This window comes from Helianthus annuus, chromosome 15 (assembly GCF_002127325.2).
Source record: "Helianthus annuus cultivar XRQ/B chromosome 15, HanXRQr2.0-SUNRISE, whole genome shotgun sequence".
In the NCBI taxonomy this organism is placed as follows: Eukaryota; Viridiplantae; Streptophyta; class Magnoliopsida; order Asterales; family Asteraceae; genus Helianthus; species Helianthus annuus.
Window position 1 is genome coordinate 48,170,196 of NC_035447.2, and position 60,948 is coordinate 48,231,143.

At 38.7% G+C, this 60,948-nt stretch overlaps 3 protein-coding genes across 3 annotated transcripts; all 3 read left to right on the forward strand.

The window, feature by feature from the left end:
• The first annotated feature begins 27,600 nt into the window (after nt 1–27,600).
• LOC110911501 (rop guanine nucleotide exchange factor 1) lies at nt 27,601–32,805 on the forward strand. Its single transcript, XM_022156127.2, has 5 exons — nt 27,601–28,574; nt 29,304–29,420; nt 29,517–30,055; nt 30,928–31,272; nt 32,241–32,805. The coding sequence occupies exons 1-5, from the start codon at nt 28,247–28,249 to the stop codon at nt 32,607–32,609; spliced, it is 1,698 nt and encodes a 565-aa protein (XP_022011819.1). The 5' UTR covers nt 27,601–28,246; the 3' UTR covers nt 32,610–32,805.
• Nucleotides 32,806–35,179: 2,374 nt separating this feature from the next.
• On the forward strand, nt 35,180–38,327 carry LOC110911502 (F-box protein SKIP23). Its single transcript, XM_022156128.2, has 2 exons — nt 35,180–36,495; nt 38,055–38,327. Exons 1-2 carry the CDS (start codon nt 35,320–35,322, stop codon nt 38,079–38,081), a joined length of 1,203 nt encoding a protein of 400 aa, XP_022011820.1. The 5' UTR covers nt 35,180–35,319; the 3' UTR covers nt 38,082–38,327.
• A 3,669-nt stretch (nt 38,328–41,996) lies between these two features.
• On the forward strand, nt 41,997–46,849 carry LOC110911503 (mechanosensitive ion channel protein 6). Its single transcript, XM_022156129.2, has 5 exons — nt 41,997–43,978; nt 44,075–44,198; nt 44,681–44,974; nt 45,055–45,257; nt 46,307–46,849. Exons 1-5 carry the CDS (start codon nt 42,192–42,194, stop codon nt 46,584–46,586), a joined length of 2,688 nt encoding a protein of 895 aa, XP_022011821.1. The 5' UTR covers nt 41,997–42,191; the 3' UTR covers nt 46,587–46,849.
• The last annotated feature ends 14,099 nt before the right edge of the window (nt 46,850–60,948 follow it).

Consider the following 60,948-nt stretch of genomic DNA (forward strand, 5'->3'; position numbering starts at 1 on the left):
TGAATATAATTGGATGTTACATGTAACTTCATTAAACCAAGAACAAACCCTATTTCGAAACACATGTGTTCGTATCAGCGTTGTTTATCACCCCGTGTGAGCATTGGAAACCCGACAAACAGTCTTGACAACTGTGACAACTTATCTATCTATGTGTGTCACATCCATCCTGTTATAGCAATCGATATGATTAATTTTACAGATTTTTTTCTAATTAGCGTTGTTAACTACCAAAAGAATGCATACACAAATAGTTCTAGTGGACGAAGCAAAGAGAACCTGATTCTGTTGTTCAGTACTTTCGTGTGCTAAATACAAAGCCGATTTCAACTTCCATTGATCAAATAATAAAAACCCTAAGAATGCATACACAAATAGTTCTAGTGGACGAAGCAAAGAGACCGCCTTGTTAACAAAAATATGTTGTTCCAAGATCAATTCCAAAGATTATTGATGGTAACAAGAGTATTGAGGTGGGTTCAAACTTCCAAGATCAAATTCCAAGATATCAGCGTTCTTTAATCTATTAGAACGATCCTTGTTTTGAGAACCTGATACTGTTATTACATCCGAGACGACTCAAGTGAGTCCTATGAAGCAAGTGTCGGTCTATTCAATTGAGAGGAATCATTGCATTACATCTCCGTTGAAAACAAGTGGTTGTAATGATGGAACCCTTGATTTGAAAAAACATTTTTGAGAAATTTATAGTTCAATACGCATCGTATAGGCCTATACGATGCGTATTAGTCGATGATTTTACTGAAATACCCCTGGTTTTCTGATAAATTCAGGGGTATTTTTAAGAAAATTCAAAGTTTAATATGAATCGTATAGGCCTATATGATTCGTATTAAGCTGATATACGATACAACATAGGCCTATACCTTCAACATAAGTCGTTTCCCTCTGTTCGACGCGTATACGTCTCGTTTTTTGCCGAACTTTCGCATATTTTGTCGTTTTATTACGTATACCTTCAACATAAGTCGTTTCGGTACCGTTCGGTTGCTGTGAATATCTTATTCTATGATTACGTACAGTTTTGTTTGAAATCCACTTGAACTCCATAGTGCCGTATTATATGTATACGTGTGTGGAAATATCGTTAGTTGCGTACTTTGACGTATCTTTGCATATTTTGACGTATTCTAACATATTGTTGCGTATTTAATAGTATTTTTGGCGTATTTTAGCGTATTTTAACGTATTTTAGGGTATTTTTACGTTTTTTAGCGTATTTTAACGTATTGTAACTTATTTTAGCGTATTTTAACGTATTGTAACGTATTTTAGCATATTTTAACGTATTCCTGGTCAAATCACACATTATAAAGTTTAAACTTATCGTGTGTTACAGTTTGGAAAGATGACCGAATAGAGATCTGAATAACAAACTGTGGAGAACTTGTTTGCGTTATCCATCAACAAAAGATAAAAATACTCTAAAATTAACAAGGCGGTCTCTTTGTTGCGTTATCCATCAATTTGTCACTTTCAAAATTCAAATCAAACGTTCATGTATCATAAGGAATGACCGATCTAAGGCAGAGAACCTGATTCAGATACACAAATTCGATTTCAACAAATCTTTCAAGGTCTTAAGTGATGGACAATTGGTTAAAAGATGTAGAAGAGTTTGTGTAGAGATCTTTACAGTATGGTTTCTCGACAAATGAAGTATTAAAAGATGTTAGTTTCTTGACAGTATGGTTTCTCGACAAATGAAGTATTATCTGACAAAACTCAAAACAATTGTAATCTTCCCAGTAATCATCCATAACAAGGGTGAACTCGTGTATTGGGCCCACGGATCTTATGCCCACCCGAGACCGACCTCTGAATCATCATAGAAGACGTGTCGGGTTCTTCTGCTAGTGGTCGGGCTGCCAATGCTTACACAGGGTGATAAACAACGCTGATATCATCATAGAAGCGTTGGGATTCAAGGGTTTATGAGTCAAAGTTAACATTTAGATTCAGATTCAGAAAGCAAATGATTTTGTACTTCGTTTATTCTCTTTAATTTATTAGAACGATCCTTGTTTTGTCTACGGAAACGGTGGCTATGGGAAATACAAACCTGACACGAACCACAATGGACTCAGACTCATACTACCCTTGTCGTTCCGTATTTTCTCCTTTTCTAATTCTCGAAGAATCTCGTAACATATGACACATGATAAAAGGGGATGTGTAATGGAACACCTGATTGAGAGAAACTCCTTCGAGCTAACCACCGATATCTCATCCTTCTGTTGTTCAGTACTTCCGAGACGATTCAAGTATTTTCAGTTATTTCTGTTGATTCAGTACTTCAACGTATTTTAGTTGGTTTCGAATATACCCAAAGAGATCTAAACCAACCGTAATCCACTTCCGAGGCGATTCAAGTGAGTCCTATGAAGCAAGTGTTGGTCTATTCAATTGAGAGGAAACATTGCATGCCTTGAACGAGTCTAAATCACTCGTAATCCTCAACCGGCTTTGAAACCGGATGGAATCTACAAAGAAACTGTTCGATTTCACAGTGAGTGGAGAACTTAGCGATGGATAAACTGTTTGAATTTGTGGATTTCGGTTGGTTCAGAAACTTAACAGGAGAAGCAACTAAACAAGCGGTGAACGATATTTAATGTACACACCGCATTCGAAGATCCTTGCATTAGACACAATTTGTTGTAATTTGTGGATCAACAGAAATAATTGAAATAGTTCTCTTTAATCTATTAGAATGATCCTTGTTTTGAGAACCTGATTCTGTTGTTCAGTACCAACAGAATGCATACACAAATAGTTCTAGTGGACGAAGCAAATGAAACCGGAGCTGTTGTTCAGTACCATCAGCGTTGTTCACTACCAAAAGAATGCATACACAAATAGTTCTAGTGGACGAAGCAAAGAGACCGTCAGGTTCTCAAACAAACCGTGAAATCGAACAGTTTCTTCGTAGATTCCGTCCGGTTTCAAAGCCGATTTCAACTTCCATTAATCAAATAATAAAAACCCTAAGAATGCATACACAAATAGTTCTTGTGGACGAAGCAAAGAGACCGCCTTGTTAATTTTAATGAAGCAATGAAGATTGAATCTGCAAACCGCAACCTTTATTGATCTGGAATTGGAGAACCGTTGTTAACAAGAGTATGTTGTTCCAAGATCAATTCCAAGATTATTGATGGTAACAAGAGTATGTTGTTCCAAGATCAATTCCAATTGCAGTCGATGAAACCGGAGCTGTTATCTCGGTTGTTCAGTACTTTCGTGATAAATACAATGTTCATCTTCGTTACCCTTTGCTTTCTACAATTCAAGCAGGCACGGATGCTAAACGTATTGTTATTACATCCAAGACGATTCAAGTGAGTCATATGAAGCAAGTGTCGGTCTATTCAATTGAGAGGAATCATTGCATTACATCCTTGTTGAAAAACATAGGGGTTGTTTGGTAGCCTCTTAATGACCATTCAGATGCTACCTCTTAATGGTTTAAAACCTCGGAATGAATAAGAGGTAACCTCAAGTCTGAATGGTTAAGAGGTAACCTCTGAATGGTAAATCATCACATGTCACATTCTTCTACCTTCTCATTGGTAAAATTCTTAATGGTTCCATTAAGAGGTAGCATCTTAATGACCATTCAGAGGCTACCAAACAGCCCCATAATCGATAAATTTAGGGAAAATGGGGTTGAAAGATGATAACCCAACAATGGAGGATCTCATTCGACAGCTTCGATAAATTAAAGGGTATTCTCAAATAATGTTTTCCTAGATGTTTGAAGACCAACAAATGTCCAAAGTGTTACTTCTTCGTTCGCGTGACGGAAAGCTACCGCGTGACAGGAAGCTACCTTGCAAAAATTAAAAAATTAAATCCACACCCTCAATACGCATTGTATGTGCCTATACGATACGTATTACTTTTTGGTAGAGGACAATGGCAGCCTTTGGCAGACATAGAAGTTTGAACCCACCTCAATACGCATCGTATAGGCCTATACGATGCCTATTGAGGGTGTCGATTTAATCCCCAAGGTGTGCCAATAATACGACCCATACAAAATTATATAGTATTTATGTGTAAAAATTGTTGTTAAATAAGCACGTATGTGAAGAATTTGTAAGGCAAAAGTGCCCCCATATATGTGATATATGTTTACCGATTGATCAACCTCTAATGATCATCGAGAACATGAGATCGCCATCTCGTAATCTAAAATATATGTTTAGAGGCAAATCTTTCCCATGAATTTTACCTTGTAAAGCTAGCTAGATAAATGCTTGAATCTTCGATGAAAATCTTTGTTACTATTCATTAAAATCAAATATATTTATTCCAATTGATTATTGTCTGTCCTATTAAGAACCTTATGAATTTATATATGTGTTAAAACATGATGTGAAAACGTAGGTTGCTAAAAAATGAAATTAATATTCTCATTCAAATCTTAGTTTTATTTAGTATGTTTTTTTCTAGACGTCTGAGAGCTCGTATTTTCTAAATTATACATTTATACTTTATGGTGTAGGATGTATATGATTCGATATTAATTTGTGAATCCCATTTGTGCTTGTAGTCGTCACTAATGGGCATCACTAGATTAACAATTTTGAATTTGCAAGGTTTTTTTCCAAATAATTGTCATGTGGGGTTTAGGGATGTGTTTTAATTTTCATTTTTAACAATTATTAAGATTAACTAAATCAATACTGATGAAGTGATGATAAAACCCGTTTTAGTTGTGCTTTTCTAAAAGAGTCAAATACATGATAGGATTAAAACTATAATGATGATTGGCGTAGTTTGAATACATTGAAGCTATTTTTTATAGCTTTGGAAGGAAAAAAATTATGGAGTTTGGTATCTATATAAAATTTCACGTCAACCTAATTTGAGAGTACAATACACCGTATATGTTTTTTTTTTTTTTTTTTTTTAAAGGGGAACTTTATTAGAAACAGACCGACCAAAAACCAGGTCGGGACAACATTACACAGACACTACATTACATAAATTTACACCAACTATTCCAAGAGACATTCTTATACTTTGATCTATTGGAAAACAAAAAAAAAAAAAAAAAAAAAAAAAACTAAAGCCTTAATCTCACCAATAATTTTATCTACTCTCACCGACTTTCGTTCAAATTTCAACTCGTTCCTAGCCTTCCATGTGCACCAACAACCGATAATTAGAATACCTTGAATAGCCTCTCTCCCTTGGTCCGAAACATTAACAGAGGTGTGAAGCTCAAGGAGATCCCTAAAAGAAAAAGCGAATATCTGAGGAATCTTACACTAGGAGCTCACGAACTGCCACACAGCAGCAGCAACCCAGCAAGCCGTGAACAAATGGTCGACAGACTCATCACCAGACTGGCAAAACGGACACGAGACATCCTCAATAGGAATATTCCTGTTTCTAAGAGCCGAACAAGTGGGAATGTTATTCAATTCAGCACGCCAGGCAAAAATATTGTGACAAGTCGAACCTTAGACTTACTTTGTGTAACGATACGTGTTTACGAGAACGTTATTAATTGAATGAATACTTGGTATGTTATGTTTATGTGCTTTATGTGTGTATGTATGTTATGTGAAGATCACGCGAGCCCAAACCACACACTATAACCCGATCGCACTAGGCTAACCGGTCGCACAAGCCCTTTGGGCCACACCTTGTAAACGAACAATAGGGCAGCCCATGTAAGGGTCGGCCCACCCCTCTAAACCGTGTAAACACCCATAGTTGGGGGATTAGAAATCTCATTGTTACAAAACACATTATCACACACACAAACCCTAGGCGACTTGCTCTCTCTCTCTCGTTTTGCTTGGAAACCCGACGGCACCCATTCAACCGATTTCCACATCTCGGTTAGTGTTGTATTGTTTTGCTTATTGTACGATTACATGCTTAGACTTGAATGATTAGGGTTGATGATTTAACGAACTATATGATCTACGTATGTATGTTCTTGTAAATCGGCTTTCATGTATTAATTTTATGGTTGTTGATGATGTGATAATCGGGTACTAGTTCACAGGATTTGGATGTTTGTTTATATAAAAACCGGTTGATAGAATGGCTAGATGATTGGTATGAATGTTGTATGGTTCTTGATGAATTGTTTAAGTGTTGTTCATGTTGTTGTTCATACGGATTTAGTACTAGAAATCCTGTTTGATCGATAATTGCTTGAAAGAGAAACTGTTAATTGATGGTGGTTAATTTGGAAACTGATAGTGATAATTGATTTGCATAAATGTTGTAACCGATCTGCTTGAAATCAGGAAAACTGTTACACTTGGTTGCGACACAGATTGCGAGTCGAGACCTCATGATCCCGACTCGAGACCACAACAGCATGAACCGAAACCACGGTTGCGAGTCCCGTTGCGACTCGTAACCAGACCATGACGAGCCGAGACCATCCCTTGCGACTCGAAACCTCTCATTGCGACTCGTAACCCCCTGTTACGACTCGAGATCGCTGGTTGCGACTCGAGACCGGTTATGCATGTACACTGTATTGGACCCTGCCTGTCACGAGCCCAATCTGTTGGGCCAAATAATTTGGACTTATGACTGTATGTTATTGGACTGTTTATCTGGTTGGGCCGATATGTTATTTGGTAGTATGTAATTGGGCTGATTGTCTTTTGGGCTTAGACATTGGATCGCACAAGTTTAATAAGTGGTATATAATTGGGCCGGGTTATGTTGGGCCGAGATTAGAACGCACAAGTTATGCTCTTGACTGCTAAGTGTTACCATGCTCTATAAGTGCTCGAAACATGTTAACTCGTATGTTTTATACGTGCATTACGTGAAGTCAAAACCTGACTTGTATATAACCGTGATAGGACGTGGTTGACCATTTACTTGCTACCTGTACTCTTTGTGTATCTGCCGAGCAAACCAAGGTGAGTTCACACAGCCAAGGCATGGGATTCCCGGGTGGGAATTGGGTTGGAATGATTTGATATGGAATGATTACTCGTACTTACGCAATCACTAGACTATAGACCATCGTCCTCAGGATAGTCAGGACACGTTACGTAAATCCTGCGTAACCCAGTAATTGCCAATTGTCTCCCGGGTCGGGAGGACACGTTACGTAAATCCTGCGTAACCCAATACCTTCTACTGTCTTCCGGGTCGGAAGGACACGCTGCGTAAATCCTGCGTAGCCCCCACGCGTACCACTGTCCTCGGGGAAGGGCACGTCACGTAAATCCTGCGTGACCCTGTACGTATTCCTGTTCTCGGTTTAAGAAGAACACATGGTTGCACTAGTCTAGTAAGTACCATAATGGGAAGCCCCGTTATAAAGGATAAACGTGAGAATCCCTCACCAATAGAATATTCTTGCTTGGGAAGCCTTATTAGATGAACTTACGCATGATTATTAAGAACTTACTTTCTGTGAACTCGCTCAACTAGTTGTTGACTTTTTGCTGCATGCCTTGCAGGACCTTAGGTACATTATGGAGCTTGCACAGGGAGGAGCAGGTCGTTGTGGGATATGGATCATGAACGATATTTGAACTTATATCTATTTTGGAGTTTACACTACTATGCTTCCGCTACTTAAACAATGTTTGGTTTTGAAACATCAATCATGTCATGATGAACTACCTTAATTACTTTTATTATTAAATGCGATGTTTGATATGATTGATGGCTTGATCCTGGTCATGTCACGCCTCCAAGCGGTGGTACTCCGCGGGTGGATTTTGGGGGTGTGACAGATTGGTATCAGAGCCATTGGTTATAGAGAACTTGGTTTTAATATGGGAAAACGTTTTTATTAAAATCAGACTATAACCGGAACAGTGCTCTCAACGATCCACAACGACGCTTCGCTCCACGTGCAAGACTCGACATCCTAGGTAATATGGTTTATGTTTATTGCCTGTATGCTAGAACTATGTAGAACTTTGCTCGTATTGCGCTTAGATACACATGACACTATTACATGAGAATCCCTACGTGCTTACTCTTTTCTGTCATCGCCCTACTCGCGAACCACTTTCACTTACGTTACTTTTACTATGAAGATCATGTCTGGACAAATTAGCATGACTCAAGCCCAGCTAGAGGCTCTCGTTCAAGCTCAAGTTTCTGCGGCACTTGCAGCCGCACAAGCAGGAGGTATATCCTGTGGTTATAGCACACACTAGGATCTTTAGATCCTACACTCCTAAACTAGCCCTTGTAATTAAACCTTGTCCTATTCGTACACAATAGGTCAACCAACACAGCAACCAGTCTGCACTTTCAAGAATTTTATGGACTATCGTCCAGGTACCTTCAGCGGCACGGAGGGAGCGGTTGGACTCCTCCATTGGTTCGTAAGGCTCGAAACTGACTTCGAGGTGCATGATTGCCCTGAGTCTCGTAGAGTAAAGTTTGCTACTAGGACACTCGAAGGTGCTGCATTAACCTGGTGGGAAGCACAGGTTCAGATGTTAGGGCTGGCAGCTGCTAACGCCACTCCCTGGAACGAGTTTAAGGATTTAATTAAGGAAGAGTTTTGTAGTCGAGAAGACATCCACAAACTAGAGGAAGAGTTCCTCAACCTACAAATGGTGGGGTCTGAAATTGAAGTTTATACGAGGAGATCAAACGAGTTAGCCACATTTTGTCCTACTATGGTAGACTCTCCCACCAAGCGCATCGAACTGTATCTCAAGGGTCTAGTGCCCAAAATTCAGAGTCTTATGACCACAGCTAACCTTGGCACTATCCAGCAAGCCACTCGACTGGCTCATCGTCTCACAGACCAGGCTGTAGAACAGAACGAACTACCGAAGCGTGCTGAGACTGATACTGCATGTGCTTCTAGAGATAACAAACGCAAGTGGGATGAAAACCTGAGCACGGGATTGATTTTGGTCCAGCCTCTGACGCAGAAGCTAGAGACAGATGACTACCATTGGCCCGGACAGCAGTTTACTAGTAATCATGGGCAGAAAAGATATCGAGGAATTCACCCATGGTGTAACCATTGTAACAGACACCACAGTGGACGGTGTCGCAAGGAACGATGTCAGAGATGTCTTAAGATTGGTCATGAAGCTAAGGATTGTCGAAACTCACGTCCTGTAGGTCAGGAACAACAGCCTCAAGCCCCACAGGCTCAGTGGCATCAGCAAAGTTTCAGAGAATGTTTTCAGTATAGTACAAAGGATCACTATGAGAGACACTATCCACAATTGAACTGGAACCAGAATCAGGACCACGACCAGGGAAGCAGGAACGACAATGGGGTTAGCAACGGGGGAATCAATGGCAACAATGACGCCCATGACCGTGTGATCGGGATGGGTCAGGGTGATGCAAGGGACGATCTTAACGTAATAATGGGTAAGTTCCTTCTTGTCGACTTCTATATTACTATATTGTTTGATTCGGGTGTGAATACCAATTATATGTCCTTGAAGTTAGCCGAATGATAAAACATACACCAACTCCCTTGAACACCCAACGTGTCGTAGTATTAGTTAATGGTAAGGTCTAGAAGCTATACTTAATTCCGGGTTGTAATCTTATCCTCGCTGGTCAGACGTTTCCTACCGACCTCATTCCTATAGTTCTGGACAGCAACCATAGCTCGCGCACCATATCGTTTAGCTCCATCAGAATTGGAACAACTGTCAAAACAGCTGCAAGAGCTCTTGGAAAAGGGTTTCATACGTCCAAGCTCTTCGCCTTGGGGAGCTCCAGTACTTGTCGTGAGAAAGAAAGACGGTACGTTCAGAATGTGCATCGACTACCGTGAACTCAACAAGGTGACGGTGAAGAACCGTTATCCTCTTCCGCGCATCGACGACTTATTCGACCAGTTGCAAGGGTCGAGTTACTATTCCAAGATAGACTTAAGGTCAGGATACCATCAGCTGAGAGTCCGGGATGAGGACGTCTCTAAAACCGCATTCAGAACTCGTTACGGTCACTACGAGTTCCTCGTCATGCCATTTGGGTTAACAAACGCGCCTGCTATATTTATGGACCTTATGAATAGGGTGTGCAAACCCTATCTTGACAAGTTCGTCATTGTTTTCATCGACGACATTCTGATCTACTCCAAGAGTCAGGAGGAACACGAGCAGCATTTATGCCTTATTTTGGAACTCCTTCGGAAGGAACAGCTGTACGCCAAGCTTTCTAAATGCGACTTCTGGCTTCGTGAAGTCCACTTCTTAGGCCATGTGGTGAACAGGGATGGGGTCCATGTCGATCCATCCAAGGTAGATTCGATCAGAAACTGGCCTGCACCGCGTACACCGACAGAAATACGCCAATTCTTGGGTTTGGCAGGTTATTACAGGCGGTTTATTAAAGACTTTTCAAATATTGCTCAGCCGCTTACACTACTGACACAGAAGGGTGTCACCTACAGTTGGGGCAACACCCAGGAGACTGCTTTTCAGTACCTAAAGGATAGGCTTTGCAGTGCACCTATCCTCTCTCTGCCAGAGGGCACAGATGACTTCGTAGTATATTGTGACGCATCGATACAGGGTCTGGGTTGCGTATTGATGCAGCGGGATAAAGTTATTGCTTACGCTTCACGCTAACTTAAGATTCATGAACGGAACTACACGACGCACGATTTAGAGCTGGGAGCTGTTGTTTTCGCGCTTAAGATATGGCGACACTACCTGTACGGTACCAGGTGCACGATTTACACCGATCACAGGAGTCTCGAGCATATTCTTAAGCAAAAGGATTTGAACATGCGTCAACGGCGATGGGTCGAGTTACTGAACGATTACGAATGCGCTATCAAGTACCATCCAGGCAGAGCCAATGTTGTGGCTGACGCCCTCAGTCGGAAAGACACTTTACCACGACGCGTGCGAGCGCCACAGCTTACGATTCAGTCTAGCCTTCCTGCACAGATACGAGATGCTCAGGCAGAAGCATTGAAGCCCGAAAACGTCAAGGCTGAAGCCTTACGCGGCTCACGACAACGACTAGAACAGAAGGCAGACGGCGCCTACTATGTAACGGGGCGTATTTGGGTCCCACTTTATGGCGGTCTACGCGAACTTGTAATGGACGAAGCTCACAAGTCTCGCTATTCGGTACATCCAAGGTCGGATAAAATGTACCACGACATCAGCACTACTTATTGGTGGCCTAGCATGAAGGCCCACATCGCTACGTACGTTGGAAAATGCTTGACCTGTGCGAGAGTCAAGGTCGAATATCAGAAACCAGCGGGCCTACTTCAACAGCCTAAGATACCTCAGTGGAAATGGGAAGAAATTTCCATGGATTTCGTTACAGGCCTACCCAGATCCCAGCGTGGGAATGATACCATATGGGTGATCGTGGATCGACTCACCAAGTCTGCACACTTCCTGGCTATAAAGGAAACGGATAAGTTCTCCACTCTCGCAGACATCTATCTTAAAGAAGTTGTTTCGAGGCACGGAGTGCCCACGTCCATCATTTCGGATCGCGATGCATGATTCACATCAGAGCTATGGCAAGCGATGCATAAATCTTTCGGCTCACGATTAGACATGAGCACAACATATCATCCTCAGACGGATGGACAGTCTGAGCGTACGATCCAAACTCTCGAAGACATGCTTCGGGCATGCGTTATTGATTTCGGCAACGGCTGGGAAAAGCACCTCCCTTTGGTGGAGTTCTCGTATAATAATAGTTATCACACCAGCATTCAAGCCGCTCCATTCGAGGCATTGTACGGGCGTAAATGCCGGTCACCTCTCTATTGGGCAGAGGTGGGGGATAGTCAGATCACGGGTCCAGAGATTGTAGTGGACGCCACAGAAAAGATTGCACAGATACGACAACGCATGGCGGCAGCACGCGACCGTCAGAAAGCCTACGCGGATAAGCGTAGAAAACCTTTGGAATTTCAGGTCGGGGACCGGGTATTATTGAAAGTCTCACCCTGGAAGGGTGTGGTTCATTTTGGCAAACGGGGCAAACTAAATCCGCGGTACGTCGGACCATTCGAAATCGTAGAAAAGATCGGCAAGGTAGCCTACAAGTTGAACCTACCAGCTGAACTCGGGGCAGTTCACAATGTCTTTCATGTGTCGAACCTAAAGAGGTGCCTATCAGATGAAAGCCTCATCATTCCTTTCAAAGAACTCACTATCGATGAGTGGTTGCAGTTCGTCGAGGAACCAGTAGAAATCACGGACCGGGATGTGAAGGTCCTCAAAAGCAAGAGAATCCCTCTTGTTCGAGTACGTTGGAACTCCAAACGTGGCCCAGAGTACACCTAGGAACGCGAAGACAGGATGACAGAAAAGTACCCCCAGTTATTCGAAACCAATGCAACCACTACTGAGGCTGAAGCTACTACTTCGGAATTTCGGGACTAAATTCCAGATCAACGGGGGGAGGATGTGACACCCCAGGAAAATCAGTGAACAATACAGTTTACCTAGCTTCCTCAGTGAGTGCGTACCAAATTTCAGGACGAAATTTCCAATTAGTTGGGGATAATGTGACAAGTCGAACCTTAGACTTACTTTGTGTAACGATACGTGTTTACGAGAACGTTATTAATTGAATGAATACTTGGTATGTTATGTTTATGTGCTTTATGTGTGTATGTATGTTATGTGAAGATCACGCGAGCCCAAACCACACACTATAACCCATCGCACTAGGCTAACCGGTCGCACAAGCCCTTTGGGCCACACCTTGTAAACGAACAATAGGGCAGCCCATGTAAGGGCCGGCCCACCCCTCTAAACCGTGTAAACACCCATAGTTGGGGGATTAGAAATCTCATTGTTACAAAACACATTATCACACACACAAACCCTAGGCGAATTGCTCTCTCTCTCTCGTTTTGCTTGGAAACCCGACGGCACCCATTCAACCGATTTCCACATCTCGGTTAGTGTTGTATTGTTTTGCTTATTGTACGATTACATGCTTAGACTTGAATGATTAGGGTTGATGATTTAACGAACTATATGATCTACGTATGTATGTTCTTGTAAATCGGCTTTCATGTATTAATTTTATGGTTGTTGATGATGTGATAATCGGGTACTAGTTCACAGGATTTGGATGTTTGTTTATATAAAAACCGGTTGATAGAATGGCTAGATGATTGGTATGAATGTTGTATGGTTCTTGATGAATTGTTTAAGTGTTGTTCATGTTGTTGTTCATACGGATTTAGTACTAGAAATCCTGTTTGATCGATAATTGCTTGAAAGAGAAACTGTTAATTGATGGTGGTTAATTTGGAAACTGATAGTGATAATTGATTTGCATAAATGTTGTAACCGATCTGCTTGAAATCAGGAAAACTGTTACACTTGGTTGCGACACAGATTGCGAGTCGAGACCTCATGATCCCGACTCGAGACCACAACAGCATGAACCGAAACCACGGTTGCGAGTCCCGTTGCGACTCGTAACCAGACCATGACGAGCCGAGACCATCCCTTGCGACTCGAAACCTCTCATTGCGACTCGTAACCCCCTGTTACGACTCGAGATCGCTGGTTGCGACTCGAGACCGGTTATGCATGTACACTGTATTGGACCCTGCCTGTCACGAGCCCAATCTGTTGGGCCAAATAATTTGGACTTATGACTGTATGTTATTGGACTGTTTATCTGGTTGGGCCGATATGTTATTTGGTAGTATGTAATTGGGCTGATTGTCTTTTGGGCTTAGACATTGGATCGCACAAGTTTAATAAGTGGTATATAATTGGGCCGGGTTATGTTGGGCCGAGATTAGAACGCACAAGTTATGCTCTTGACTGCTAAGTGTTACCATGCTCTATAAGTGCTCGAAACATGTTAACTCGTATGTTTTATACGTGCATTACGTGAAGTCAAAACCTGACTTGTATATAACCGTGATAGGACGTGGTTGACCATTTACTTGCTACCTGTACTCTTTGTGTATCTGCCGAGCAAACCAAGGTGAGTTCACACAGCCAAGGCATGGGATTCCCGGGTGGGAATTGGGTTGGAATGATTTGATATGGAATGATTACTCGTACTTACGCAATCACTAGACTATAGACCATCGTCCTCAGGATAGTCAGGACACGTTACGTAAATCCTGCGTAACCCAGTAATTGCCAATTGTCTCCCGGGTCGGGAGGACACGTTACGTAAATCCTGCGTAACCCAATACCTTCTACTGTCTTCCGGGTCAGAAGGACACGCTGCGTAAATCCTGCGTAGCCCCCACGCGTACCACTGTCCTCGGGGAAGGGCACGTCACGTAAATCCTGCGTGACCCTGTACGTATTCCTGTTCTCGGTTTAAGAAGAACACATGGTTGCACTAGTCTAGTAAGTACCATAATGGGAAGCCCCGTTATAAAGGATAAACGTGAGAATCCCTCACCAATAGAATATTCTTGCTTGGGAAGCCTTATTAGATGAACTTACGCATGATTATTAAGAACTTACTTTCTGTGAACTCGCTCAACTAGTTGTTGACTTTTTGCTGCATGCCTTGCAGGACCTTAGGTACATTATGGAGCTTGCACAGGGAGGAGCAGGTCGTTGTGGGATATGGATCATGAACGATATTTGAACTTATATCTATTTTGGAGTTTACACTACTATGCTTCCGCTACTTAAACAATGTTTGGTTTTGAAACATCAATCATGTCATGATGAACTACCTTAATTACTTTTATTATTAAATGCGATGTTTGATATGATTGATGGCTTGATCCTGGTCATGTCACGCCTCCAAGCGGTGGTACTCCGCGGGTGGATTTTGGGGGTGTGACAAATATTACATTTCTTCGGGACCCATTTACACCAATTGAAAACATATCTATCGCTTGGGACCTGACCCATAGAAAGAAGCCTTCTAACCGTTTCCACAGTGAACTCCCCGGAAGAACCGTCAATCCAGACCCACTTATCCAGTTCGGGACCGAGAGAAACCGCAGAAATAATGTCACATAACTGCTGCAACTCTGTTGGCAAGACCGACGAGTTCAACTGATCCTTCCAGCTAGCTCCATGTGAAAACCTGACCCGAGCCATGCCCTAACCTGTCTTTCACCTTACACTTCTTCGAGGATTCCATCGAGAAAAGAGCCGGAAACTTGTTTTTGAGCGGCTCATTTACTACCCAAGGGTCCAACCAAAAAGCAATATCATCACCTTTTCCAAGATGGCCTTTGATACAGTTACAAATTGGCTCGTTGTTGACTTTAACTTTGACGAAGATCCTCGCAATGTTCCTCCAAGTCCCGCTAGCAGAATTTTTGAATGGGATACACTCCCAACCCACACGACTACTATGGATAGCTTCTATAACCTTTTTCCATAAACTTTCACCCTCCGATTTGAATAGACAATAATACCCTTCATTTAACATGTCTGACTTAACTGTGTTTTAATTTTTTGATTGAAGTGTCATGTTTCCAGTATGTCAGGGAGGAAACTACTGGTACATTTTTTGAAAATTGGTTTGAAATGACAAAAGTGAACAAACCATAAGGAATAAAATGAGAGTTAACTCGAGTATATATAAATTGTTGAAAGTTGATTGTTTTTATATAGAGTAAATTACGTTTTGGGCCCCTGTGGTTATATTACTTTTACATTATTAGCTCAAAATAAGAATTTTTAACATATCTGCCCTCATGGTCTCTATAACTAACTATTTTGGCCCTTAAGTCTAACCAAACCCCCAACTCTGGTTAATTAATTCGCAAATGATGTCTAAAAATGTAATTTCCTCTTCCCCTTTTATGACTTTATAAATAAAACCCTAATTTCAGATGACCATCTTCTTCGTGTAACCATTTATAAATAAAACATTTACAAGTTTAATCTATTACTTTTCCTAGGGGGTTGTTAAAGAATAAATATAGAGGTTAAAAGAAAAAAAATTAGTACAGCCTCTGCAAATTTTTCATGTTTGCAATCTCTTCAGGTATGGGGCCTGAAAAGCGGTTTCCATTAATGCTCCTACAAAAAAAATTAAGCATGTCACAGTTAAATCAAGTTAACCTACATCATATTTATAAGGCTTGGTCTATTCGCACACGGCTGTTGTCTTTTTGCACATCCAAAGCGCCTCGCTATGGCCAAAGCGGGGCGCTTTAGCTTTGGTCAACAGACAAGGACTGACAGCTGCAAATTTTTCATGTTTGCAATCACTTCAGGTATGGGGCCTGAAAAGTGGTTTCCATTAATGCTCCTACAAAAAAATTAAGCATATCACAGTTAAATCAAGTTAACCTACATCATATTTATAAGGCTTGGTCTATTCGCACACGGCTGTTGTCTTTTTGCATATCCAAAGTGAGCTATGGCCAAAGCGGGGCGCTTTGGCTTTGGTCAACAGACAAGGACTGACAGAAGTCAGTCCTTGTGTGTTGACCAAGCCAAAGCGCCCCACTTTGGCCATAGCGAGGCGCTTTGGATGTTTTTTTAAACAGATTGGTTGGGGTTGATTTGGGGTTGATGTGGGTTAGTTTGGTAGGGATTTTTGGTTGAATTAGTTTGGTAGGGATTTTTGGAGGAAAAAATATTTATATGAGAGTTGCCGTTGTGAATGGGAATTTGTTTTTGAATGATTGAATGTTGCCTTTTTGAATTAAAACGTTGTTTATTTTGTTAAATTAACGTTGTTTATTTTTATGTGAGACTTGCCGTTGTGAATGGGAATTTGTTTTTGAATGATTGAATGTTGCCTTTTTGAATTAAAACGTTGTTTATTTTGTTAAATTAACGTTGTTTTATAATTACGTCATTACATCATTATTTTTATAGAATGTGTATAATATAAGTTCTTAACGTTGTTTATTTTGTTAAATTAAAACGAACACGTTAAATAAAATGTACAGAAAGCCATATGAATTAAACGTAAACAATCCAGAACCAACGTGATGTAAATAGAAGATTAACTGCAATATATATATATATATATATATATATATATATATATATATCAGTTTGTACATACAATACACAACAAAAAGGTACAACTAAGTACATAATACATAACAAAACACTAAACAAACAAAGTAATGTACTAATCCTCGTGCGGTGGGGACGGTGGGAGGGGAAGTGGAGGCAACGCAGCGAGCTCTCGTAGATCAACGAGCGTCTAGACGATCCAGTCAATGCGTGCGCCCTGACGTCTGAGGCGCCGGTCGAAGTCCGGAGCCACCTCACGCGCTGCCGGAGGCAGGTCAGCGTAAACGTGCTGCGGGTACTGTGGCGGCTCAGGAGCTGGCTGAACTGGTGGTACCGGGACCTCATCGACCCGCTCCTCCTGCGCCGGATCCTCCTAAGCCTGAGCCTGAGGCTGAGCCTCAGGCTGATCGATGCCCAGAGCCTGTAGCTGAGCCCGCCGAGCGGCCCGCTGAACATCAGGAGAGGCTAACACTCCAGGCCTCACCTCAATAACAACCGGGATGACCTCCGACAACACCTCCGGCTGCCAAATCAGCCCGTCAGCACCCCTGAACCTCAGACCGACATCAAAGGTACGGGTGATCTGCATAGCGGATACTGACGCGCGGCCCAACCTGGATGACGGGACCGGATCGGACAGCAGCGGATCATGCTCGGGCACGATCCCTAGCGAGCGTGCAATGGCGGTGATAAATGAGCCAGTGTGAAGAAACCCGCGGAGCTGCCGGTGGTATGCAGTAGAAAAGTAATCTGCCAGGCTGGCTGCTAGATCGCAGGGCTGGCGGCGTAGTAGGCAGTATAGAAAGAAAAGGTCACTGAGGTTGACCTTCTTCTTGTTGGAACCCCGCGGCACGATAGTCGACGCGATAACATGGTGCAGGTATCGGTGCAAGGGGTCTCTAATGGTGGTGGCCTTTTGCCAGGATTTCCCAAAGGGAGCCCTGGAAATGACCCTCCAGAAACTGATAAGCGTCTGCCTGTCCATCATCGTAACCGCCTGCGTATATAAATCAGTATCAAGCTCAGGCTCAGTGTACAAACCTGTGTGGATAGCAAACTCCCGCACACTCATCTCAAACTGCTGACCGGCGAGACGGAATGTAACCTCGTGGACTGAAAATCAGGGTCCTCCACGTAATCCGCCGGATGCGGCGCGTATGTAAACGTAGAGCAAAACTCGACCGTAAGCTCAGGGTACGAGTCCTCCATCGCTAACTCAAATAGGCGCGACCAAGGAGTATCTAGCCCAACTATCTCACGCGCCCGCTCGACTTCTCCCAGGGTAGTCAGCAGCTCCCAGTCTATGCCTACATGCTCCCCAATCTCTATGGTGCGCAACCTAGCGCATCTCCCCCTCGCCCGTGACCCCATCGGAAACTGCAGGTACGGACATGCCGGCTCCTCCTCGTCCCCCACCTCTCCCTCAGCCTCCATATGCTCAATCTTCTCATCGGATAAATCCATCCCTGCACGTTGATCAAATAATAATATTAATTAAACAAATAATATTAAACAATTAATAATAATTAAAAAAATAATAATATTAAACAAATAATATTAAATAAACAAATAATAATATTAAATAAATAATAATATTAACAATTAATAATAATTAAACAAATAATAATAATTAAACAAATAATAATAATTAAACAAATAATAATCAATTAAACAAATAATAATAATTAAAGAAATAATATTAAACAAATAATATTAAATAAACAAATAATAATATTAAATAAATAATAATATTAAAAAAATACTAAAAAACAAATAATAATAATTAAACAAATATTAATAATTAATAATATTAAACAAATATTAAAAAACAAATAATAATAATTAACAAATATTAATAAACAAATAATATTAAACAATTAATAATAATTAAACAAATAATAATATTAAATTAATAATAATATTAAACAAATATTAATAAACAATTAATAATAATTAAACAAATAATAATAATTAAACAAATAATAATAATTAAACAAATAATATTAAACAATTAATAATAATTAAACAAATAATAATAATTAAATAAATAATAATAATTAAACAAATAATAATCAATTAAACAAATAATAATAATTAAAGAAATAATATTAAACAAATAATATTAAATAAACAAATAATAATATTAAATAAATAATAATATTAAACAAATATTAAAAAACAAATAATAATAATTAATAATATTAAACAAATATTAAAAAATAATAATAATAATTAAACAAATATTAATAAACAAATAATATTAAACGATTAATAATAATTAAACAAATAACAAAAAAAAATAAACATGAACAAAAGCGCCCCGCTTTGGCCTCGGCGCGGCGCTTTGGTTCTTCATTCTGAAGAACAGATCCAGCAACATTCGATCTTACCAAACAACCAACACAACAATCAACATGTATATTGTAAAGAAACGATTAAGGGTTTGAGATCGCACCTTTTAGCGGTTGAAAACCTCGAAAATCTCCGAAAATTGTCGACTGTGTGAGATCTCCCCTTTGGTGTGTGTTTTTTGTTTTTGGGTGAAGTGGGGGAGAAGTTGCCCCGCTTCAGTGTATAACGAGGGTCCGAAGCGCCCCGCTATGGCCATAGCGCGTCGCTTTGGGTCCAAAACGCAGCGTTTTGACCATAGCGGGGCGCTTTGGGCATTTTTTAAATTTTTTAAAATTGTTTTTAATTCACAAACGCGTCGATAAATAGTCTAAATTTTCCATTTTTTCCATTATACATCATTTTCTAATATATATGGACTATATTGCAAGTTCCGGATCAAATCGGTTACGTGTGATGTCTTATTCCGTTATCTCGTATCATTTAGGTTTGAAAGTAGAAGTACTCCTGTGAGAAGTGTTATGTGTATCAGCCGCCTACCGTACATGAACATGACGTATTTTTTCATTAATTGTAGTATTATGATGTATATTGTCATTTCGGGTCGTACAAGTGCGTATTGAATCTGATTGGGTCGTGTCGGTGACATTCGGTTTTTAACGTGATGTAACGCGTATATTGAACAAACACAAACGTGATTATTATTAAACACATTTAAGATACATCGTGAACATATGGGGTTACATTAAGGTCAGGGGCACGATACGTAAGCATTTCGTACGCGTTGATCTGATCCCTGTATAATGTATGCCAGGCTGCTGCGCGCTCTGTTCTGTTCGCTGTCCAGAGTAGGTTTGGGGGAGGCATTGGATAACAACCTCCAAGCTCTACATGTATGAAATGCCCTTTGTCGACGAACACAACCGCAACTACCAAGTGAGGTTCCTCAGCTTCGTTTGGCCCGCCCAGCAGAGGGAAAATTGTATCGCTCCTACGAATGTCGAAGGTGTGAACAATCACACCGTATCGTTGGGCAATAAGAAACCCCGTCTCAGGCATCGTCATGTAATTTTTGATACCTGCTCGTCCCACCCCCTTGAAATCGATCCGTGTAACCAGCGCATCATAATGTCCTATGTTTTCCGGATCGAAAACCTGCCTCCAAAGCGATTCGTTCATACGTAACTCCTTTAGAAGTTGTTCCCGGATCATCAAATATGAATTTTGTTTCACTCCTAACCCAACAGCCACCGATCGAAACCCACAATGACCATCTGGTTTCACGTCCTTTATTCTAACGATGTATGGATGGATCACTTTGGGAATCTGAGATGCGTAGTTGCGGATCGCTATATCCGTATTTGGACCGAGCTTGATCATCGGGAAATCAGGGTGTAGGTTGAGCGGTTTGGTATTCTTTTCTCTTCTAGAATCTTTGGCTGATATGTACGAGCTGTGACGGGGAAGATCGTCTGAGGCCTCGACCCAAGTTTCTTCTGACGGAATGCAAGAGCTTTTTCTAGCGGTTTCAACCTTTCTTTCTTCCTGCGTTTTCAATGTTGGGCGACCACGAGTTTTCTTCAGAACAGCAGGAGGTTTTTTGTTATTGTTCCCTGGATTGAGGATTTGCTGAAACTTTTCAAAGAAGCTCCTTTTCACTTGAGGGGGTGTTGGATCGATCTGTTTTTTCAATTTTTCAAATTCCGCGTCTACATCGATATCCTCTATGTTATTCCTTGCAGGCTTGAAGTCAAGCTTCTTCCAAAACACGTCTATGTGTGTGATCCGGATTTGCTGACCTGTGGATGAAACAAATTATGTGGCAAAATCCTAACGAGAAAGGTCAAAAATATTAATTACCTTTATTTTCCAACTTTTCCATACGACAGGCACATGGCAAACCACAGCTGGTAAAAAGTTGGCAACCACAGCTTGCACCGTAGGCTCTCAACCCGTCTTCCTTACGTTTTAGTTTCATACTCAAAAGCTCAATCGCATATATTGAAACCTTTCTGAGAATATATGCAAGCATAGGCTGATTCTTGTGGTGCGTCATCACTTTTCGGAGGCTTGTTTCAAAGCTACTTCTAATCTCGGCGTATTGTCTATCAACAACATGATCAACATACAGTACAAGTTTATCCAGTGTGTTGCGATGACTTGGAAAGTGACTTTTTAATGTTGCATGCATGCCCTCAACCCTGTTGGTCGTAGTTTGGTGAAAGTTGATAGTTTGGTTAATCCAGCAAGATACAAACTTTTCACATTACGGATCCAACCAGGATTTCTTCAAATAATAAAAAACCTATAAAATTAAAAAACGTAAATAGTCAGTTTTTGTTATTATATAAAATTTGAACATAATTATGTAAGAAATACTCACGTTCACGGTCAGCTTCTTTCAGCTGTGCTTCAAGGTTTTCCAAGTTATACCTGTATATTTCCTCGGTCGTAGACTCGCACAATGTCCAAAATGTACGTACGAATTCTTTCCACTCCTTGTCAGAGAATTTCTTCTTGCTGTTCTTATTAATATTTTGTTGAATATGGAACCGACAAAGATACTTATGCGCTTTTGGAAAAACTTGTTCACACGCGTTCATTAGCGCAAAATCCTTGTCTGTTAAAATCACGCGCGGTTCCATACATCCTACCAGCATAGACTTGATCCTCTGCAACACCCATAGGTAGTTCTCTGACTTCTCAGCGGAAATTACCGCACAAGCAGCCGTAAACGATTTGTTTGTCGACGTCATGCCTACGACCTGAACAAATGGCAGGTTGTACATGTTGGTTTTGTACGTGGCGTCAATCAATAGCACATGCGGGAAGGCACACCACATAGTGAATGATTTTTCGTGAACAAAGAAGACGTCTTCAACTTCGTTCGATATCTCATTCGTGCGCATGTAATAAGTGTAATTTTTTTCGATAAGAATGTTTTCAATTTTTTGCATCGGAGACTTACCGACATTTTTTTCGGCGTTGATCTTCTGAACAGCGTTGTGTATATCTTTCGGAATAAGCTTTCTAGCCGGATTGTTTTTTGTCAGCGTTCGCCAGATACTTTGGTTGAGAATATCTTGCTCTGCCAACTCCTTAACCAGTTTTTTGTCCTCCGAAGAAAGCCTTCTCGCATACACGTGACCCTCGAAGTTTTCAATAGGAGTGTGGTTATGCTTCGCCTTCGTCACCTCGATCCTCCAAACACTGCCGGATGATTCCGAAAACCCGATCATCTCGAACGGGCAGCCTATTTTCTTGCTACCCGTTTTCCTCTGTGTAGCTATACTCTTATGCTCCCCACCAAAAGTACATTGAAACCAAATCTTGTAATTCTCTCCTCTTTTATTCGACCTCTTAGTCACAATGAGGTAACCATTGTCTTTTGCCGTGTCTTGTACCCAACGCACCAACTCTTTACGTGACGAAAAGGTCTGCGTTGTATCAAACGAAAATGTAACCGGGTAACAACCTTCCTCGTCAACAGACACATCCTCCGGCTCACCATCGTCACCGAGGTTCGAATAGACTTGATGTTCAAAGCTCTGTTCACAACCGTAACTCTGGTTTGGATAACACTCCTGCTGTACAAAGCTTTGCTCGCCACTGTAACCGAAATTCGAATAACCTTGTAAGCTCTGTTGACAACCGTAACTGTCGTTTGGATAACACTCCTGCTGTACAAAGCTATAGTCGCCACCGTAACCGAAATTCGAATAACCTTGTTGTGCGTAAGGGTCCTCCACAGGGGTATTCAAATCCAGCTGCACCGTGTTATCACGATAATGAATGCCAGATACAACCTCTGTCTCCCTCAAGTTGGACGACACCGGTTTCTCAAACGAGTCAGAAATAGCGGTCCCCTCGTAAGAATCAGGAACAACTGACTCGTCATAATATTGACCGAAAAGATAATTACTTAACCACGACATCGTTTTTTCAAAACATGTAACTAATAGAGCAAAGAAGATCGACAAAAAACAATCCGAATTATGAATGTCGAGTCTGTCCAGGGATTTAAAGGCAGCATTTGGGGTCGAAGCGTCGCGCTATGGCCAAAGCGCGGCGCTTAGGGTTCACGGGGCGACTGAAACCTCGTATCACCTTTATGTCTGTCAGTCAGTCAGTCATTCGAAACCTCGTATCAACTTTTGTCGCCCTAAGCGCCCCGCTTTGGCCATAACGCGGCGCTTAGGGGTGTGAAAATTATTTTGGGCGTGTGTAATTAGCATGACCCTATTTATAATTCTACTTTATTAATATTTATTTGTGTATCATAACAACTAAAGTTGCGGTTATGTGGCTTACAAGTATCGAAGGGTGGTCATTTTGGTGAGAGCTATTGGAAAAGGCCCAGATAACCGGTTTCCTACGAGTAAGCTGTATATATACTTAATGAGAATTTAACATATATGTTACAAGAAACAATATTGAATTATGATAAGTTATCATGGATCATGGTGAAATATTTATTTTGCAGGAAACAAATTGCCAAAGAGGGTGATATAATACAGGGTGTTCAAGCGCATAGTAGCCCATTCTGATGGTATAGTTCCATTGAGGTAGTTAAGACTGAGATCGCTGCATTAATAAAACAATCGAAAAAGGATTATAAATGGGGGAGGGGAAATTACATTTTTAGACATCACGTGTAAGTCATGTGTGAATTAGTTAACCAGAGTTGGGGGTTTGGTTAGACTTAGGGGTCAAAATGGTTAGTTATTGAGATCATGAAGACAAATATGTTAAAAATTCTTATTTTGGCTAATATAGTAAAATTGATATAACCACAGGGGTCAAAAACGTAATTTACTCTTTTATATATCTAAAAGTCTGTGCAACTCTCTAATCAGGTCAATGGTCAATCATCGATTAGTTTGGTTTATAAATCGATCTGAGTTGGGAAAGAAAACCACCAACTTTAAACATGCTTAAAATTCCATTGGAAATTTGGAACAAAAAGTTTAGAAAACCATCCGCTAGAGATTAGAACCTTGGATACAATTAACAATACGTGGTACATTTTTTTTTTTAAATTATAGAATTAGTATGCTAAATATTTTTTTAAATTATAGAATTATATATTATATATATAATTAATAGAGGACGATAAATAGTAATTTTATTTTTAAAATAATATATAGTTTTTTTATTATGTTTTATTTAATATATTATAATAGTTTGTTATTATATATACTTTTAATTTAATAGCATATTATTAATTTTTTTCCTTTTTTAAAACCATATATTCCCTTTACCATTTTTTAATAATTTTTTTCCTTTTTTAGAACATATATTAATTTATCAAATAATTTGATACTTTTTTAATAATTGACGTGTATAACTTTTTTCTAAAAACTTAAGTACATAGTTGTGCTTAATTTTTTCTCTCGACATTCCGTTATAAGTTTTGTTATAAACGAATTTGTACTCAAAATAAAATATTTATTTTGTATCATAAAATGGTACAATGATAAAATAAACCGTTTTAACGGCTTGGCTTTCGAAACAACATGCTTTATTTTCAAATCACCTTTGTTTTACATTATTATTTGCTTGTTTTCGCCGAAAGGCACGACGTAAAAGAAACTAGTTAGTATGATAATATCTGACAGTGACACCCATTTGTATGTGTTAATTAGGTATTTGGTATTCAAGTGTCACTGATTCTGAATATTTTTAGAAAACGATATGAGTAACTCTAACTCTGGGGTTGCAAGTGAATATCAGGGCTGACCCAAACCCAAGTATTTTGAGGCTTGATCTTTAGGCCTCCAATTCTTTAGGGCTTCTAGATTAAAAAAAAAAATACTATATAGGATATATTTGGGCTAGGCTCTAATGGAGAATGATATTGTTGTAAAAAATATACTGAGTTAATAGCTAAAATGGTCCCTGAGGTTTGCTCACTTTTGCCACTTTAGTCCAAAATCCAAAATTTTTAAATCTGGGTCCCTGAGGTTTGCATTTTATTGCCATTTTGGTCCAAATCTCAAATCAGGTCAGATTTCTAAAAAAAACCTGGTTTTTGTCCTTTTCCTCATGGGCATTTTGGTCATTTGTCTATAAACCCTGTTCTCTCTCCCTCTATAAACTCTGCCCTCCTTTCCCCTCCATTAACACCACCACTACACCACCACCATCCCCACCGCACCACCACTACACCACTACCATCCCCACCGCACCACCACTAAACCACCACCCCTCTCTCTCTTCTCTCTCTCTCTCTCTAAACAACCCTCTATCTCTCTCTTCTCTCACCCAGCGGAAGTACAGGTCGAAGAAAACCAGAAGGTTAAACCACAAACACCACTCCACAACAAACGGCTAACCCTAGCCGTCGCCGTGCAACCAGAACCCAGTCGCATAAACCAGTAGTCGTGCAAACCAAATCCCAGTCGCATAACCCGCCGTATACACAACCCATTCGAAACCTGCAAACAGCTAACCCTAGTCGTAGTGCAAACCAGAGCCCTAGCCGCTCCTAACTTGAACTGGATCTAAACTCGAAGTTGCCAAGGTTAACCACCATCATTCCTGTGTTCCGACGACACTTAGCGACGACTAGGGTTTCCAATCACGGATCTCTCTAGAATTGTTCAGATCTACCGGGGATGATTGGTGGTAATGGTGGCAGTGGCGGATTATGGTGGCTATAAGAGTGTGTATGTGTGAGAGATAGAGAGAGGGAGAGAGAGAGAGTTGTGGCGGCGGATTACGGTGGCGGCGGATTATGGTGGTGGTGGGTGATGTTTAAGGGTGAGAACTTGTGTCTGTACATATAATGATTGAGAGAGAGTGTGTGTGTGTGTGTGCGCGCAATTAATAATTAGTTATAATAATAATTAGTTTGTGTGAGAACTTGTGTCTGTACATATAATGATTGAGAGAGAGAGTGTGTGTGTGTGTGTGTGTGTGCGCAATTAATAATTAGTTATAATAAACGTATAATGACCAAAATGCCCCTGAGGAAAAGGACAAAAACCAGGTTTTTTTAGAAATCTGACCTGATTTGAGATTTGGACCAAAATGGCAATAAAATGCAAACCTCAAGGACTCAGATTTAAAAATTTTGGATTTTGGACTAAAGTGGCAAAAGTGAGCAAACCTCAGGGACCATTTTGGCTATTAACTCAAAAATACTATATAGGATATTTGGGCTGAGCTGCAATGGAGAATGATATTTTTTATCTACATATGGAGTAGCTAAGTAGACCGTAGGGTTATCTTTCATCAGGCGGCAATTGCTATTTACAAAACACGGGGAAAGAAATCTTTGTATGTAATGCCGCTAACAGAGAGAGAGAGAGAGAGAGAGAGAGAGAGATGGGGGGGGGGGGCTGGAAGACTCGCTAGTTACTATTTATCTAATAGGAAAAAGGCCTCGAGTTTTTACTTTGCCTTAGGCCATCAAAATGGTTGAGCCGGCCCTCGTGAATATAGACAAACAAATTTCACAAATATGTAGTTTTATGGATACATCACATAATTGCAAAGGACTAAAGAAGAATCTACACATGAAACTGATGTGATTGTTTTATGACCGTGGGAACTCGTTGTCACTAACTCACGGGCCCTGTAGATATCCTATTAACTATACGAGAAAGGTAAAGCGCGGGCAAAGCCTAGTATGCACCCTTCAAAGATACTTGGAAGAAGTTGATTTAAAAGTTGACAAACTCTAAGGATACACACGTTAGAAAAGGAAACTCACTCAAAGAAAAGTTTCAGCCGTCGAAGAGTTATCGGGCTAGCCTTATAACAAGAAACGCTCTTGACAATATGAATGTAGGTCGGAGAATGGAATTGATCTACAAGTGAGTTCGTGAAATCAGATCATTCTGTAAATTGGGAGTGACATTGCAGCGAATGAAACCAAATCATTGCCTCGTAAGAGAAATAATCGGACACATATGGAAAGCAATCAATGCCATAACTTGCATAATAATCAAAATACCTTTCAGCAAAGGTGACAATAAATTGTCAGGTAAGTCACGAAGCTCGATTGGGGGGGGGGATCGGAAATTGAAAAGCCAACTGTGTGTAGATCTCATTAAGCAGCGTCTATCATATCATCATAATACCTAAAACGTTGAACTTTTAGGACTCAACGATGCCTGATAACGGAAAATCAATTGCAAATCATCATACATAGCCATCAATGCTAAGGATCAATGAACTCACTAATGTTGTAAACTCATATTGACACAACAAGAGATAATCTATTGGAAAGTAAGCTATTATAGCTTTATTATTAATGAAAAGATTACATTGAGAATTCAAAACAAATCATAAATAAGAGGGGATAAAAATAAACTATAGATCGAGATGGGAAAAAGAACAATCAACATTCTAAACAATCTTCATAACCCTATGCTCTCAATCTCACCTACTTACATCCAACAACCGCTCCTACAATTTCTTTCACTTGTTAGGCTCTTTGAGCTAGACCACCAACTAGACTGCTAGGTTGGCGCACTATGGTCGAATTTGGGTCAGCTCCCAAATACGGTTTATACCATAAAAACACGAGTTGGACCCTTTAATTGTAGTGTCAGAGAAAAAAACCTTATAGTCCGGAACAACTTATTTTAAGATTCCAGACAATCCTATTCTTCGTAAAATGTAAACGAAAAGGTCTATTATGTCATTACACAAAACCCATGGGTACGATCCGAAGATATTTACAACAGTAATTCTGACTGTAACATGTGTAACGTGTGTTCTCTTCACTTCCACACATTCATTCTGCTTTTAACAGTTTCGGATCATCTTCTTCCCCCTTTCACCACCACCACCACCACCACCACCACCACTGCAACCGTCGCCACCGTCACCGGAGATCTGTAATCTGACAATCTGTAAGGTGTCCGGAATCCACTAATCTCAAATCTTACGAAAAAATGAGCTCCGACTACATTTTCTGACCGATTTAGCGAGCAATCCTTCAAATTGGAACATATGATATGGCTGAGAGTCGATCTTCATTGAGAGAAGAAACCTACAGCAATAACTCGAGGTGTAGTAGCAGTGAGAGGTGTTGCGATGAGAGTTACAGTCTCAGTGCTGACGTCAGCGAATCGGAAAGTTCGAGTAGTTTTTCCGGTCGTCGGTACAATCACGGAGCTGCTTCCGGTTTGTTGACGTCGTCTCCGTACGGCGGTTTCCGTACAGTTTCCGTCACCGATTCCGTGTTTTCGTCGTTCCCGCCGTTTGGCGGGAAGGATGATGTAATGGTTTGGGAAGAGAAGCAGGTCAAGCAGTGTGGAAAACAACCTAATGCTGATATATCCGGTTTGTGTTTATAGCTTTCTGTATTTGATTATAGTGCATCTTTTTTGTATGTTATAGGAAAGTGAAATGTATTTCTCTTAATGATTTGAGTACAAATGAGTAGGGTTGTAAACGAACCGAACCGAAAGAAAACTTGTTCGTGTTCGTTCGTTAAGATTTTATCGGACAAATGACGGTTTACTGGCATATAACGGAAGGAAATTCTTGTACGTTTTTGTTTGTTTAGGAAAAGAATTTGTTTGTGTTTGTTTGTCAAAGAAAAGAATTTGTTTATGTTCCATATACATACACAAACGAATATGGACGAACACAAATGAACATATATTAATTAGAGAATATGTATTCGAAACAATAGACATAATCAATCAAAAACCACATTTGAAATGACTAAATATTCACACTAGTAGAGGATTAACTACTCCTAACAAACTTAACTCATTAACTAAGTGACTGAATACACTAAGTCAGGATTATTGACTTTTTAACACTATGGAAACAAATAAGGGTGTTGCCTGCCTGTGCTTTTAGGGGAAATCAAATTGAAGAGTGAAGACACATGAATGCATAAGTCTTGTTTGTGTTTATCTGCGGGCACGCATACATGTTTGTTGCATACGTACATTAGTTTAAGAAGTGAAGAGGGGTATGTATGGCATGGCTAGACTAGAAAACAAATTTGTGTTCTTGTATTAGACCTAATGTTGTGTTCATTTTGTCATGCGTTTGCAGAGATCGACATGATGAAGGAGCGGTTTGCTAAGCTACTTCTTGGGGAAGACATGTCTGGAGGGGGCAAAGGAGTTTGTACAGCCCTAGCAATCTCCAATGCCATAACAAATCTGTCTGGTCAGTGAATATCCAATTCTAATTTAGTCAATTAGTCAAATGTGTATGCACCTTTGGCTGTACTTTCTTTTTCTGATTGGAATCTATTTGTGATAGCCTCTGTGTTTGGAGAATTGTGGAGATTGGAGCCACTGGCATTGCAAAAGAAGGTAATGTGGCGAAGGGAAATGGAATGGCTTTTATCAGTAAGTGATTCCATTGTAGATCTTGTACCAACCATACAACAGTTTCTTGGCGGAGGAACATATGAAGTTATGGTCCCACATCTAAGGTCAGATCTGCATATGAATCTCCCTGCTTTAAAAAAGATCGATGCTATGTTAATCGGTATGCTAGACGGGTTTTGCAATAAGGAGTTCTGTTACGTTGATCGGGGGATAGTTTTATCTCAGGGTGAGAGTTGTGACGCGTATTGTTCAAATACTCAGGCAGCTAGGCCTTCAGTTAGGCAGGAAGAAAAGTGGTGGTTACCTTATCCTAAGGTTCCGCCAAACGGGTTATCGGAAGATTCTAGAAAGAAGTTGCAGCAGTGTAGGGACTGCACGAATCAGATACTTAAGGCAGCCTTAGCGATAAATAACAATGCTCTTGCTGAAATGGAGATTCCAAGTGCTTATATGGAAACATTGCCCAAGGTATTGTTTTAAAGCCGTTGATTGTTTCCCGGAATGTTCCTTTTAATGAAATATTAGGCACGTTGATCTAACTAGTTTCTATATTTAAAGTGATTGTTATTATGGATAAATTATTGAGAACGTAGGTACATACATGCATATATATGATGTCTGTTTGGGATTAGGGGTGTGAATTTCTGACACAACCCGAAAACACGACACGAACCTAACACGAAATTCACGGGTTTGGGTTTAGTCTAAACAGTTTCAGGTTGAACCTGCGGACCCGTTTAGCTAAATGGGTCGGGTTGGCGGGTTGACCCGTTTAACCCATTTATATTATATTATATTTTTTACAATATGTTTTATATTATAAATTAATCTGGATGTGTATTTTCTGTCGTAATTATAACTTAAAAAGCGAAATTTACATAAGATTTTGTGGCATGGAGAAAAACCATTAAATCTGTTAACTGTTCATTCAGTTTGATTTTTAATATGTATATAATATAATATAATATAATATAATTGTATTATATACAGTTCTGTTTTTCTTAGTGAATTTTAATTTTAATATATTAATTTGTGTAAAAAGTATAAAGTTAAAAACAATCGGGTTAAACGTGTCATGTTCGTGTCAACACAAATATTTCAGGTCGTGTTCGGGTTCATATGTATGACACGATTTTCGGGTTCGGGTTCGTCCAAAATTTTCGCGGTCAGGTTGAACTCGCAAACACAACCCGTTTAGCATCCCAACGTGGGATATTGTCAATCTTATTCAGCATGTGTAGAAATGATATGTAAATATAGTATCAGTACAAGAATTGTTCTTTACATGTATGTGGTGCAAGAATTGATCTTCTTTTTCCTTCAATCTAATATTAATGCAGAATGCAAAAGACTGTTTAGGTGAAACCATCTACAGTTACTTAACCACAGAGAAGTTCTCTCCAGAATGTCTCCTTGACTGCCTAGATTTGTCATCGGAACATCGTACTCTGGAAATAGCCAATAGGGTTGAAGCAGCCGTCCATTCATGGAAGCTAAAAGAGCATAAAAAGCATCCAAAAAGTAAGCGTTCATCATGGAGTACAAAGGTTAAAGGCTTAGTTGCTGACAGTGATAAGAACAGTTGCTTATCTCAAAGAGCAGAAACCCTGCTATGTTGTTTGAGACATCGGTTTCCTGGCCTTCCACAAACTTCACTGGATATGAGCAAAATTCAATATAACAAGGTATATTTACCATACCTTTTACATTCATTTTCTATGCAAACCTTATCTTTTGTTGCAAGCTAGTAATTTTATCTGTCGCGTGTTGCGGCGCGTCGAACCGTAAAGTAATTCGAATTTATACTGTCTACTGAAAACGTATTATATTTGGCCCGACTCATTTATTTGAACAAAATTGACGTCAAAACGTTAAACAACTGAAAACGTACATAAAGAGAACGTATTATATTTGACTTGACTCATTTCTAAAAATCAACTTGAATTATACCGATGTACATTAAAATTATGTTAGAAAATAGTGTTTCTTTAAGTTAGAAAAGGTAAACTTGAAAATTTAGAAACCCGAGGGGGTCAAAATGAAGTTTTACAAAGAATTTAGAAAGTTGAGGGGGTGTAAGCGTCAATACTGAAAGTTGGGGAAGCGAGGTACACAAAAAGACAAAAAAACAGTTACGACAAAATAACTAACTACCGTAGCTGACAATCTAAGAATTGTTATGTATAAAATATAATGTTTGCATATTAGATCAATGCATACACCTAGTTGACTATAGATCATATATTATTAAATCTGTGAAAATATATCATTGGTGATAGATTAAGTTTTTGCTGCACCATTTTCTAATTTAGGTTTCAAGAATTTGTAGGCTAGTGCCAGGTGCTACTTGCTTCTTTTTGAGTTGTAGAGGTGTTAAATTTGAGCCATATGCTTATGAACAGGTCGATCCAGATTTTGTATCTTCGACGCGCTGGCCAAAGGGTAAAATATTAAAAAAAATATATATATATAGCTAACAAGAAAACAGCTCCCAACGTGTACTTTTAATGTATACAAAGTTATATTATGATCATAACTTTTATTGTGTATAAAAAAGGAAAAAAAGTAAAATATTTGGACAAATAGTGTTTTAACCGAGGCTGACTGCACAAAACTAAAATTTTTAACTGTTTTTGGTGTGTTGGTTGTGCAGGATGTTGGACAATTGATTCTCGAAAGCTATTCAAGGGTGATGGAGAGTTTGGCATTTAACATAATGGCGAGAATCGATGATGTCATCTTTGTAGACGATGCTATCAAAAGCTGCGTTGCTACAGAGTCCTCGACAGTGTTCAACCGAGGAGGTTTAGGAGGCCTTCCCGTTCAAAAGCGGATGTCTCCTAGTCCGTTTTCAATCCACAATTCACCTTTTTCTTCACCCTTTCGTACTCCAACATTCTGTTCATCTCCACCAGTCCTGGGCCCCATAAAACATGTCAATCATTGTAAAGCTGCTGACCTGGACATGCCATGGACATATGCTGCTGGGAAAGTTCCTGCTAACGCTCCAGAGCGCGATTAAATTATCGATAAAGAAGACGGGTAGCGGGGTAGGTAATTATAACATATGTGCTTGTTTTTAGTAAAGTTTTGAGGTTTCATCTATGTTTTCTTGTTACTATGAAGAGAATATGATGATTTTAACATGAAGATGTTGTATTATTTTCTGGTTGAGTTTAATTTTGATACGACTATGTCAAATCAATTATTGTTTAGTCGTTCGTGTGTTCCAATTTGTATGCATACGAGGAACATCTAAACTATAAAGTGATATTATATAATGAGAAGTAGAGGAATCTTTCTTGGTTGCTTCTTGTTAACAGCAGCAAGATATACCTTCCTTCATGATGGTTTAGAGATCCTTTAAATAAATGAATTTAACCACTTTTATTCCATTAATCAAATAAATTAATTCACCAACTAAAAATACAGAAGAGAGATACATTGAATATTTGATCAAGTAGATTGTATATACGACAAAAAAAGCTAATTCATGAAATTTGATGAAAAAATTGCATAAAGAAGGTGATTTTTTTTGAAAGACTTGATCTTAAATTAGTCATAGGACTTGCATCTATTGAGACAAATTTTTTTTTTTTTTTTAATTTTTTGAAAGACTTGATCTAAAATTCGTCATAGGACTTGCATCTATTGAGACATATTTTTTTTTAAATGCGACATATAATTCTTTTAGGGCAGATAAGAACAATTTCTTCATTTGAACAAGAATATAAATGAAGATAAAGATTTCAACAACTGCATGAGTTAGGATTATCACATAAGAATAAACTTAAAAATATGTTTGAACATGGTTGTAATTTTTAAAAATACTGACTAGGTGCCGATTGATCTCAATTAATCACAATCAATCCTGATAATTCTAATTAGTTCCAATTACTTCCCAATTAATCGCTAGTCCTCATCCCACCAATCGACTAACGACTAGCGATTTCTACAACCATGTTAAAAAGTGGTGAAGAAATAAAGATAGATAAAACTAATTGAGGTTAGGTTCATGTAAAAAGGACATTTTTCGTGAGAAGCGTGAGAATGCATAGGAATTGATATGTAGGTATCATGTTTTGGACTTAGTCATGATGTTTTGGATTGTTTTGGTAAGAAAAACACCAAACATAACAATTTAAGACATAATGCAATGAATTATAGGCTTAAAACTTAAAACATCATGCCAAGAACATTAAGGGGGTGTTTGGGATTCCTTCTCAAAACTCCTTTTTCACTTCTGTTTCACTGTTCAATAAGTTAATAAGTTAGAATTTCTAACTTATTGACTTCTACACTCACATGCAATCCCCAAACACCTTAAAAAGTCATTTTTCACTATTTAATAAGTTAATAAGTTAAAAGTGGGTGAAAATAAGGAATCTTAAACACCCAAAATCTTTAAGTGTTAAAGCAGTGTGTTTTAGTTGTTTGTTAAATTTCATACCTATATTACATTCATTGTGTTTCAAATTGTTATTGGTGTTTTTCTTGCCAATACAATCCAAAACATCATGGCTAAATTCAAAACATGATGGCTACATGTCAATTTTTGTCTTCTAACACTCCTTATAAAAAAAAAGTCCTTTTACAGGAATCTTACCCAACTAATTGAAAAACATTTTTAAAATAAAATATGAAGCAAGACTAAAATATATGTTTTGACTCGACTAAAGCTAGCTCTAGTTGGTGTCCTTTGACCGACATGAACAGAGAAAGATTGGGAGAACATGGGAAGCAGGGCCGACTCTAAGAATTTGTGTACCTTGTTTGAGCTTGAAAAAATATGCCCTTAGGTCTTAATGAAATTGGGTATTGGTCTCACTAAAGGTCTAAGCCTAATGACAAAGGGGGTTAATAACTAATGTAAAACATAAGAATAGTTTTGTAAGGGGACCTTTGTTGGTGTTTGTATGGGTGTACCATATTAAAAAATATTTTACATATACATATCGGGTTTTTTTTTTCATAAAAAAACGTGCCCCTCGAAATATCGGGCCCTGGCCGGTGGTCCTCCCCGCCCACCCCCAGGGCCGGCCATGATGGGAAGGATGGAGGAGATAGGGCATGGCGAAGAGCGGTATCATACAACGAATGTAAGAGGGGAAGAGAGAAAGAGGACGCGTCCGTGAGACGTACAACATGAACGAGAGATCGACTTGGTGGGAATCGTTATAAACAAGAGACATAAGGGTGCCTAACGTACCATTTGTCTTGTATGTTTAAGTAGAATTTAATGCCTAATTTGTTAAAAATAACAACAATCAATGCAACATTTAAAATTCGTAACAACTATCATTCAAACAATATTGATATCAGTACCAATATGTATTTTAGTTTTCTCGATTTTCATGTATAAATTTCGTAAAAAATGAATCGAACATCGATATCGGTACCTGTATTCGTCTTTTGTTTATCAGTCCATAAAAAAAACGTATCACTTACTATATCGAATGTCAATATCATACTAATACTATAATTAACTGAATTGATATTGATACCGATCAAACAACCACTACATAACGTGAAAAGAACCCCACCAGTTAATCCACAATAACCATTTATCATCCAAAAAAAAAAAAAAGTCGTTAGAAACATATTAAACCAAATCAGCCAACCAAACCAAACATAGAACACAAACCACATCAATCTCCCTAATCACAACCATTTCCACAATCCCACCCCTTTCTTCTTCCCCATAATCAATCAAACATCAATCACCACCATCAATGGCAGCAGACTGGTCTCAACTTCCTCGAGAACTCCTCGACCTCATCTCCACCCACCTCATCTCCGAAACCGATCTCCTCCGCTTCCGGTCCGTCTGCACCACGTGGCGATCATCCATCAACCCCTTCACCTCCCGTTTCCCCATCCTCCCAAACGCCGGTATCTCCGACACCACCTGGGGTTTCTACCTCTCCAAACGCACCATCTTCCGGGTCGGCTTACCCGACCCCGACCCGGCCCAAACCCACATCCCCTGGCTCATCAAAGTCGAACGAGACAACCCGCAAAAAACCCATTTGATGAACCCCTTAACCGGGTCCGAATTCATCCCTTTATTACCCGGGTTTCCAAGATCTTTGAACCTTTTGAATTTTAGGGTTTCGGAATTGGGGCAAGAGTATGCGTTACAGTATATTAGTTATAGACCCAATGCGAATTCGATTGGGGATTCGGTCACCCTTTATATGGAGAAAGTTGCATTTTGTAATGTGGGTGTGGATGGGTTTGTGTTGTTGACAATTCATGTGTCTGGGAAGTTGGCTTTGTTGAGGAAAGGTGAGAGGGTGTGGAATATCATTAACGATCTTCCCGAGCCTTACGACGATGTTCTATACCATAACGGGGAGTTTTTCGCGGTGGATAGTACGGGTAGGACGGTTGTTGTGGATTGGGAGAAGAGTGTGTTGAATGTCGTTGCGGGTTCGGTGTTTGGTGGGGATAAGAAGTTTTTAGTGGAGTGTGATGGGGAGTTGTTTATGGTCGATAAGTATTTGAGCGTAGGGCCGGAGAATGATGTGGAGGAGGATGATGAGAATTATGAGTTTTATGAGGATTTTGATTGTTTTATGAGCGAGAGGACGGTGAAGCTTGAGGTGTATAAGTTGGATAGGGAAGAGGGGAGGTGGGTTGAGGTGAAGGATTTGGGTGATAAGATGTTGTTTTTGGGGGATAATTGTGGGTTTTCGGCTTCGGCTGAGGAGTTTCCGGGGTGTAAAGGGAATTGTGTGTTTTTTACGGGGCAGAATAGGGAGGATGATGGGTTGGTTAAGAGTAGAGGGGTTGGTGTGTTTGATTTGGAGAGTGGGAGTATTGGAGCAATTTCTAATGACGCGGGTTATTCGCAGTTGTTTTGGCCTCCTCCTCAGTGGCTTCATTCGGATCCGTTGAATTTGGAAGTAAGTTGTTCCTTTTGACTATATCTTGTTTTGGAATTATCTGTGTGTTAACGTAGATTGGTTAGGTTGTTGGAAACACTGAAGTTGACAGGATAAATGTTAATCTTAGTTGGTTTTAGGCTAGGTAGTCAAAGGCGCAAGGGGCTTGTCTGTCGCCTTGTTGTGTTTGAGGCGCCTAAGCGTGTGCCCTTTGTTGTTCAAAGTGTGTGGTGCTCTGATGCGGTTTGAACCTAAAAGTTGATGCATGATGTGCGATGTGCACGCATCACATATGCGAGGCGTTTGTTATTAAAATAATACTAAAAGTTATATACAGATAGTATTTTGAATTTTTCACTTTTAAACACTAAAATGTAAGAAATTTTCATCATCTTGTTCGATCGATGGTCTAATATGTTCAAATACTCAAACTCATTGCTCAATTGATGGTCTAATTTGTGCAAATATTGGTCAACTGCATAATGTGCCGCATCAGACTGAATCGTACCTATCGAATGTACATCATGAAATCACATCGCTGCGGTTGATGTGATCTCATCAGGGCATTACGCATTTTATGACCAAGCGCTTGTCTTGTGTGCGTTTGACTACATAGATTTTAGGTTTACCATTGTGATGATGCTTTGGTAAATGAAGTAGAACAATGTCTTTATCAACTTTGATCAACTTGTGTAGTATTGTAGTGTATATTATTCCCTTGAGTAAGGATGTGTGGACGACACACGATTTAAGGTCCTCGTTGCAATTTAAAGAATCAGAATTAAATAATAAGATAAATAAGTTTGGATGATGTTAGGTTTATCTCGATAAGACGATAATCAGTTTTCTAACGGTTCTTGCTTTCTTCAAGTCTTATTATTCTAGATTAACCGTACATTAGACTTATAACCAGGGATTAATTGCATCGAAATGTGAAGTACTTTCGTCTCTTTGGTATTGTATACAAGGAGCTTTGTTTTCCTTCTGTAACGTAATTTACATTTTGATGCAATTGAAGTTCTAAACGTACTAGTGTTATACTTGGATGAAATAAAGAGTGGAAACTAATGGGAAAACCTCACAATTGTACATCGGTGGTTTCTATAACTTCTATAGTTGATTAGTTGTACATAGAGATAAGAAAGGTACACCATGCTTTTAATGGTTGTGCAATGTGCATAAAGCTTTTATGGTTGTATATAGAGATTAGAAAGGCATGTCATGCTTTTTATGGTTGTAGCGCGTCTTAGTTCTGGTGTATATGTTGAAGTCGCTAGGATTTAAGCTGAATTATAAATTACCTGCACCTCACATATATGATGCGTGCACTTTCGCCTTCGTCTCTCGCCTAGGGTCTAGACACTTCAAATACTTTGGAGCACCTCGCGCTTAAAACATGTTACGTGTGCACTCACAATCTTTATTGTAGGAAGTATGGTAGGCATGTTCTGTTTCGTATAACATTATCTTCTATAAGATTATGAAATCTAAGAACAGTTTTCGGATTTCCATTTTGAAATCTGGTTGCAAATATGTAGTTTTGTAGAAATATATAACCCCTTGTCGGTTATATCTTGCAGGAGGGACTGGATCATCTTAACATCTAATCAAATACAGACAAGAAAAAACACGACGGCACAAGGCGAAACAATAAAGTGTACATATGCTCTGTCTGGCTCGTGACGTTGTGCTACTCGTTGCGTAAACCTGCGCGTTTATATTTCGTTTTATGAAAGTAATGTTCATGATTTGCTTTTTTTATCTGTTTTCTTTATATAAATAATTCATCTGTCATTCAATTGTATGTTTATGCTGGTTGATTATGGTTATATCACTTTTCCTTCAGCTGTTTGTTTTAGGTTCAAGAAAATTTCACATGTTGTCGGTTCGGTTTGTAAGTCTAAAGGTTGACCCGAACCAGACTTTAATTTGTTCTTATTGAAGAAAGTTTGATTTTTTTAGTTTGAATTCTTGGACATAGTATCAGAAATTTGGTTGCTAAGATAGTCTAATGCGTCTTTTAACTGAAAGAAAAATAATAGGCTGCACCGGACCTTTATAACTAATCATACCGAACCGAAAAGCTCAGTTTAAACTGGTCGATTAAAAACCTACGGAAAAAAATGTTCAAGAAAATGGTATTGAAAAGCTGGAGATTTTACAGTGACATAGATGGTCACAGCTGTAGCAACAGTTGCGCAGCTCTTGTGGCAAAATTCACCGCGGTCAGGGCAGCGTAAATGAAGGAAAAAGACAATGAAGAATGTGACTATGCGTAATGTGATTAGAACCACCCAGGTATTGGAGTAGAACTAATATACACTAGTCTAGATCACGCTAGACTTGGGGTTGATGTCGTATATCCTTACTAGAGGTGCACAAAATAAACGGTTATTAATCGAAACTGGTTAATAACTGATTTAGGAATAACCTGTTAGTGGTTATTTTTAACCGTAGGTTAGTAACCGGTAATAAGTATTTAGTATAGGAACTGGTTATTAAACGGTTTTTTAACCCATAGACCGGTTAACCGAAAAAAAAAAAAACCTGAAAAATTCTAAAAAAAGAAGTAAATAACCAGTAAATAATTGAAAATAACCGGTTAAAATAACTAACCGGGCCAGTAAAAAGTTAACCGGTTAAAGCATTAACCAGTTAAATTCAAAAAGTCAAATTAACCAGTATAACTGGTTAACCGAGCCAGTTATTAAGATCAACCGGTTTGTGCACCTCTAATCCTTACCAGGTGCCCATTAGCCTGATAAAGTACAATGTTAGCCCGTTAGGCCTGAACTAGCCCATATTTGGTAACCTCACACTATGAATGACGAGTCTATGATTACTCCCTCATCCTTTAAAAATAGGGGCTTAGAGTATTCATAATGGCTTCCCTTCCTTGGTATTTGTGAGTGAGTTAGTTATACTATAAGAGCATCCACAATAATGAGTACAAAAAACATCTAAAAACGTGACTAGTCACCCGCCACATCAGAAAAACACTCATTCTTTAAAAACACTCAAAACCCACCCAATAAGGAATCTTAAAACACCTAAAAACAATGCCATGTCATCAACACCATTTACATTTACATTTTTTTAATTATTACCCAAGCCCCCCACCTGGCCCCACCACCTGCACACTACCCCACATTCTCTCATTTTTTCTAGTTCTTGCACAAAAACATGGATAAAAAAATGGATCATACAAACATCAACCACAATAAGAAAAAATGAAAAACAAGTCCACATGGGCATGGAAAAATGAGAAAAAATAGGTATTGAGGATGCTCTAAGGAATAGTTATAGGTGGAGATAATGGTTTTTCTATATATTTGTGAGTGAGTTAATTATATTACAAAGAATGGTTGTAAGTGGAGAAGAAATAAAATATTGTGTTCATCTGTAAATATATGGGAACATTGTTTACTTCTATTAATTTTTTTAATATTTTTTGAAAATGGTTGTGAGTGAAGAAAAGAGAAAATATAATAATAAAAGTAAAAAAAACATTATTTAACTGAAAAAATAATGATTTGTAGTGTAATTACAAAAGCTAACGTGAATGATTCCATGGCCAACCCAAATAAATAGTAGATATAAATATAGTTGGTAACACGAGTTCCATCCTTTTAGAATCTTCAAACAACGTCAAATATTAAATTAAAACAGGTGATAAGGATGTCTTTTTGGACACCTCACCGATTACTGGTTGCCACTCACGGACCAGACTTGTTCTCCAACAATCGTCAACCATTGTTGGTTGGGAAAGTTAGATCATGGCTTTTTTAAGAAAAGTTACACGGCTAGCCATCATATATGAAAAATAACAAATTGTTTCATCATTAAGAAGTTAAAGCTGAAAATTAGGATGTAAAGATTGATAAAAGAAACTACATCAAACCTACAAAATTGGACGTACCCATGTAATTAATTTGACATACCTTTATAAAATATATTCATAAAATCTCACCGTTGTGGAAGGTGATATAACACCGGAGGCCACCATAACGCATCCTCACATCACCCTCAGGGGCGGACCTACCTCTATGGTAGGGGTAACCCCCGCTACCCCTTGGTCGGAAAAAATTTGGAAAAACTAGTGTAAATTTTGGAAAAATTTGACGTTTTTTCGATTTCGTTACGGCTTATTTATAACACGTTACCCCTTGGTCGGAATCCTAGATCCGCCACTGATCACCCTGAGTTACGCTATACCCCTCCAAATTGTTTCTCTTGTGAAAATTATAACGGGGTGAACACATTTGCCTCGCGCACACATATATATACATACATATATAAAACCATATCTACATAATCCCGCACTACACACACATATTATATAATCTCTACATTTCATTTTTTTGTCATTTTGTCACATAACTCATATAAAGAGGGTTACGTGGTGTTACCACTACACATGACCTTAGAGCAGGGCATTAAGCTTGCAACATTAGATGCATCGGTTTTGACAGACTATAACAGAGTGTACATAACAACTCATTGCCAGTGGCGGAACTAGCCAAAAAATTTTTTTACCGTGCAATCGTATAATATTAAAAAAACGACAATAAATAAATAAGGTAAAACAAATATCTAATAGATTTATCCTCTTCTTTTTTCATAGCTTGAAATTGTTCAATCATATCGTCGTTTTTTATTTTATTAAAAAAATCTTTTTCGACTGCACAAACGATGACACTGTTCAAAAATTCCGAGCCTGTTTCAGTTTTATTATTGTTTTGGGTTTGGGCTAATAGGCTAGGTTTATCAATTATCCAAACATAAGCTTAAGGTAGTTCTAGTTTTCTGAACAGAAAATGAATTCAAAAATAACTTTTAAATCTTATAAAAAGAATTAGATTTTACTAAAATAAGGTATTCTATTTTTTGGTTAGGAGAATCCTAAAATTGTTTTAGAGGTATCCTTTGTATAGACAAAAATTTACATTGTACATACGAAGTTGAGCCGTACTCCTAATATAATGGTGGTTCTGCCCCTACTCATTGCAGTGATACATCAATATTTACGGTAATAATTCAAATATGCACGAAACTCATTACAACTATGCATTAAATATATAAATTTTAACTCATCGTTGTAAGGCTATAGGGTGTGGTCATAACTAGGGGTGTGAATTTATGACACGACCCGAAAATACGACACGAACCTAACACGAAATTTACGGGTTTGGGTTTAGTCTAAATGGGTTCGGGTCAGTTTCAGGTTGAACCCGTCAACCCGTTTAGGTAAACGGGTCAGGTTCGGGTCAACCCGGTCAGGTTGGCAGGTTGACCCATTTAACCCATTTCTATAATATTATATTTTTTATAATATGTTTTATGTTATAAATTAAATTTGACGAGTCTCGGGTTTTGTTTGTTAATGTAATTTTATTTGTAGGAGAAACTATTCAAACTTGAGATTTATCTTATTTCTAAAACTGTAATATTGAAAACGAAAATAAAGATAAAATTCATTCATATACATACTTTAATTATTTACTCTAAAACCATGTGAAAGATTTAACTACCATTTTAAAAGATTTCATAACGAGTTTTATTGGACGCCAAATCTCTTCCAAAATCAAACCTTTTCGAGATTTAACAAACAAAACCATTTTCGCCGGAAAATATCATCTCCGATCAACCACAAACAAACCTCTCCGACGAACAAACGATCATTCAATCGTTTGCATGACGTAATCAAACCACCTCCAATGGATTTTTCTTCATCCGCTAAGAAATCTCCTCGCTCCACCACCACGCGGAACACCGACGCCGCTCCGGCGGTAAACTCCGACCACGACGCCTCCACTTCTCACTCCGATTTCATCGTCAAAATCAATGGCGAAGATCGAGACACCGAAAAGTTCCGACGAGCCACCGGCGGCGTGGATGATCCGCCGTCGCGGCTGATCGGAGAGTTTTTAAACAAACAGAAACACGCCGGAGGTGAGATGTCGTTAGATATGGATCTAGAAATGGACGAGTTACGTAATGGAAGTCGTAATAATTCCGGTAACGCCGTTAATAATATTCCGAAGTTTCCAGAAAGTCCGTTAAGAGGTACGAACAATAATTCCGAAACCGTTAATAACATTCCAAACCCTAGGGTTTCGAATTCTAGAGAATTAAAGGTTTCGTTTCAACAACCGAATAATAAAAACAACAATAACGATGAGGATGATTATGACGACGATGACGACGATGATGAGTTAGAGGAAATTCGGTTACAACAACAACAACAACTTAGAAGAAAATCAAGTAATCTGAATAATCTGACTCACAGTTTGAATAACAGTCTGAGCCGTGTGCATGATGATAGAGGTGGAACTGAGGTTTTGAAATGCACCTCGTTTCAAAGGCGAGCACCGATTATGCGTACGCGAACGCAACAATCGAGGTTGATTGATCCGCCTGAGGTGGAAGTTGAGGTCTCTTTATCGGGTACAGCGGGTAAATCGGGTCAATATAGGTCAGGTTTGTTATTAGCTAGACCTTCAGGGATAGTAGCTAGAGGTGAGATAGAAGAAGAGGATGATTCATTGTATGAGGAGGATAATCCGGATGATTTTCGTAGGGCGAAGTTGGATGCGTTAACACTTGTTCAATGGATTAGTCTTGTTTCGATTTTGTCGGCTTTGATTTGCACGCTTTTGATTGATGATTGGAAGCGGAAAGTAGTTAGGGGGCTGCATTTTTGGGAATGGGAGGTTTTAGTGTTGGTGTTGATATGTGGACGGTTGGTTTCGGGTTGGGGGATAAGGTTTATTGTGTTTTTTATTGAGAGGAATTTTCTTCTGCGTAAGCGAGTTTTGTATTTCGTGTATGGGATTAGGAAGCCGGTTCAGAATTGTATTTGGTTGGGTTTGGTTTTGATTGCTTGGCATTACATGTTTGATGAGAAAGTTGAGGGTCATAACCGGTTTCTGAGGGTGTTGAACAAGTTGATGGTGTGTATGCTTGTGGCTACGTCGTTGTGGCTTGTGAAAACGCTGATGGTTAAAGTACTCGCGTCTTCGTTTCATGTTAAAAAGTTTTTTGATCGGATTCAAGAAGCTTTGTTCAACCAGTATGTGATCGAAACCCTCTCGGGCCCACCATTGGTCGAGATGCAAAATATCATAATAGAAGAGGAGAAGACACTGGCGGAAGTTAATAGACTTCGGAATGCTGGTGCTAACATGCCTCCAGAGCTTGGGGAGAATGTGTTTTCGACGAAGAGTGAAAGGTTGCAAAAGCCGCCACCTGCCATCAAGATTGATGAGAAGGAGCATGGGATCTCGATTGATCACTTGCATAGGCTTAACCCGAAAAATGTATCAGCTTGGAACATGAAAAGATTGATGAAAATCGTTCGTTTGGGAACATTGAGTACATTAGATGAGCAGTTACATGACATGAATACGAAAGACGATGAGTCAACGACACAAATCAGAAGCGAAATTGAAGCCAAACGGGCTGCACGCAAGATTTTCTTGAATGTGGCCAAGACTGGCTCCAAGTATGTCTTTATACCCGTTTCGAAACACATTTACTCATGATTTAAAGATCATGTCACATGATTGAGATTCTAGAATGGGAAGTTTATTGTTTGCAGGTTCATCTATCTTCAAGATCTGATGCGGTTCTTGAGAGAAGATCAAGCTGTGAAAACCATGTCTCTTTTGGAAGGTTCACCTGGAGATGAAAAGATTAGCAAGGGAGCTTTGAAGACTTGGGTGGTAAGAACTTATACCAGATATAAGGGTGTAAACGAGTCGAGCCACTCGCTAAAAGCTCGAATCGAGCTTAAACGAGCCCAAGACCTAGCCCGAGTCTAAAAATAAGCTTGTTTAGTTAACGAGCCAAGGCCTGAGTTAAACTTATCGAGCTCGAGCTAGCTTGCGAACTTAAACAAGCTTGTTATCTATATAATCTTTATTTAATTTATAATATCTATTATTATACATAAAAATATGATAAACGAATTTAATAATATTATATCATGTTACATACAATTTTTAATTATACATAGATATCAAATGAGTCGAGCTCGAGCTTTAGAAATAAAGCTCGTAGCAAGCCGAGCTCAAGCCTAATCTTGCTCAGGCTTGGCTCACCTCATCTCGTTTACACCACTAACCAGAAAGCCTCAAATCCATGGTCACTTGATTATAAGCTCACAACTAGTGAATCATATGTTGCATTTGATCCTACTTTTCAGGTTAATGCATTCAGAGAACGAAAAGCACTCGCCTTGACACTAAACGATACAAAAACAGCAGTCAACAAATTACACCAAATGGTGAATGTTTTGGTTGGCATCATTATCCTGATTATTTGCCTCTTAATACTGAACATAGCAACAAGCAAATTTCTAGTTTTTATTAGCTCCCAGATCGTGGTGGTCGCGTTTATCTTTGGCAACACCTGCAAGACCGTATTCGAGGCCATCATCTTCTTGTTCGTCATGCACCCTTTTGACGTTGGTGATCGTTGTGAGATTGATGGAGTTCAGGTACTAAAAACAGTTCAAAAACTTCTGCATGAGATGATTGAAACTCATAGCTTATTTTCTGAATCTTTAATCCTTTTCAGATGATAGTAGAAGAGATGAATATTTTGACAACTGTGTTCTTGAAATGGGACAATGAGAAGGTTTACTTCCCAAACAGTACTCTCTCAACCCGAGCCATCAGCAACCATTACCGGAGTCCTGACATGTGGGATTCAATCGATTTCTTCATCCATATCACCACTCCTGCTGAGACGATAGCTGTCATGAAACAAAGAATAACCAAGTATGTGATCGACAACCTCATAACATACGACTTGATTAGTACCAGGGCTGTAAATGTGCCGAGTTGAGCCAAGCTAGGATGGACTAGGACTCGGCTCGTTTACAAATCGTGTCGAGCTTGCTAGGCTCATTTAACGAGTTGAAATGTTGATCTTAGGCTCGGCTGATCAAAAGCTCATGCAAGCTCGTAGCTCATCGAGCCGGCTCGTTTCTAAAAAAAATAATCTTTTTAAATTTTGTGTTTTTTACTGATGATATATATAAAAACTAACCATAATAATACACATAATGCAAAATCTATAAACTATATTTATATAGGGGATAGATACTTTAAGAACCACCCCTTTCGCGAGAACTCCTATAAAAAACAAACGATTTTTTCTCATATTTTCCTATATATTACTAAAATTTGAGAAAAAATTTAGATAGAGTCAATACATATATGTAAGAAAAAAATATTGTTACATATATATGTAGGATAATTGACATATATGTAATTTATCCTTCATTCATGTAAAGGTAATTTTTCCTTACATATATGTAATTTCTGTATCAAATTATTTTTTTTTCTTTTTTTTTTCGTAACTCTTGGTATAAGAAGTATGAGAAAAATCGTTTGTTTGATAGTAGTTCCCGCAACCGGAGGTGGTTCGAAAAATATCTTTAACCGGTTAATTATATATATATCTTTAAATTTGGGCTTTAATTTAATGAGCCAGCCTGTCGTTCCAACCTTTTTGTAGATCCAAGACGAAATGAAAATTTGGGGCCGTTTTTCCTTTTTTGATTATTATAAACGGTACTTCTTTATCCGTGTTTGGAACCAAGCAAAAAATCTAACACAACTATAACACATAAGAAATCAAACAAATCTAAAACAATATATTTGCACGGATATTAATAGTTAGCATATAAATTTCTTTTAATTGGAGGCTCTAGGCCCAAGCCAGCCATGAGCCGACCTCAGCCCCGTTCATAAACCACCTTTTCCAAGTGAGCCCTAAATTGGTTAGTGGTTCTTGATGATGATAGAATTATTTTGAATCGCAGGTACATCGAGAGCAAGAAGGATCATTACTATCCAAATGATATAACAGCTGTTTCATTGACATTGGTGCAATTAAACACGATCAAGATGCACATATGGTGGAGACATAAAATAAACTTTCAAGACATGACAGAGAGGTACATAAGAAAAGGGGCAGTGATTGATGAAATGGTCCGAATCTTTAAAGAACATGATGTCGACTACAGATTCTACCCGGTTGATATCAATATCAAGAACATGCCTTCACCAGCGACCAGTAGTCGGCTTCCTCCTACATGGTGAGCACGTAACTAAGTATGAAAATGGGACGCTACAACTTTAATTGCATGGTGTATGATGCGAGTTCACACGTAGAATCTAAGCATTGGGGAAATGCAGGATGAGATTGTGCACAAAAATTGCATGGAATAGTGTTGAAGGGCTATATAGATTTAAGTTTGGTGGTTTAGTGAGAACACACATGATACTAGAATTACATCTTTGATAATGGTTGAAATTTGAAATAAGCTTTTTTGGATGGTATGGATGGCTTGGTTTTCACTTTTCATTGCTTATATATTATTTCTGGTAAAATTTATCTATGTAAATACTATCTTGGTTACCACTGATGATTCGTTTTTGCGGTAAGATCTATGTTGACACCCATGGTTGGTTTGGTTGTCATCGGCTCCTTCCTATCGCTCAATCAGTGTTGGCCGCAGTAATTAACCAGGTACTATTGATTATAGATTTTTGGCTCGTCAGAGGCGGTCACTCGCTAACGAGACAACAAGACCCCCGCCAAGGCCTTGTTGTATATTGTAGTCTAGAACAATGAATTAGAAGAATCAACAAACCTGGAAACTGAAATTAATTTGCAAATAATCTTACGAAACCCGGATCAATCTCTGAATCATTTGAGAACTAAACCTCCTATTTCACGGGTTACATGCGATTGATTTATAGGATTAGACATATTGCTATACACAAAGGAATTGGATTTGATAGATTTCTGTATGTCGATATGATGCAGATGTATTGTAACCGTATGTTTTTTTTTTTTCTTTTTGAATGCCATGCGTCGATCAAGAGTACAAAATCATAGACTTCATCGGCCATCGACTAAAACAATTTTTTTTAGGTCATCAGCCGAAACAAATTAATTAACATCATGGGTTTTTAACCCGAATCAAGTAAGTATAAGCACATTAATAAAACACTTAAGCCCAAGTGTTTTAAATAATAAGCCCAATGTTAACCACATAGCCCAAATAATATTTTGATGTTAAAGGGCCCGCATTCACGCGTCTCGTAACTTGTTTAATCACTAATATTATTATCTCGGTCGACAAATTAATCTAATACCCTAAAGCCCATGTCGATAACACTAAAATTACCAACAGACATGCCCCCTTGACCCCCTTTGTTGTTGAAGCTAAAAATCATATAAGTCTTGAACGAGTGTAAACTCGTTTTGAAGTTGTTTCAGGTTTCCCTTTGGTATTAAGTAAATCTAAATTACCAAAATGAAATAATGACACCAAAATCATTGACAATTAATAAGCTAGTGGCTCCTGGGCTAAGTAGTTAATGTGGTAAAATATTGGATATCGGTCAAGGACCGATATTTGAGATATCAGTTATCGTGGTGGGATATGGTAATTTTAATATCATGCTAAATTTTATATATATAGCAATTTAACACTAACAATTCAATATGTTCTCGTACCATTAACAAATTAACCTTTTGCAACTTGCAAAACACTAACAAATGTAGCAAGTAGGAACTGACTAAGACTTAAAACACTAACATTTAAGACTTAAAACACTAATAGCAACAATAAGAAGAAAGACGAATGGTAGAACTAAGAAGGAAGGTACTAATATCTGGAAAATCGGTGATATATCGGTAAAATATTGGTCCAATATCAGTCAATATCGCCGTTATTATCGGTACTGATATTCTGACCGATATATTGCACCGATATCTCCACATGGGACCGATAACTGACCGGGATATTAACTACGTAGCTCCAGTCATGACATAGCCAAAAGCTATGAAACTGATATGTGCAATAAAAAACCAAAAAATCAGTAGCATGCTCAATAAGGTTCCTAATGCTGAAAAGGTGAGTGCAGTCTCACAAAGTGTATAAAAATAATGCAAACAATTAGTCAATGCGGCTAAACAACGATTGGAGACAAAGCTACCAATGATCCAATCATCAGGGTAGTGTAGTTTCATAAATTGTAGGAAGACATTGCGGCTAAATATGTGAACTAGGAAGACAAGAATAATGATGTATGCTTGGAACAAAAATATAGTTTCACATTGTACCAACTCAATTAGCTTCTTGTCAAACTTGTAAGGGTTAATATCCAGATTCAATGGCTCTTCAGTCATCTTGGTGGCAGAAATACTTGAGACTGAAAAGGAATGGGGTGCCAACATCAACAATCCTAAATCAATTCTCATTATTATTTTAAAAAGAAAATTACACTCGTGATTGTGTTGATGACATAGATGAGAAAGTAGATGTAATCTTTGTTGTTATTTACATAAAAAATGCAAGTATGAGAGTCCATAATAAGGTTTTCGATGCTAAAAACTTGAAGTTAAGGGATGCAAGGCATCTAATCAAATAAAAGAGGCAACAAATGGATCATATTTATTTATTCTTATTTTATGCAAAGTTAAATGACATAACACATCACCCACCCTCCCAAGACCCTACCAATAGCTTTGCTATCCGTGAGATATAGGGGGTATGGTTGTTGTTGTATGATGATTATTAATTTTCTAGTAAATTATTAAAGGTGTAAATTAGGTCAATACAGGTTGAGAGGCTTAAAGTAATATGTTAATTATATATATCAGATGAGCAAGTTACATGGGAGTTGAAGGTGAAGATGAATGTTTAAGTTGGTATAATGTATCCTTAACAATGCATTCGGCTACATTTAGCAATAGGCTTCGGCTGCAGAAGCGAGAAGCAAGAGACAATGGGCTCACTGAAGAATCATGAAGGTAATTGATACATTATCAGTCTATCAGATCTATTAAAAGGACACGGAGGAGTATGCCAACCGAGGCTCTTACTTATCAAAAGATGTCGGGTCAAGACTTATCTAATCAGTTTATCCTTCTCTTTGCTCATCTCATTTGTCTCGCAACGTAATTTTATACCCGTGAGTACTAACAGTGAATTCTTGCAGCGGGCAACAAGAGAGTGATATTATAAAGAGATGTGCAAGTGAAATATAATCATGCTCAGGGTAGGGCTGCTCACTAGCAGAGCCAGTGTTAGCTCAAGCTCTGCTTAAATACTAGTGAGTCAGCTCGAACCAGGCTCTGTTTGAACTCAAGCCAGCTCTGCTGAGCTCAGATTGGTTTGAACTAGAAATAAAAAAAAAAAATCTACAAGCCTTATTATATGCATATAATCATCATACAATAAGGAATGTAAAATTCATTGCACAGAATAAGTACCCATGTGAATTCAAAATATCTTTCATACATCAAACATTCTAATAAAGAACTTTGTAACAGTTCAGATTTTAAAGTAGGCCAAGCAAAGAACAAAACTGGTTGTATCACATGCTAGTCGAACATAGAAACAAGAACATTAATGGATAACAATTCTTTCAAACAAACTGGTCAAAAGTGAAAGATTACCATAATGATTCAGGAACATTTTGAAAAAACTGTGTATGCATTCTGACCCTTCCTTGGTTGTCCACATGCCAAATAACACGATCATGATACACCCAGTCGATTAACTTAAACCGTGGCGTCAGCAAGTAGTCTTCTCGAGCTTCGTCACCTGATTGATCATTCTTTCCTTCCGCAATAGCAAGAGCCCGCGCGAGAGAGAACTCTGCATCCGTCTCCATGGTCCTTACTTCATCAGACCCATAAAACCGTCTCTCAGTCACACGATCATACTTCTCGGGATATAAAGTTTTTGGTACAATCCCGTCAGCGAAATACTGCCAATCATCAACATCTCTAGGTCCAATATTCGGCGTGCAAGCGGTTCCAAGAATATAAGCAAGGGCGACATCCTCAAGATCAAAGTTACCCTCTGATGGAAACCAAGCATACGCACGCTTATCAAAATGCCAATCGAATAACCACCACGGGCGTCCCATCGCATCCTTAGAGAGCGGCGTCGAATGCCCAAGGCTTCTTCCATTCATCATAGTCGCAAAACTATAACATACTTCTTTCGGTGTAAAGTCGTTAATACCAAAAGGATTCGAATCATCCACATTTACAGAATCAACAATAATAGGAATGTATGGCGCGTCATCAAGACTATGCATAAGATAAGTAGGCCTAATCGACGCGTTGAGTAATGCCAAATAACCATCATACTTATTATAAACCGGAAAAAGGCTTCCTTGAAAATGCTCGTTGGCCGCAATGGACGAAAGCTTACGTACAACATGGCGATTCGAAACATACAGATCAATGAACCACATCGAAATGTAGCAGCGAGCAGCATAGACATGCAGAGGCACGCCTGTTGGAGGAGAATAAAATTCTATACAGTGTGTGTAGTGCTGCCACTGAGCGGCAAACACACATGCGTACAGATTAACCAGATTATCAAAGATTTCTTGTTTTCGAAGGTTGATGTAACGCGGTTGATGACAATAGCGTCCCCGTTTGATAAAAATATGTGTGAATTTAACGATATGCTGAGTAATTCTTTTCAGTCGGTTTGTTGCTTCAGTTTCTGTGGCGATAACATTATCAGCAGCAGATAAAATGGGGTGATTGTCGGCCATTTTTGTTAAGAAGTATTCAAGAAACTGCAACTGATTTTGATGAAGACTTTTGAGATTATGAGTACGTTTGAACATTTCAGCTTTTTTTATAGAGTAGCGAAGAGTCGTAAGTGGATGAACCTAACTGGAATTCAAACAGACGGTTTTGGTCCGTTTGGAACGTGGATGAACCTAAATGGAATTCAAATAGACGGGTTTGGTCCGTTTGTATCCTGACTCCGTGATCCGCATAATGTTTTTTTTTTTTTCGAACCCAAAGCGGTTTGGAACCAGTTTAGGCTTGATTATGAAATTCGGTTAGATATTCAAAACAAGCCCAACCCTCATCAGGAAACGGTGTAACTCAATCACGCAAAGCAATTTGATTATGAAAAGGTTGCAAAGTTTATTTTTGTATTAAAAAACTTTTAAACATATTTCACCTAGTATGTGCGTCCCAATTCGGACCTAATAAGTGTCGTGATGTATCTAGACAATATTTTTTATATTTCCTATATCGCTCTCGACTTGATTTATAAAACCTTTTTTAAATTTTCAAACACGGGGATGGAGTAACCGTCTTGCACGACTAAATTAATAATATGTGTGACACATCGTGTAGGGATGGAAAATAACTCCGTCACAAATTGGTTTATATTTTACTTCTAATTTTTAACCGTAACATTATTGTTTGACGCGTTGTCGAACGACATTGAAAATATTTTGTTTTCTAATTTACAAGTTTTTATTACGTTAACTAAACTTGAAATATATTTTCTCCGCTATGTGGACACTCAGACAATTCAAATGCAATCGTATGTTTCATCGTTTGCCATGTATTAGGGGGGAGGGGGCCGTGCGTTATTCCATCACGGAAACCATTTTCAACGCGTGATATTGTAATTTTTCCACCCCCACAACAAAGTTTCACGCGTTATATTTTCCACGAAATCGATTTTCGTTATTTTCTTCACGCGTTATTGTTTTGTTTTGTGAGTGTAATTGTTGGTTGGGGGGAAATTGTTGGGTGTGGTGGTGAGTGATGACCACCCCCACTAAAAAAGGTTGTGAGTGATGGAAAAATGGTTGCTGACATGGCGGAACATGATTGGATATTGTGAGTGATGGAAAAATGGTCACTAGTGACCACCACCCTCCCCTTAGGATCTACCTTAAGAGTGGTGACGCAAAAGTACGATACCAAATAACCATGTGTAGCCGACCAAACTTCGGTAATTAGATACACACCAATTTGTAAGTTTTCAAAAAAATACAATTAAATATTGTCATATTATTTCTACAATTTCATACAAAAAGCGTTTTAAAGTAGCACGACTTACGTGTTTATCACGAGGTTGGAGTGTATGTCGAATAGGGATTAGCAAATGGTACCGGGTACCAAACCGGTACCGAAATTACCGATTCGGGTACATTTTCGGTACCGACTTTTGACATTTTCGGTACCAGTCTGGTACGGTACTGGTTTTTACCCTCAAATACCGGTACCGTACTGGGTATATTCGTTACCGGTATCCACTTTTGTGGATTTTCGGTACCGGTTGGTACCGAGCTCATCCATAATCTTGAATCATCTTTGTCAAGCGAGGGTTGTGGAATTGAGTGAACGGCAAACCATCTTGAATCGCTAACTTCGTCATTCGGTGTTTGAAGACTCACTTACCAGTTGGTCCGAGCTAACTGTGTAAGAGCCTCAGAGAGTCTTTTGCTGCAACCTGAAAGATCACAACCAAGAAGAAAACACACTGTTAGACTCGTCACAGGGAGGGGTCCTCTCTGTGACCAAGCTCGGGCGTGAGAATAAGTACGAAAGAAGATGGAGTAAGTCAGGGAGAGAGAGAAGTTAGAGAGAGGAAGTAGTGATTACTCCTTGTGGAAGGCCTTAGTGGGGTATTTATACCTTTTGGGTATGCTGATGTGGCGAGGTAGTTATGGCCGAACCAGTCACTGTCAGACAGTTAGAGTTATGGGCCCCGAGTTAGTTAAGGAAGATCCTCTAGGTCGATCGTTCTTGTGTGGGTCGTCCGACTTGCTCCGATGGTGTGTTTCCTTCGGTGATTATGGTTCGACCCTTGACGGGGGACGATCAGTTCTGTGATAGACGATGTTCGGTTTGGTCTAGCACGTATCCTCATCAGTGTTGAACCTTGCTAAAGTCATGAACAAAAATCTTACCTTGGGATCAATAGAAGTTTGACCACTTTCCACTGGATTATCTTTTATCTTCTTGCAATATTTTGTAGTATGGTTTCTTTTGTTGGAGTTCGAGTTTGGTTGGAGAAAAGTACCACACCTTCTGCAACGTGCCTTTTTAGAGCCATTCCATGTTGCCTTTTTCACCAAAATGATATTTTTCTGAGTTCCTTCGAGAATTTGAGCAACGATTGGCTCGTTTGAGGAACCGACACTAACAGATGGTTGTGATGAAGCCATAAAGTGAAGTAGTAAACTGGTGAAGTAGCAAAAAACAAGTGTATACGAACGAGAGAGGTTTTTGCATTTTCGGGTTAGGTTGTGCGTTTTCTAGTGTTGTGTTTCAACTCAAAACCAGGGGCGGACCCAAATTTTTTTTTTTTTTTTTTGGGGGGGGGGGATTTTTAAGGGCGATGTCGTCTGTTGCTATATAGTAATTTTTGGTCCAATTTGGGTCGGATCAGGTCAAGTCTGGTCGGGGCAGAAATTCTCACCATGGCTCTCATTTAAGTCAATAACTCAATAACATATCTCAGTATCAGATCACCACATATTCACTCACACTTTAAGTATTTAATATGGATTTTACATAATCATATTCGTAATTGCACTCAGTTATAACTTATAATTATTTAAATATTCAATGTTCTAACCTCTAATCCATATTAACCACTCAATAATAAACAAATACACAATACATTTATAAAAAAAACATTGTCATTGGAATTTATAAATACACGTATAAAAAAACTATCTATAGCTGTTCAATGCGAGTTTCATCTTTTAAAAAAAGTTGTTAGGCTAATAATTTATAAACAAATCACAAACAAGCAATCAAGAATCAAACTATACCTAAAACTGAAGTTTCACCTAAACTTTAAAGTAACTATATAAGCTAAATAAACTTACAAAGTATATATAAATAAATTTAAAAAAAAATAGCAAAAACTCTCAAAGTATAATAACATATCAATTTTATAATATTGTTATTTCTATGAACTTTTCACACTTTATATCTTATATAGAACTAAGTTGAATCATTTATTAAAATACTTGTATAGGTGTATTTTTTTTTTTTTTTTTGCTTTGAAGTAATCATTTATTAAAATACTTGTATAGGTGGGTTTTTTTTTCTTTGAAATATTTTACATGGTTTGCTTGATAGTTAATTTTAATAAAGAAATAAGTTTGTACAGCTGTAGTACATATTTAATGCTTTGCACTGCATTTTAACCAATACAAGCTGCTTTTCTTTAATCAATGCATATAGAATAAAATATTGATTTTAAAATATCATCTTCTCCCCCATTTCTTTATCTTCTCCGATAGACTCTGCAAAAATCAATAAAATTTCCGATGACTCATTTCTTTTCTTTAGCTTCATATCTTCTTCGTCATGGGGTCAATATTTTCAAGGGGTGCAGATGAAATTTCAAAGGGGTGCGGTCAGGATTTCCGGTGTAAATAACACTAAATTTTTTTTTTCAAGGGGTGCGTCCGCCCACCCACGGCTTGGGCTGGGTCCGCCCCTGCGGCCAAAACTTCAAATACCTATTTATGCTTGAGGGGAAATGGTGAATTGGGGGTGAAGAAAACAGTAAAAAATGGTCATATTACCATTTTATAATGGTAAAAAACGACCCAACGGTTTGATCTGGTTCTAGACCTTTTTTTGGCATCGGTTCTAAACCAGTTTGGCCAAAAACTTGTTCATTTCGTTTTTTTTTTTTTCATTCGGAGATGGGAACCACTCTCAATCCTACGATTCCTATATCAACCCGAAACGGTTTGTATGGAAACAGTACTACTGCTCTTTCTTTCCTCTCCGCTATTCACATCATCAATCTCACCAAAAGAAAAGCTAAGGTAGGGTCTGAGGAGGGTAAGATGTAGACAACCTTACCTCTACCCCGTAGGAATAGATGGGCTGCTTCCAATGACACCCCCAACTCGATAGTACTTTTGCATCAAGCCTTGGACATAAGGCACATTACACTCAGCAATTGAGACAAAGACCGATTAGTGCATGTACATCCCTTGTCTTTTGGCTATCAAATCCACCACATGATGCATGATTAACCAACCTCCTCTTCTGAATGAATTAGTAAAATAACGCTTTTTTTTTCATTTTCATTTATCCATCTTTTATCAAAATATCGGTACGTTCCTGTTCGGACTTAGTACATGAAGGTAAAAACCGGCACCAGCCTGGTACAGAAAACATCAAACGTCGGTACCGAATTGATATTGAAAATTTTTAGTTCGGGAAATTCGGTACTCCAAATCAATACCATTTGCTCATCCCTGATCACGGGTACCGTACAAACACCAACGGTATCGTACAACTTTTTTTTATTGAGTTTCTTCAACTTTTAGTCTTTTCTTTTTTTTTTTTTTTTAGTTTCAGGGCTAGGGATGAGCTCGGTGCCAACCGATACTAAATCGGTACTGGTATCGAAAATACCTGTTACGGTACAGGTATATGAAGGTAAAAACTGGTAGCAAACCGGTACCAGGAACACCAAAAGTTGCTACCGAATTGACTTAAAATCTTTCAGTTCGGAAATTCGGTACTGGTACCCAATACCATTTGCTCATCTCTGACCACAGGTTTCATACGAACAACATCATTACCATAGAACTTTTTTGGTTGATTTTCTTTCGGTTATCTTATACTGTTTTTTTTTTCTACATTTTCTCCTATATATTAAAAAACCAAGTTAATGAATAGTACCTTCTCCATTCAAATCTTGCCACGTTGTAAGTTTTTTTTTTCATTTAATGAATAGTATCTTCTTCATTCAAAGCTTGCCACGTGTCAAGTTTTTTTTTTTTTTCATTTATCCATCTTTTATCAAAATACCAGTACGGTCCTGTTCGGTCTCGGTACATGAAGGTAAAAACCGGCACCAACTTGGTACAGAAAACATCAAACGTCGGTACCGAATTGATATTGAAAATTTTTAGTTCGGGAAATTCGGTACTCCAAACCAATACAATTTGTTTATCACTGATCACGGGTACCGTACAAACACCAACGGTATCGTACAACTTTTTTTTATTGATTTTCTTCAACTTTTAGTGTTTTCTTTTTTTTAGTTTCAGGGCTAGGGATGAGCTCGGTGTCAACCGATACTAAATCGGTACTGGTACCGAAAATACTGGTTACAGTACAGGTATATGAAGGTAAAAACTGTTAGCAAACCGGTACCAGGAACGCCAAAGTTGCTATCGAATTGACTTAAAATCTTTCAGTTCGGGAAATTCGGTATCGGTACCTAGAACCATTTGCTCATCTCTGACCACGGGTTTCATACGAACAACATCATTACCATAAAAATTTTTTGGTTGATTTTCTTTCGGTTATCTTATACTGTTTTTTTTTTCTACATTTTCTTTTTATTCTTGTTAGCGGTTCTGTGTATAGCGCGCTCGTAGTGATTTCAAAACACATGTAAACACAGACTAAATGACAAAAGAAGTTTGCCGCAACGCGACGAGAGTGATAAACCTAGTTACAGTTTATATCTGGTGATATTTTAAAGGATCTAAATACATTTAAAAATTATAGGGTTATTGGATTTTGATAATCCTAAGGGGTGTTTGGGATTGCGTTTTCAACCTGATTTTTTGATTATTGTGTTTTGAAATCGCAAAAGATCTATTTTGAATGTTTGGTAAAAAATTATTAAAAAGTGATTTTTTACGTTTTGTAGAGTTCAAAACGTGATAATCCATAAGTAGGTCACCCATTGCTGCAGGAAAACGTGATAATCCAAAAACTGATTTTTTAAGGTTTCACTTATTTATTTTTTAAAATATATTACTTGTCAAACACTCAAATGGCTGATTATCAGAGTATTGTGATATCAAACAATATAATCAAATCCAAACACTATCTTTCTGTAACACGTTTTGTTACAGTTAATAATCTGATTCTGATTATTCAAAACGTATCATCTATTTTGAAAAAGCAATCCCAAACACCCCCTAAGTTTCACCTACCAATAATAATCCCAACTTTAAAAATTCCTTCCAACGATCCCAACTTGTAAGAATTTGGCCCCCATTGATCTTTTTCTAACATATGTACACTTAAATCAATTAAGGAGTCTGCAGGTGCACTTAAATCTATTGAGGAGGCCAAATTGTTATATATTTGAAAAAGATCAATGTGGGTCAAACTTTTACAAGTTGGGATCGTTGAAATGAATTTTTAAAGTTGAGATTATTATCGATAACAGGTCAAACTTAGGGGGCGTTTGGTTCGCGGAATGATTTGAAATTGGAATTGGAATTTGTATAGAAATTAGAATTTGAAGGAATTGGATTTTGAATTTAAACATTCCAATTGGAATTGGAAATTGTTAGAATTGGAATCTCAATTCCATTTTTGTTGTGTTTGGTTGTCAAATGAATAAGAATCCATCACCCCGGCACCCACACCACCAGTTCGGGTCGAAACGGTACAGGTCGAACTGGTTCGATTCAAAACGGTAGAGGTCAAAACGGTACGAGTCGAAATGGTTCGCGTGGAAACGGTTCAGCTTGAAACGGTACGGGTCGAAACCGTTCGCGTCAAAACGTTACGGGTCGAAATGGTCCGCGTCGAAACGGTTCGCGTCGAAATGGTCCGATACGAAACGGTACGGGTCGAAACGGTTCGCGTCGAAACGGTTTGGTTCGAAACGATACGGGTCGAAACTGTTCGCGTCGAAACGGTACGGGTCGAAACCGTTCCCGTCGAAATGTTACAGGTCGAAACGGTTCGGATCAAAACCAGTATGGATCGAAACGGTTCGGATCGAAACGGTACGGGTTGAAACGGTACAAGTCGAAACGGTCGAAGATTCCAATGAATTTACTTTAGGTAGCGTTCGTTTCATGTCATGGAATGGAATTAGGAAGTTTTTCTTTGTAAAATTGATCTTGGTTAGGGGAGGGAGGAATTTGAAATCCTTCACTCTAATGAAATTTGTGACTATTTCAACATTCCTTAGAAATCCTTCACTCTAATGAAGGAATGGAATGGAATGTTGAAATAGTCGCAAATTTCATTGATTAAAGAAATTCATTGGATTTCAAATTCCTCCCTCCCCAAACCAAGATCAATTTTACAAAGAAAAGCTTCCCAACTCCATCCCATTCCATGAAACGAACGCTACCTATTCCTTCACATATAGGAAGGATTTTGAATTCCTTTAGTTAAAGGAATTTGAAGGAATTCATAACTAATTCCAATTCCATTGTTAACCAAACACATGAAGATTAGAATTGAGATCTATGAACCAAACAACTTAAGAGATGGAATTCAAATTCCAGTTCCCTTACATTCCATTGAATTCATGCGAACCAAACGCACCCTTAGGATTATTTAAATCCAATATCCCAAAATTATATTATATACACATACATTTTACATCTCCTAACTTGTTCTTACGAAGGTGTCATCCATCTTTCCACTAGAAAATATGTGATTCAATTTCATTCAAGGTAAGGTGATATACAGAGGCTAAAAATTCGAATTTGAACTCCAACGGTAATCAACGATCGAAACGAGATACAGATAATTCACCACTCGCTCTCTCGTCGGGCACTTCTAAACAGGATATAGGATACAGATCTCACCACCTACAACCTATTCAGACTCCAAAGAACACCTCCCTATTAGCCAAATAGGAATAGCAATGGAAATTTTAGAGTTTTCTCCAAGAGAAATTTTGTAATTGATAACTGAAAAACCAACTTTCATCCGTCTTGCAATACAAAAGGAAAAAACAAATAACTGAATAGCCACTACCTCTGAAATTAAGGAAACATTACTGAATTAAATAAAAGAAAATAAATCAGAAAATAAAATTGCAATAATGGGAAACGTGGCAGTGGCTGAAATTGCTGCATGGTAGTTAGGTGTTGACTTGGACCAATGTAACCCATGAAACTTGGGTCGAACTCTCCCCTGGATCGGATCCTTGCAACTGGGTTTTCACATCAACGACTACTTTATTTAAATTTGGAGACGTGGGCCTATCATCCTCGCCATCGTGAAAAGAGTTTGTCCTCAAACTTGGAAGAGGATCAGCTGGATCATAATATGGTTGTAGGTCAGCGATGTTGAAGGTAGCTGAAACTGCAGAATCGCCAGGTAGTTCAACTTTGTAGGCGTTGTCATTAACTTTGGAGAGGATCTTGAATGGACCGTCTGATCGTGCATTAAGCTTCGAGCGTCTTTTGGAAGGAAACCGTTCTTTGCGAAAGTGAATCCACACGAGATCCCCGGGGTGAAAGACAAGGTTGCGACGTCCTTTATCCACCCGCCGCTTGACCCGTTCGTTCATCTGATTGATTCGCTGCCTAACATTATCATGTAGTTCTTGAATATCAGTGGCCATTTGGTTCGCTTCAAAACTAAAGTGGTGAGCGACGTCGACCACAGCTAAATCAATAGGAGCACAAGGGTTACAACCATACACAATTGTGAAAGGACTATAACCTGTTGTCTTGTGTGGAGCTCGATTGTATGCAAATTCAGCATGTGCCAAGAGATCGTCCCACTGTTTAATACTCGTTTTGATTAATGATCGCAAGAGAGTTCCCAAAGTCCGATTTGTGACTTCGGTTTGGCCGTCGGTTTGCGGATGGCTGGAAGTACTATATTTCAGCTTTGTACCCAACTTCTTCCATAACGTTACCCAGAAATGACTTAAAAACTTCACATCACGATCGCTGACAATTGATTTTGGTAACCCGTGCAGACGAACTATTTCCTGAAAATATAGGTTAGCAACTTGAACGGCATCGTATGTAGTATGACACGCAAGAAAGTGTGCCATTTTAGAAAATCGATCAACGACGACGAGAATTGAATCTTTGTTACGTTGGGTACGAGGCAGCCCGGTGATAAAATCCAAACTTACATCTTCCCAAGGTGCATTCGGGACAGGAAGAGGCATGTATAACCCATGGGGTGCGGAACGACTTTTAGCTCGGTGGCAAGTGGCACATCGCCGAATCAGATGATCAACATCACGAGCTAATTTTGACCAGAAAAAATGTTGTTTGAGCATCAGTGTTGTTTTGTCAGCCCCAAAATGCCCCGCCAACCCACCTTCATGTACTTCTTTGATCAACGATTCTCGAAGACTAACCTTGGGTATACAAAGCCTAGTACCCTTGAAAAGAAAACCATCCACCAACTGGAAGTCTCTGACCGCTCGAGTCTGACAACGAACGAACAAATCTCCAAACTCTGAGTCGGTAGAATAACCATCTTTAATAGCATCAAGACCAATAACCCTAGGGCATAAAGTCTGTAATAATAAAAATTTACGAGAGAGAGCATCTGCACCTTTATTCAACTTCCCAGACTTGTGCTTAATGGTGAAAGTGAAAATTTGCAAAAACTCAACCCACTTAGCATGTCGTGATTGTAATTTGTTGTGACAACCCGTACTCTAGACTTATCTTGTGTAACGTTATATGCTCACGTGAACTATGTTACTTGAACGAATACATGATATGTTATGTGTTACACGGTTGTGTGATTTCGTGATTATATTGAATGTTGCATGTTACGTGATTTAATGTGATTGCAGATGTTATTACTTGAACCGATTAGTGAAACATTTACAAGAACCCACTCGGTCCATATGGTTGGACTCGAGACCATGAGAAAACCCAT

Coding starts and splice junctions, on each gene's coding strand:
- LOC110911502 (XM_022156128.2), top strand. CDS start 35,320: ATGGCAGCAGACTGGTCTCAACTTCCTCGAGAACTCCTCGACCTCATC. Junction 36,496..38,054: donor CGGATCCGTTGAATTTGGAA/GTAAGTTGTTCC, acceptor TATATCTTGCAG/GAGGGACTGGATCATCTTAA.
- LOC110911501 (XM_022156127.2), top strand. CDS start 28,247: ATGGCTGAGAGTCGATCTTCATTGAGAGAAGAAACCTACAGCAATAAC. Junction 29,421..29,516: donor TGCCATAACAAATCTGTCTG/GTCAGTGAATAT, acceptor TATTTGTGATAG/CCTCTGTGTTTGGAGAATTG. Junction 30,056..30,927: donor ATATGGAAACATTGCCCAAG/GTATTGTTTTAA, acceptor ATATTAATGCAG/AATGCAAAAGACTGTTTAGG.
- LOC110911503 (XM_022156129.2), top strand. CDS start 42,192: ATGGATTTTTCTTCATCCGCTAAGAAATCTCCTCGCTCCACCACCACG. Junction 43,979..44,074: donor GTGGCCAAGACTGGCTCCAA/GTATGTCTTTAT, acceptor TATTGTTTGCAG/GTTCATCTATCTTCAAGATC. Junction 44,975..45,054: donor GTGAGATTGATGGAGTTCAG/GTACTAAAAACA, acceptor AATCCTTTTCAG/ATGATAGTAGAAGAGATGAA.